Source organism: Geotrypetes seraphini, chromosome 16 (genome assembly GCF_902459505.1).
Source record: "Geotrypetes seraphini chromosome 16, aGeoSer1.1, whole genome shotgun sequence".
In the NCBI taxonomy this organism is placed as follows: Eukaryota; Metazoa; Chordata; class Amphibia; order Gymnophiona; family Dermophiidae; genus Geotrypetes; species Geotrypetes seraphini.
The window spans coordinates 11,861,484-11,933,572 of NC_047099.1; the positions used below are offsets into that span (position 1 = coordinate 11,861,484).

The following is a 72,089-nucleotide window of genomic DNA, read 5'->3' on the forward strand; positions in this document are numbered from 1 at the left end:
CTCCCAGCTGACAAAAAGGCCAATTATCCCTCTAACCATGCAATGTTCTTAATGTGGCCATGCATCATTCTTGGATCTGCTACAGAAGTGTAGGAGCCTATGCCACTGGAAATACTGCTCAATGAAATCAAATGAAGCCACAACTGCGTTCTTAAGTACGCGTTGTACATAAGTCGGGCATTTGTAACTCAGGGACTGCCTGTATTAAATAAATATGTGCATATCTTCCACAGCATATAGTTTACAGGTGGGCGTACATATGAGTGACTACAAGTTTCAAGTTTAATGAGTATTTGATATACAGCTCATTACGCTAAGCCCTCTGAATGGTATAGAAAACTAAAATCAACAGATACAAGAAAATAATGGGAAAAGGAAATACACTATTTACAGGAAAGAAAATAATGGTTATAAACCATAATGATAGCTCAACACTCCTTTCAATCCCAGGAGATACCCAAAAAGCATATTAAGGCCATTGGTTTCCACTGGAACTAGATCTCTTAAGCACAATATTATGATCCTAAATGATCTCTCTGGCCAGAACTGAATAGAATCTCTGCCTGTAATTTGTTAAATCATCATTAAGGATCCTGAGAGTCGAGAACAAATGACTGATTTTGGTAATCCTATGGAACTTGAGATACTTCCACAGTTAGTACCCCACAATTGACATGGAGGGATAGAGATTAAGTATGCCACTGTTTAATCATAAAGAAGTAGAACCTGTGCAGAGTGCCAGATACTCTGGCCACCTTGTTGGGCAGACCCAATGGACCATACAAACATTTACTGTGTTATTTGCAGTTCCATGTTATGAGGATGGTGCAGAAACGTGCAGGGCACACCTAAACTCTATGACATGGCGAGGATGTGTAATGGAGAGTGTGTGCGTGTGTGTATCTGTATTCTACTGTATGTCTTATCCTATAGCCAATGGTGAGTGTACAAAGAAAGCACTTACCAAGTGCCCACTAGTACGGATGCTAATATGAATGTAGAAGCCTAGAAAAACAGGCCGGTATAAATATACAGTCGGAGTTGTGATGCAGAGACCCTTGTGTTCTTAACAGAGACACACCTGGGCACAGAGTGCACACCTGGGACATAAGAAGCAGACAGAGTAATTATTTATTCCAATAATTACAACTTCTCTGTCTCTCTCTGTTTTTCACTCTCTCTCTATCCTTCTTTCTCCTTCCTTCTCTCTTTCTATAGATTCCGATTCCAATTTGTCCATAGGTTTTGAAAATTATGCATCTGCAGAGCAATTTTTAAGAATATCCCATGTTTGCTTACAAACTATGCTGTCTATTAAAATCTTTTATTGTGTATTGTGTGAACATTGTAACGTAGCATACTATTGTCATAGTTTTGTTTGTTATTTGAATATTTTTACTGCTATGGATATCTATTGCCTGTGTTTGACTTGTTCTTGCTGTGTACTCCTTTGAGTGAATTCCTTAAAAAAAAGGTACTAAATCAATTATAATAAATACATTTATTTTAAAACCTCATAAACCTGCAAGCACATTTGGAAAGGGAAGTTCCCTGTGGACTTTTCCCTTTGAATATGAAAGGGATGCCTCTCTTGGTCCTATCCTTTCTGAGGGTTATAATTATTATAGCAACTGGGTTAGAGACAATAATGAATTTTGGCATTTCAGGCCTATCCCAGGAAAAATGGCTGCCGTAAGTTCACATGGTCTAACGAGACTACAGCGGGAACTCACGGCAGCCATTTTTGTTGATGGCTCTGTGTGCAGGAGCACAGGAAGATCACTCCTGTCCCGCTTCACCGCTACACCGCCAGGTAAGGTGTGGAGAGGTCCAGGAGGCAGTGGTGGGTCAGAGTCGGGCCTAAAAGTTATTCATGATTTTTTCATATTTGTGGGCCGGTTCTGCCCATAACCCCCGTGAATATGGAGGGAGAAGTGTAATGTAATATTAACTGTATTGTGTTAGATGCTGTATACAATTTTTGGTTAAGCTTGCCTTCAGTTTTGATTTATGGCCACAGGAATGAAACTGAGCAGAGATTTATGAAACCTATGATCTTATGTGCCATTTTTACTATAAATACTCAAATATAAAGTGAGATTTTTGCACCAATAAAATGGCTCAAAGATGGGGGTCTTGGTTTATATTTGAGTCTATGCTTGATTACTTGTGTAACTAATTAAAACTAAACGAAACTAAAACTTAGTTTTAAAGACCGAGTCATCAACCAAGAGGAGCTCGACTCGGTTAACAATAATGTAAAACATAATACATAAATTTGACAAGGAAGAGTAGACTGAAATAGTTAATTTCCAAAATGTTTAGCAAACAAAACAGTTTTCAGAACTTTCTGGAATAAAGCAAAAGAACCTAAGCTTCTTAATGTAAGCAGTAAAGCATTCCAGAATTCGGTTAATTTAAAAGCAAAAGAATAACTAAATCTCTTAAAGGTTCTGTTTTTCCCACATTAAAATTTAAACCTACCTGAGGGTATGGATGTGGGAGCTCATGGCAGCCATTTCATATGAGTGATCTGCATGGGGCAGGAGCGTAGGAATATCGCTCCTGCCCCAAAAACCCACTAGACCACTAGGTAAGGCTTAAGGGATGCCGGGGGAAGCGGGGGGGTGGGTCAGAGCCGGCCCAAATATTATTCACGATTTTTTAATATTCGCTGGCTGGCTCTACCCCTAACTCCCATGGATACGGAGAGAGAAGTGTAATTTTTCTTAGTTTCTCCAGCTCTGGATTGTATGTCACTAACAAGGGAGTTCTGTCTGTGATTTTCTTGTCCTTTAGTAAGTTTTCTCTGGGTGTTTTAAGGGATGAGGCAATATTCTTGGAGACTATTTTAAGGTTGTATCCTTTTTGTTTGAAGAATTCAGTCAGGGTCTTTAGGTGGTAAAACTGACCACTGCACTAATGATTTTATGGTGGGAATACTAAAAGAGAACTTTAAGACAATCCAAGAATGTAAAATCTTTGAAATCAAAATGATATGGTATTTTGACATCTACCAGACTGGATTTAACAGAGATCTGGACTTTCTTTCCCACCATAAAGACATTTTAAACTGCTCTGCCACCTTTCTGATTTCTACCTACTCATCCCTCACTCTTCCTATCCCCAAAATACTTTCACATTTTCCTTATATATACTGACATTTGTCAACATTTGCTTTTTTTTCTGATCTGAAGAATAAGGGTTACTTTTGAAAGCTCATCAAAAAAATGCACTGAGTTAGTCCAATAAAAAAGGTATTACCTTAATAATAAAGTCCCAGCAAGGGTTCCTTGTTTCACCTGACTCGGATGCTTTAGGGGACTTTTAGTTCAGCATACAGCAGCTTACACAGTGCCATTCAAAATGGCAAGCCCATTGCTTTAACCACTGCTCTGGAGTTGTCAATTCTACAGCCCGATTCACCTGAACTTGAATATACTCTTTCTCTGTCTCTCGGGGAGCTTCAGGCCAAAGATATTTTAGAAGGAACGAGTTTGGCTCTGGCAGCTGCCTCCACAGAGGTAAAAATTTAGTCATGTCTTTGTGATTGTATATTTTTCTTTGCATGACTTTTCATTGGTTTTGGGGTTTTTTTAATTACCTTTGGTTCTTCCATTCTTTGGTCTAGTCAGGGTTGGGATTGCTCTGGCGAAAGGGAGCAGTGGTGACACCTGGTGGCCAGATTTTGATTCTAGCAGGAGCTCTGAAGCATTTCCCCAGTCAAGGACTTCAGAGCAATGAAGATCTATTGTAGATATATTGTCAATTGTCATTCGATTAAGAAAGAGTGATCATGTGACAGAATGTTATATCTTTGTATTGGTTAAAATTAGAATTATAAATACACAATAAGGCACCGAAGCATTTGATGGCTAGCTCTCTGCCATATGAACCACAGCGCATGTTGCGCTCGGTGATTCATGATGACCTGCATATTCCAACAGCGAAACAGCTGCGGCTAGCTGTGTCTAGAGCTGGCATGCTTTCGAGTGTGGGTCCTCGCGAGTGGAATAAGCTTCCGGGATATTTACAACAGCAAACAAGTTTGAGTAGTTTTAAGAAAATGTTGAAGAAATACCTCTTCTGTAAGATGAAATATGGAACTTGATCTATAGTTTTTTGTATGCAAGGCGCTGGTAGCCTCTTTGTATTTTAGGAGGCTGTACTTTATCGTTATTATGTTTTATTGTTGTTCTATTTGTTGTAATGCGTGTGATTCTGTTTGTGTATGTACTCTATTGTGATCCGCCTTGGGAAAGGCAGGGTATAAATAAAGAAAGACAAATAAGCAATTAGCATTTGGGCTGAAATGTTTTTATAAACTGCTCCGATTGATTTTCACCAGAAGGGCAATTCATCAATACTGTACATAAATAAAGAGTTAGGAAACATTTACGGCCTCTTTTACAAAGTCGTGCGGCAACAGCTCCGTAGCCCTTTAAATCTCTATGGGCTTCGGGGCCGCTAGTGCGGCTTTGTATAAGAGGCGGTAAGGTAAGAAATAATTGTCAGGTAGTGGCAGATGAAGAGTCACATAACTCTGGGATTCCAGCCTTGGTTTTCGCTGCCTTAGAAGCTCAGGGAAGCTTCCAAACCAGAAATGTGAAATGCTCGTCTTGTTTGAAAAACACAGTTTGAAACATTTCTGCATTTAACGTGCTAACAAAACATTACTCCAACAATAAACCTGAGATTTATTTCACGTTGACTCTTTCAAGTTCTTTCAGTTTAACTAGTGTCCTTTTCAGGGCTGCCTTTACCTCCTGGTTCCTTAGGGTGTAAATGATGGGGTTCAGCAATGGAGTTACAGCAGTATAGACAACAGACACCATTTTATTCAGACAATTTGACTCATAAGGACAGACATATATGAAAATCAATGTCCCGTAATAAATGAAGACCACCGTGAGGTGTGAGGTGCAGGTGGTGAAGGCATTCCGTCTCCCTGAGGTAGAGGGCATTTTCACAATGGTCATAATGATAAAAACGTAAGACAGCATGATCAGTGTGAAGCAACCCAAAATGATAAAGCGAGCTAAAAATCTGAAGGAAATTTCACTGATGGAGTTTCTGGTGCATGATAGCGCAATCAGTGGAGAAAAGTCACAGTAGAAGTGATCTATAACACGAGGTCCACAAAAGGATAGCTGAGAGAAAGACACTGCAGGCAGCAGCGGAGACATGAAACTCATAAACCAGGCGCCACCTGCCAGCTGGACACATACTCGGTCATTCATTACAACTGGATAGCGCAGGGGATAGCAGATGGCAATGAACCTGTCGAGGGACATGACAGCCAGCAGGTAGTTCTCCATGGCACCCAAGATGGCACAGAAATAAAAGTGGAGGATGCAGGCTTTCTGAGAAATGGAGATCTTCCGAAGCAATTCAGCCAGCATTATGGGGACTGTGGCGGTGGTAATCCAGATTTCCAAGAAGGAGAAATTGGTCAAGAAGAAGTACATTGGTTTCTGCAGGTGTCTATCCAGTCTCACCAGAGTAATTATTAGGATATTAGCCAAGACGGTTAAGAGGTAGATGGTGAAGAAGATGGTGAAGGCTATGACCCCCTGCTCCCAAGTCACGTTGAACCCTGCTATCAAAAATTCAAGCTCAGTGGTGTCATTATCGGCCATCAATGTTTCAGCTTTAAGTCTGCTGGATCAAAAATAGACAATTCAGTTCAAACTTCTTATCTCATTATGGGATTACAAGTGTAAATGTATTATTTGTGTTCAGTTAACAAGAATGTTGTGACTCGGGATGAATGAGCTGTAGATGATATTGCTTTTGAAGCTTCAATTTGTGGGTTTGCAGATGTAGAGAAAGCAAGAGTAGAATTTACAGATGGAGAATTACAGCTAACCTATTAGCACAGTGTTTCCCAACCCTGTCCTGGAGGACCACCAGCCAGTCAGATTTTTGGGATAACCCTAATGAATATGCATGAGAGAGATTTGCATATAGTGGAGGTGACAGGCATGCAAATCTGCTCCATGCATATTCATTAGGGCTATCCTGAAAACCTGACTGGCTGGTGGTCCTCCAGGATAGGGTTGGGAACCACTGTATTAGCACATGTTATTAATATATAAGTCCCCCCCCCACCGCATAAAGCGGACTCTATGGTAAATAATGGACATGAATGCACACTTGACTTTCCTCAGCTCTATGTCTGCTAATGGATATGAAAGCTAATGCCCCTGTTTCAAGGTGTTCAATCATTTTGCTTTCAAATATCTTATGTGCTTAGGCAGATGTGAAGTTACTTTTAGTTCCCTTAGGGCAGGGGTGTAGAAGTCCCTCCTCGAGGGCCACAATCCAGTCGGGTTATCAGGATTTCCCCAATGAATATGTGTGAGATCTATTAGCATACAATGAAGGCAGTGCATGCAAATAGATCTCATGCATATTCATTGGGGAAATCCTGAAAACCCGACTGGATTGCGGCCCTCGAGGAGAGACTTTGACACCCCTGTCTTAGGGTAAAGACATTGATGCAACAGTCTGTTACAATAAAGAATTGATCAATTTCAATGTATTTAGACATCTAAATTTAGATCTGTCCAATTTTCATCCTCTGGATATATTTGGTACCACTGCTCCCTGTGCTTGTGTAAACGCCAGATCCTTCCAATGGCTTTTAAAGCAGAAATCACCAGCTCCAGAAGACCTAGTGTTTACCCGGTCCTGCTAAAGTGTCCTGGATATTTTCCAGTGTTTAGCCTGCTACAACTCTCCAGACCTTCTCCCCTTTCAGTGCAGAGATTGGACCAGTACAGTGCAGTATCTGTCCAGTAGGAACGCTGCTGTAGCCATAGGGAGGAGAGGCTGAGTTGCAAGTAATGGAAGGGAGCGGCCCTTAAAGAGAGCATTGGAACCAGTGAGTTGCCTGGGGCAGGGAGAATGTTGAGGAGGAATAGGAACTTAAGAGGGATGGGGTGAATGTAAGGTGTCTGCTATAGGCTGAGGAAAATTGCTGGCAGAAAGATCAAGAACATTACATGATGGTGGGCAGAGCTGGTAGAGGTGATGAGGTAGGCAATGACTGAATGAGCAGAAGGATGGCCCTAGAAGAGAGAGAGAGAGAGAGAGAGAGAGAGAGAGAGAGAGACTCTGTGTATGTGTCTGTGTGGTTTGAACATACCTGCAGAATGAGACAGGCATACATTAATGTCCTGAAAAGTGTGAGAGTGTTTGTGTGACTGGTGAGACAGTCTCATACACACAGAGCTTTTGTTTGAAAATGTGGGCTACGTTCCTTCTCTCTTTCTGTACCATACGCCTGGAATAAATTACCCAAGTTTGTCCGTCAAGCCCCTTCCCTTGTTTAAAAGCAGACTGAAAACCCACCTTTTTGATATAGCCTTCAATCCATAACCCTACTCCCCACTGCCCACCAACCCAGCCAGCAGGTTAACCGTTCCCCTTAACTGTATCCATGATATCCTGTTTGTCTGTCTTGTCTGTTTAGATTGTAAGCTCTTTCGAGCAGGGACTGTCTTCTTTGTGACTGTACAGCGCTGCGTGCGTCTGGTAGTGCTATAGAAATAATTCATAGAAGTAATAGTAGTGTGAAGATTTCCAGTCTTTGGGAACTAAGGAGTTTAGGAATAAAATCTGAGCTTAGTGTAGCATGGAGTGGCATTTTACAAAGGACATACAAATGAGACTTCAACATTGGGGCATCTCCAGTCCCACTAGTAGCTCAGAATAGAATCTGCCGATAAAGAGCCTGTTCCAAAACACATAGAGAAATGGACATTTGTGCACCAGATTTGTGCGGCAAGAATGTCCCTTTTGTAGAAATGAACATCTAAAACATGAATGTGAATGTTTCTGCAGCAGGAAACCAACATTTATGGTATGAAATGGCACCATCAATGTTTATGTACTGGAACATAAAAGTTTATAATAGCAAAAGGAGGCAAAGACCTGCCACTTAAGATGAAACACACCAAGCAGAACTTCACGTTGATCTGCTTTGTGTGTTTCATCACATAAATGTCGGCCATTTTAGAAGCATAAGGGCTTCTGGCAGCTATATGGCAAACACTCTGACGTCCATTACTCATGTATTCATGTTACTCTAAACTAGGCTATGTATGAAAATTTCTACTATGCTCAGTCTACTCTAAACTGTACTATGTATGTAAATATGTAACCCGTTCTGGGCTCTTCTGGGAGGATAAGATATAAAATTGAATAAATAAATAAATACCCTATAGATATCATATGAGGAAAGACTAAAAACGTTAAGGCTCTTCAGCTTGGAAAAGTGATGGCTGAGGGGAGATATGATTGGAGTCTACAAAATCCTGAGAGGAGTAGAACGAGTACAAGTGGATCAATTTTTCACTCTGTCAAAAATGACAAAGACTAGGGGACACTTGATGAAGTTACAGGGAAATACTTTTAAAACCAATAGGTGGAAATATTTTTTCACTCAGAGAATAGTTAAGCTCTGGAACGCATTGCCAGAGGTTGTGGTAAGAGTGGATAGCGTAGCTGGTTTTAAGAAAGGTTTGGACAAGTTCCTGGAGGAAAAGTCCATAGTCTGTTATTGAGAAAGATATGGGGGAAGCCACTGCTTGCCTTGGATCGGTAGCATGGAATGTTGCTACGTTTTGGGTTTCATCCAGGTACTAGTGACCTGGATTGGACATCATGAGAAAGGAGTACTGGGCTTGATGGACCATTGATTTCTAGTTTATATCCCCATCTTATGTGAGTTTTTAATCTTTCCATTTTATTTTGTTCTATTCTTTCGTTTTGACCCAATTTGAACTGTTGAGGCTGGATGGGAATTTAATTTATTTTATTCCATTTCATCGGAGTCTGACCATTGGTTCTAACGGTCTTAACGGCGTTGGGTCCTAGCCTATCTCTGGCCACTTGTTGAAGTGATGTCAGCCACCATGGAATCAATGGAAAATCAAGAGCTGTTCTACTAATACTTGGTGTTGGGGCAAAGTCTTCGTCGGACCTTCTGTCTTCCTCAGGCTGTTGCGCTCTTTGTCTGCCAATGCCTGCGGCCCAGTGCTATGAGTGAGATGACAGCAGGAGGATCGCTACTTCTTCCATCTGATGGTCTTGACGTTGGGCCCTGCCCTGTTTGACCTGTTCTCAAAGTCAGAGGTTATCGGGAGATCGGATGGCGCTGTTGGAGAAGGGTCTGCTGTCAACACTTTGCTTCGCTGTTATTTGGACTGAACTAAAGCTTTACTTTTTACTGACTGGAATTATATTTTATTATCTTGCTAATTCATACTGAATTCTTGTATTACTTTTTTCTTATGATAAATTTGATCTATTTCTTTTATTTATACTGTATAAATTATTTTACCTTTTCTCTCTCAAGTATTTAACTTTTCTGCCTTTGGCACAGATTGTGATCTGAGATGTTTTCTTCCCTGCTTTCTTTCCTATTATACATGTTTCATACCAGTTTGGGACAGATAGGGAAATTTTATGACTAACATTGAGGGCTTATCTATTGCTGCCTTACATTGAACTGAAACTAATTAGAACTTCTATTCCACTTCAGCTTAATTTTTTCTTACTTTTTGCTTTTCTTTCCAATTCCACCTCTTCCTTATTTAAGGGTTTTTTTTTAAATTGAGTTTATTATATTGTTTTCTTCTTTCCATTATGTGTCCAGGTGGGGTTATGGGGGTCCGGGTGGAGGTGGCCTTGCGGGGTTCGGGTAGGCAGTCTTTGGGGGAGGGGAGTGTCCGCAAGAGGGACTGTGCATCCGTCCTGCCGGGGAACTTGTGGGGGTGATGTCGACAGGAGGGACTGGATGTAACTAGATAAGTACCATTGGTCCTGAGCAGGCAATTTAACTGGGCAGGAGACATTTCTGGCCAGTTAAATCGCTTTGAATATCGACCTAGTAGTAAATAACTAAATGAAATACTTACATTTTTGTTTTGGATACGGTGTTGGTTCTTCTAGATCACCACATATTAAACCACCAGCAGGAGAAGAGGTTCTTCTTTAATGGCCCCTGGAAGAGTTTCATCTTCTGATTTTCTGTGTGTCATCATTTGGAAATCACTTGATGGTCTTCGTCCTCATATCTGTCACTCTTCTGACCTTCATCCATTCACTAAAATTTCATATATCTCTATGTTGCTGACATATTGAATTTGCTTTCTCTGTTTCTCTTTCTGTGCTAGCAGAGTAAGGAGTGCCTAATTTCTCAAGATTTCCTGTAGTTAAATTGTTGAGCAAAGCCCTGGGGGGTGTCAACTCAGTTGCTCAAGTAATAACATTAACTAGAAATAGCAGTACGTGCTATATTGACTGCATAATGTCCAATACCACATGGAAGAATCAAAGATGCATCATCCCACTGGGAAGGCAGCAGTAGAAGAAACTCTCCAGGGACAAATTTACCTTTTGCTATTTAAATTTTACAAGACATGAACTAGGGTTATATTTATCATGAAAACTCAACTACACATGCTTAAAAGCATTCTTTTGATAATGCAAAGCCTCTTGCATATCATTTTTTAGGTCAATTTTAGAGAAATTTGGCTCATCCAAGACATGGGTTTATTTATTTGGATTTAGTTCACATCATTTCATTGGTAGCTGAAAGGGATTTGCACTTAGTTACAGTAGCCCCTGAACACTGTTACTGCTAAGTTGAGTGGATGTCCTCAATCTACAGTCCTGTAGGTAAAAGGTGCTATCACATTTTCAATAGTGAGGGACAGGCAAGCTCTGCAGGACTCCAGAGAACCTGCTTGTCCTCAGAGATTGAAAACACAATATTGAAGCTTCGCCTCCTACTGGTAGGAAAGTAGTTCCTGGTAGGAAAGTAGACTGAAAGTCTTCAGGGGAACTGTTCCCTACTCAGCTTAGAGGGAACAGTTCCCCTGAAGGCTTTCAGTCTAAGACAGTGGTCTCAAACTCAATCTAGAGAATGACACGGGGGAAAAATCTGTCCCCGTCACCGGACCACCATCCCCTTCACTGCACCATCCCCGCCATCTCCTTCACCACCCTGTTCTCATCCCTGCAGCATCCACCCTTCCCTCTCGCCACCTTACCACCCTTCAGCGGCCCGAGAATCTCCCTCCCTCCCCCTTACCTTCGCGGCGTGTTAGTAAAGAAACTTAAGGGAGGGAAGGCGTGTGGTCACTGATCGTGCATGGCCCCTCCCTCTGGCCAAATCTATCTCCCTCCCTCCCCCTTACATTTGCGGCGCTTTAGTAAAGAAACTTACTGAAGCTGGCGAAGCCTGCTTGTGCCTGCAGTCGCGTGTGTGTGGGCGGAAGCTTTTCCTCTGACGCAACTGGGTCATAGACTGTAAAGTCCACCTAGTATTGTCCTAAGTTCCAAATGCTTAAGTTGCCGTTCAAGCTCTCTCCAGCCTATCCGACCATCTTGTTTGCAGGATATCTACTATAAAGTCTGTTCAGTAACATTCTCTTGATTCAAGTTAGTGGAGTTCCTATTGATGCCCTCCCCAGTCCATCCTACACCAAATCACCACATATGAAAGACTGAAATCCCGCAAGAAACCATGAGCTTATGTTACTATGTACTGTATTTGTGAATTGACTTGCTAAGTTCACAAGGATCAGTAGTAAGATTAGAACCTTGAACCCACTTCTTGAACCACTGGGCTACTCCTCCATTCCAAAGATGTCCATTCTTCAGTCTGATTTACCTCAGTATGAGGAGACTCTTTCTATTGCTCTTTGGAAGCTGCAGGCTGAATATATTTTGGAAGGAGTGAATTGGTCTCTGTCAGCTGCCTCCACAGATATAAAAACCCAGCTATGTTTTCATGAGTCTAAGATCGGAAAATTGTATGTTATTAGATGTACGAAAAAGAGAAGAGGTAAAGTATGTTAGTACTATAAAATCCTCCTTTTCTGCTGTGGGCCCAATCTTATGGAATGAGATATCTGGAGTAATAAGGTTCTGCAAAAATGGGTTACAATTTAGGAAATTACTTAAAACACATTTCTTTGTTCAAGCTTTTGGTTGATGCATAAATCTTCTTGTTAGTGTATTGATGGTGGAGTATGACCTTGGAGAAGAGATTAAAATCAAATTTGATAGGATGATTTTTATTGTTTTTGCTTATTTTGATAGCTATGTTTTCTTTTATTGTGAGCCGCTTAGGCCTTTAAGCGGATTATAAATAATACTTGCCAGTAGGTGCCTTGGTATAGATGCCTACCTTGAAGTGGTAGACGCCTACTGAGTTAGATACCTGCTTGCAAATTAATTTTTTTAATTGGCTTTTAATGGTGCTTTCAATTATCAGTTCTGATTAAGCCAATTATAAAAATTAAATTAGACACCTAGATTGGCTAGGCACACTGTTCTAGGTGCCTAACGGTAGGCACCTAGAACGGCTATTGTGCTCAAAATTGGACACTGATAGTTGGGCACTGATCAAAGATATGCACCCAACTAAATCGGCTAACGAACTAATTAGTGCCAATAATTGGATGCAAATTCTAGTTTATTAAAATTTATTATCCCACTTATTCACAGTTCAAAAGTTTTATAAAATGGGGAATATACATTTAAATTCAAAGGCAATAGACGATGACATTACTACATCATACAATAGGAGAGAGGAGTCCTGGTTGTGCCGGTCCAATTAGCGAAGGGAAAGAGGTTATAATTCTTTTTTTAAAAAAAATTATTTATTTATACAATTTTATAATATTTACCAAGCATAAAAATCTTGTACAGAAAAGTGCGATCAAAAACCAAATTAAACTTATTTTCCAAAATCGAAAAACACATCCAACTTAGAAATGTATGAATACATAAAATAGACTCATTTGATCACACACTAGTCCTCTATAACTGGAACCAAGATTTAAAGAGTAGAGCAAAATTAATCAAAGAACATTTTAAGGAAAAACATATGTCTACTGCGGTACAGAGAGCTAAATTTCATTAGGCGCAGCTATTCCTTTCTCAAGACACTTCATTGAGAGGAAACTTATCAAATGAGATGGCTCTGTAAAGATATACTTCAAAGAACCATATCTAACAACACATTTGCATGGATATCTCAAAAAGAAAATACCCCTATTTGAGTCACTCCAGGTTTCAAAATTAAAAATTCTTTTCTTCTTTTTTGAGTCTATCTAGAGACATCAGGAAATATCTGGATATGGTGTCCCAGGAAGTCCTTGGATCTATTTTTGAAGAAAAGTTTTAATATCCAATCCTTGTCTGGGGCCAAGGCCTCAGACAACAAGAGAGTGGCTGGAATAGCCAGTTCTCTATCCGATTGTTCCAGTATTGCGGAAATGTCCAATGGTCTTTCCTGAGATTCCTCAACTTTTTTTTTCTTTAACTTGGGATTTAACAGAAAGATAATATATCCTTGTAAGAGGAGGCAAAGAACTTTCAGGAATTTCCAATATTTCTGTGAAGTAACGCTTCAACATTTCACGAGGGGAGATTGATAGGATCTTAAGAATATTTATAATCCTCAAGTTGTTAGCTCGACCATTATTCTCCAGAGCTTCCAATTTCCTCCTTAAAATCACATTATCTTTAACCAATAAATCTTGATTATTCTTTACTACTATTAGCTCTTTATCTGTATTTTGTACCTCTACTTTTAACTGAGATATATCTTGTTTAATCAATTTTATTTCTCCTTTCTGTTCTTTAAGTTCCTTATCCAAATTTTTAATTTGAGGATTTAAGGAGTTTCCCAAATTCACCACCAAATCCCATAGTGCTTCAAGAGTGACTTCTGGAGGTTTAATTGCTGTAAAAAAGTGTGCTTGTGCTGTAAGAGATTGTTCCAAACTTTGGTTTACCGCCATAGAGTCTTGTACTCCCTCAGCCTTGGTTGTCCCGGTCTCAGGTCCTTCCAGAGTGAGCAAGCCACTCTGAGCTGTCTCCAATGGCAAGCCCTCCAACACACTGGCCTCCGGAGACGAGAGGGCTACCTCTTCGGGTGCTCTCTGGTCCCATGGAGAGCTGGCTGCCTGAGGCAGTGGCTGATGGGGTGGTGTCCTCACGTTGGGGCTTAGAGTAACGTTGAGCCCTAGGGTTTTCACCGTCGCACTACTCTCCGGCGGTGTCCCAAGCAGGCTAGCCCCCGGCGCTTCCTGCTCCTGTTGCAGACGCCGAAGCAATTCATCAATCGCTAACGGAGGGGCAGTCGGTCGTCGGGAGGCTCCACCGACATTCCTGCCCCGTCTCTTCGGCATTTTTTGTGCAGGTATGTTTGAGAATCGACGGCGTCCTCACCACAGTAAACATGCGGTAGCCATCTTGGATCGGAAAGAGGTTATAATTCTGATGGTTTAGTGGTCAAAGATACTGGCGGTTTATATGTTAGGGTTCAAGCCTTGAGAAAGCTGTCCATGCAAAACATGTCGGCATCAGAATCCCTAGCCAGAGACCACTCAATTTAAAGCTAAGTATTTGCTTACAACAAAAGTTATGAAATTAATGGATTTATCAAATATAGATAAAATTAAGCTCTGGAAATAAGATTAGAAAAATAGATCCAGTGACGATTGAACACGTAAAGCTTAGGACAATGAGACATTTTGGGTCCTAAGTGGTGTTGCTGAGGATCTTTACAAGGATTGGTTACAAGATAGCTAAAAGGTCTGGCTGTCTTTGGATATGTTTAACAATCATGATCACCATCTCAACCTGATGACTATAGGACAATTTTATAAATTGGTGTCTTGATATAGGAACCCAAACGGGGTACATTTGTGCCATTCCTACAGTGGCTTATAAGTGCCAATTGTATTATTGCTTACAGGCATGCCAAAGTTGTTATAGAATACTGACAAAAAACTGCTTTGACAAGCCAACTAATGTCATGGAAATGGTTAGAATAAGTTGGCATTCCTAAATGCACCTTGAAATGCACACCACTGTATTCTATAAGTTGGGCATATTGTTTGGCACTAGGCCCATGACCTATTGCCCTGTAAGTGGAGCGAGTGAGCAATCGCTCATACATTCTAGGAGTGTCGCTTACAGATTTTACATGGTCGCTCACAAAAATACTTGCAAATCTGCAAAATTGTTGGGTTTTAGAGCTTGTTGCCACACAAAATTGTCACTCAAACGAAAAAAAAATTTGCATACTCCATCCAGGTGCCAGCCACAACGGTGACACTTACTGGCCCTGATACAGGGTTTTAGAAGCTTTGTGTTCCCCCAGCCAAGAACTATCATAGCAAGGAAGATGAGTTAGGAAGACTTTAAGAGAAAAAAAATGTCAGGTAGTTGCAATGAAGACTTACATAGCTCTGGGATTCCAGCCCTAATTTTAATTAATCTAGAAGCTCAGAGAGGCTTCCAAAACTATAATATGAAATGCTTATCTCATTTGATAAAGCAGTTTGAAACATTTCTACATTTTAACATCATAAATTTACTTCACTGTTATTCTTTCAAGTCCTTTCAGTTTAATCACTATCCTTTTCAGAGCTGCCCTCACCTCCTGGTTCCTCAGACTGTAGATGATGGGGTTCAGCAGTGGGGTAACCACAGCATAAAAAACAAATACCACTTTATTCACATACAGCGACTCATGGACTGATGGACAGACATATATAAAAATTACTGTCCCATAATAAATGAAGACCACTGTCAGGTGTGAGGCGCAGGTGGTGTAGGCATTCTGTCTCCCTGAGGTAGAGGACATCTTCACAATGGTCATAATGATAAAAACATAAGACACCATGATCAATGAGAAGCAACCCAAAATTACAAAGCGAGCTATAAATCCGTAGGAGATTTCACTGATGGTGTTTCTTGTGCAAGATAGCTCCATCAATGGAGAAAAGTCACAGAAGACATGGTCTATTACACGAGGTCCACAAAAGGATAGCTGAGACAAAGACACTGCAGGCAGCAGCGGGGACATGAAACTCATAAACCAGGCCCCACCTGCCAGCTGGGCACACACTCGGTCATTCATTACAACTGGATAGCGCAGGGGGTAGCAGATGGCAATGAACCTGTCAAGGGACATGACAGCCAGCAGGTAGTTCTCCATGGCACCCAAGGCAGCGCAAAAATAAAACTGGAGGATGCATGCTTTCTGAGAAATGGAGATGTTTGTGCTCAGTAAGTCAGCCAGCATTTTGGGGATTGTGGCGGAGGTGTACCAGATTTCTAAGAAGGAGAAGTTGCTTAAGAAGAAGTACATGGGCTTGTGGAGACGTCTGTTAACTCTCACCAGAATAATTATGAGGATATTGTCCGTGACGGTTAAGAGATAGATTGTCAAGAAGATGATGAAAACCACGACCCCCTGCTCCCAAGTCATGTTGAACCCCACTAACAAAAATTCAGACTCAGCGGTGTCATTATCAGCCATCAAATTTTCTGCTTTAAGTGTGTCAAACCAAAAATAGATATAAACAAACTCATTAAAACTTCTTATCTTATTATAGGCTTGAAGATCAGCAAACAAGTAGTAAGTGTATTCTTTATGTTCAGTTGACAAGACTTTTGTGACCTGGGATGAGTGACTGTGGATGATGTTGTTTTTGAAGCTTCAATTTGTAGGTTTGCAGATGTAGAAAAAGCTGAGGGAGAACAAGAATAGAATTTACAGATGGAGAACTGGAACTATCATATTAGCAATTGTTATTCATATATAAGTCCCCCCCCCCCTCTGCATAAAATAGAGTCTTTGGTACATAATGGACAAGGTGCCTCACGAGCGTCTACTCCGGAAACTGAAGAACCATGGAGTGGACGGAGACGTACATAGATGGATCGGAAACTGGTTGGCGGGTAGGAAACAGAGGGTAGGGGTGAAGGGCCACTACTCGGACTGGATGAGGGTCACATGTGGTGTTCCGCAGGGTTCGGCGCTCGGGCCGCTGCTATTTAATATATTCATAAATGATCTAGAAACAGGCACGAAGTGTGAGATAATAAAATTTGCGGACGATACAAAACTATTTAGTGGAGCTGGGACTAAAGAGGAATGCGAAGAATTGCAAAGGGACTTGAACAAACTGGGGGAATGGGTGGCGAAATGGCAGATGAAGTTCAACGTTGAGAAATGTAAAGTATTGCATGTGGGAAACAGAAACCCGAGGTACAACTATACGATGGGAGGGATATTATTGAATGAGAGTAACCAAGAAAGGGACTTGGGGGTAATGGTGGACATGACAATGAAGCCGACGGCACAGTGCGCAGTAGCCGCTAAGAAAGCAAATAGAATGCTAGGCATAATCAAGAAGGGTATCACAACAAGGACGAAAAAAGTTATCCTGCCATTGTATCGGGCGATGGTGCGCCCGCATCTGGAATACTGCGTCCAATATTGGTCTCCGTACCTTAAGAAGGATATGGCGTTACTCGAGAGGGTTCGGAGGAGAGCGACACGTTAGATAAAAGGGATGGAAAACCTCTCATACGCTGAGAGATTGGAGAAACTGGGTCTCTTTTCCCTGGAGAAGAGGAGACTTAGAGGGGATATGATAGAGACTTATAAGATCATGAAGGGCATAGAGAGAATAGAGAGGGACAGATTCTTCAAACTTTTGGAAAATAAAAGAATAAGAGGACACTCGGAAAAGTTGAAAGGGGACAGATTCAAAACGAATGCTAGGAAGTTCTTCTTTACCCAATGAGTTTTGGACACCTGGAATGCGCTTCCAGAGGACGTAATAGGGCAGAGTACAGTACAGGGGTTTAAAAAAGGATTGGACAATTTCCTGCTGGAAAAGGGGATAGAGGGGTATAAATAGAGGATTACTGCACAGGTCCTGGACCTGTTGGGCCACCGTGTGAGCGGACTGCTGGGCATGATGGACCTCAGGTTTGACCCAGCGGAGGCATTGCTTATGTTCTTATGAATGCACATCAACACAGTAGCACTTGACTTTCTCCAGCTCTATGCCTGCTATTGAGTATAAAAGCCAATGCCCCTGTTTCAAGGTGTTCAGCCATTTCACTTTCAAATATCTTATGCTCTTAGGTAGACGTGAAGTTACTTTATAGCTTCCTATGGTAAAGACATTGATGGAGTGGTCTGCTTTAATAAAGAAAGTATCAACTCCAATGAATCTAAATATCTAAATTTAGATGGCTCATGTAGACAGGCACTCATCTCCGGTCATTTCCAAAAGTGTCTGATCTACATGTCTACCAACTGAAGTTAATTCATAAAATTACAAGGTGCCTGAACTAATGAGCTTAGGAATGAAGTCTGAACTTAGTATTGTATGGAGTGGCATTTTAGAAAGAACATACAAATGAGACATCTATGTTGGGGCATCTGTCGTTCCACTAGTATCTTAGAATAGAATCTGCCGATGTAGAGCCTGTTCCAAAATACATAGATAACATAACATAAAATTTTATTTATATACTGTAATACACCATGAAGTTCCATGCGGTTAACAGGAATTAAGTAGAAGACCATACATGAGAGGTCAGGATACAAGTACAAATAACATAGGATCTTGACAAGATCAAAGTCAAATATGATTATGGTATGGTAATACGAGAAAAACTCAAGTAGGTGAACAACTTTCAAATACCGATGCAGATAGATATGGAGACCTAAAAGGAAAGTGAAGAGAGAGGTGGGAGCAGGTAATAAGAGTTGAATGAGTCTGTGCATAGAGCTTTTTCCATTGACTTAAGGAGCATGTGAAACATGCAAATAGGGTACAGGTTTTAATGCTCTAATAGGAATTTGTTGAAGTTTTTCTAAAGTGTTGTCCTGGTGGTATTGCAGTTGTTAATATGATATCTATGTAGGTTGATTCTCATCTGTACCAATGATTTTATGGTGAGAATATTAAAAGGGAACTTTAAGACAATCCAAGAACATAAAACCTTTGAAATCAAAATGATAAAGTATTTTGACACCTACCAGATAGGACTTAACAGATATCTGGGCTTTCTTTCCCACTACAAAGACATTTAAAACTGCTCTGTCATTTCTCTGTCTAAACCCCACCCACCACATCTCCCTCTTCCTATTCCTAAAATCCTTTCATGTTTTCCTTATATATACTGATTTTTTTGTCACATTTGCTTTTTTCTGATCTGAATAAGGGTTACCTTTGAAAGCTTATCATAAAATGCATTGAGTTAGTCCAATAAAAAAAGGTATCACCTTATTTCCTTTGTTTTATTTCTTTGGAAATTTATTTCTTTGTTTTATTACCTTGGAAAGTAACTAACATGGTCACCACACTATTTCACTCAAAATACATGGGAAATGAGCATTTGTGCACCAGTCTTGTGTGGCAGGAATGTCCCTTCCGTAGAAACGAACATCTAAAACAGGAACAGAGTAAAACAGGAATGTGAACGTCTTTGCAGCAGGAAACCAACATTTATAGTATGAAATGGCACCATCAATGTTTATAATAGCAAATAGAGGCAAAGACCTGCCACTTGATAAGATGCAACACACCATGCAGATCTACATTTTCACAATTCTTTGATGGGATGAAAATTAAAAGGAACCTTTTTATAAAGCAGCAGCAAAAAAATGGCCTTGCTGTTTCCTGAAGCGGGTCTTTCTCGCTCACTAAGGCCATTTTTTGCCACAGCTAGAAAATGGTTGATTTTCCATTAGCGCATGACTGCTAACAAAAATTATCACGTGAACTTTTACTCTCACCTATTTTTTAAGCAGTAAGGTCTCAATCACTAATCCTACAGTAATCGGTAATTGCATGACAATGCCTGATGTCAACCACTGGACACAACCCCTCGGCTGAAAACTTAAAAAAAATATTTTTTACTTGGCGGGTAATATATGCACAACATGCAAAAAATGCTACTCATACAACTCGATCTCACAGGAGCATTCGACCTAGTAGATCATGACATCCTACTACAAACACTGGATACAATAGGCATCACAGGCAAAGTCTACAATTGTTTTGAAGGATTCTTCCGCTCAAGAAGATACAAACAATGAACAATCAGAATCCTGGAACAAGCCTTGTGGAGTCCCCCAATGCTCCCCACTATCACCAACACTCTTCAACTGTTATATAGCCACACTTGGCACATGCTTAGACCAACAAGGTATAACGTCCTACAGCTACGCAGATGATATCACTATCCTCCTGCCTTTCGACCAAACCACCCCCAACACAACAAACAAACTACACATTGCACTAGAAACAGTGTCAAAATGGATGAGAGACCACAAATTAAAACTGAACCAAGACAAAACCAAATTCTTACTTCTAGAAAGAAATAAAACCCCAACTATATCAAACCTAGAAATAAACTCCATCACATATCCCTTACAACCCAACCTAAAACTGCTGGGAATAATGAAAGACAAAGGCTGCACCATGCAACTTCAAATCAACAAAATGGCTCAGAAGGCATTCGCAACCATGCGCAACTTAAGACACGTCCGAAAATACTTCAACAACGAACAATTCTAACTCATAGTACAAGCACTAATCCTAGGATTCCTTGACTACTGTAACATACTTTATCTGTCATGCCCCGCCAACATGCTAAAACAATTACAAACAGTCCCAAATACAGCCCTAAGACTAATATACTCGCTGAAAAAATACGACCACATTACTTCAGCTTTCCAAGACTCACACTGGTTCCCAGTAGAAGCACCTATACAACACAAATTCTACTGCACCCTATTCAAAGCCTTAAATGGAAATGGACCAAGCTATCTGAACAACCGCCTAATCTGGAAAAACACATCCAGACCAAGGAGAATTCAAGCACACTTTATCCACCCCCCAATCAAAGGCATGCAAAGCAAAAAAATATGGCGGTCTACTAGCCACCAGAGCAGCAAAAATAGACCACCACCTCTCAAATCTGCTGACCACAACACCCAACGACAAAACATTCAGGAAAGAACTGAAAACCATACTATTCAAGAAATTTGTCAAATGATCTAACCAAACCATATCGACCATTCCCAGATCCTGACACATACTATAGCTATCAACCTTGTAATCTCCCTGGGAATGCCCAGGCTAATTTCGTGTTGTAAACCGCCTAGAACTGAAAGGTATTGGCGGGATAGAAGACATCAATGTAATGTAATGTAATTTGCAACTTATCGTGAATGAGGGAATCACTAAATGAGGGAATCATTAAAATCAAAAACCAGCTACGGATAGGGTAGAACTGTATTGGGTAAATTTTTTAAAAAATAAAAAAAATAGAAATGCTTACATTTTTGTTTTGGCTATGGTGTCAGTTCTAGATCACCACATATTAAACCACCTGTAGAAGAATAGGTTCTTGTTTAATGGCCTCTGGAAGAGTTTCATCTTCTGATTTTCTGCGAGTGGTCATTTGGATATCACTCGATGGTCTTCTTCCCCATATCTACCACTTTTCTGATTTTTGCCCATTCACTAAAATTTCAAGTGTCTCTCTGTCGCTGACATTTTGGATTTGATCTCTCTCTCTCATTCTCTCTTTCTGTCTTTCTCCCCCTTGCTAACAGAAATAGGAGTGTCGGTAATTTCTCAATTTCCTATCGTTAAATTATAGAGTAAAGCCCTGGGGGAGGGGTGCACTCAGTTGCTCAAGTGATTATACAGACTGGAAATAGCACCACATTTCATGTTGCTTTACTACACTGAATACCACCCGAGAGGAATTGTTCCACTGGGAAGGCAGGAAGGGAAGAAACTCCAGAGACAAAATTTACCTCTTGCCATTTAAATTTTACAAGACATTAATTATGCTTACATTTCTCAAGAAAACTCACCTACACATTCTTAAAAAGCATCCTTTGGATAACACAAGGAAAAATGTAGAAAAATAACATTAGGTTTGCCTCTTGCATAACATCTTCCAGGTTGATTTTAGGGAAATTTGGCTAATCCAAGACATCTGTTTATTTATTTGGATTCGGTGATGTAGTGAGGGTAGGAGGCACTCAGAGCGGTGGCATCCCCCATCCTCCTCTCCTCCTACCGCTCCTTCCATGCCCCCACACTTGCACTCTGCATTTCCCCAATGTACCTCTGTAAATCTTTGCCAGTGCAAGTGGCTTCTCCAGCATGCTGCTTGCATTAGCGTTGGATGTCCCTTGATGTTACTTCCTGGCCCCGTGACCTGGAAGTGATTCAGAGAGGAACCAGGCCAGCGTGAGCAACAGACAGGAGAAGTTGCTCATGTTGGCGAAGATCTACAGAAGTATGGGGTAGGGGGAGGATGGTGTGAACATGGCTGGGTGGGGTGGAGAAGTGCCAGTACCCCCATTGAGATGGCGCCTGGGGCGGTCCACCCCCTCTTACTACGCTACTGTTTGGATTTAACTCACATCATTTCATTGGTAACTCAAAGGGATTTACACTCAGTTACAGCAGCTATTTCTCTGTGCCACTGATCTCTTTGAGTCAGAGTCCACCATCTTCAGTCTTGCTAGTGGAGGGTGTTGTTTCACTATCTTATGTTCAATAGTGAGGGACAGGCAAGGTCTGCAGGACCTGCAAGGTCTGCAGGACCAAATGCCACGAGGGGGCATTCGGAGAAACTGAAGGGAGATAGGTTCAGAACAAATGCAAGGAAATTTTTCTTCACCCAAAGGGTCGTGGACACTTGGAATGCGCTACCGGAGGAAGTGATCAGGCAGAGTACGGTACAGGGATTCAAACAGGGATTGGACGGATTCCTGAGGGATAGGGGGATCGTGGGATACTGAGAGAGGTGCTGGGATGTAACACAGGTATAGAAAGCAAACCAAGTAATAAGTATAGAAATCCGACCAGGTCGTGCATGTGCAAGACCGGAGGGTTAGGACTTCGATGGGAAGATAAAACTCAATGGGAAACCAAGGTGGCAAGGGGGCCCCTTCTGGTGTCTCAGACAGGCCGTGACCTGTTCGGGCCGCCGCGGGAGCGGACTGCTGGGCAGGATGGACCTGAGGTCTGACCCAGCGGAGGCACTGCTTATGTTCTTATGTTATGTTCTTGTCCTTAGTGATTGAAAACACAATATTGAAGCACTGCCCCCTATTGGTAGCAATGCAGTTGGAGGACATCTGCTCAGCTTAGAGGGAACAGTGCCCCTGAAGGCTCTGAGTTGCTAACCTGTGTCATCATTATAACATGAGTTAATGGGAGTTATATTCTTTAGGGCTACTGTACAGTGTGTGATAACACTGTTAACACTCAATGGGGCCTTTTTACGAACGTGCGTTAAGCCCTAATGTGGGCTTAACATGTGAGAAAAGGCTTATTGCAAAAGTGTTTTCTACTAGTTTATCTATTAGCTCATACTAATATAAGTATTAGTTACAGTAGACTCTCAATTAACCAGAACTCTCAAACAATCAGAAAAAAAATCTAAGAAATACTGTAATACTTTAAATATAAATGAAAATAAAATCAATTTCTGGTGGAAATTTAAGTGTAAACTTGGCAAGCCACACCTGTGTATGCCCATTCTTTGCCTACCACATGTCCGGTAGTTTGTCTGGAACAGTTTATGGTATGGCATAGTATGGAGTATAGTATTAATAATAATAACTTTATTCTTCTATACCGCCATAATCTTGTGACTTCTAGGCCTGTTTGTAATAGTAACTCTCAAGCAACCATAAACTACATTTATCCGGCATCTATCAATCCCCAGGGGTGCCGGTTAACTGAGAGTCTACTGTATTTTTTAAAATTATTTTTAAGGGGGCATGCCATGGGTACAGAATGGGTATGGAAGTATTAACCAGCTAGCATATTTATTTTAGCAAATCCTAACTGGATAACTCAGGGTTACACAGGAGCACTTACCTCCAGAACCTACATATAGGGCTTGAGTCTATAAACAGCATCTAACTTCTAGGCACCATTCGTCAATCAACCGCTAGGTGACGTTTATAGAATCACACCTAGAGGTGCAGGTATGTTTGAGAATCGACGGCGTCCTCACCACAGTAAACATGCGGTAGCCATCTTGGATCGGAAAGAGGTTATAATTCTGATGGTTTAGTGGTCAAAGATACTGGCGGTTTATATGTTAGGGTTCAAGCCTTGAGAAAGCTGTCCATGCAAAACATGTCGGCATCAGAATCCCTAGCCAGAGACCACTCAATTTAAAGCTAAGTATTTGCTTACAACAAAAGTTATGAAATTAATGGATTTATCAAATATAGATAAAATTAAGCTCTGGAAATAAGATTAGAAAAATAGATCCAGTGACGATTGAACACGTAAAGCTTAGGACAATGAGACATTTTGAGTCCTAAGTGGTGTTGCTGAGGATCTTTACAAGGATTGGTTACAAGATAGCTAAAAGTTCTGGCTGTCTTTGGATATGTTTAACAATCATGATGAAGCATGTCACCATCTCAACCTGATGACTATAGGACAATTTTATAAATTGGTGTCTTGATATAGGAACCCAAACGGGGTACATTTGTGCCATTCTTACAGTGGCTTATAAGTGCCAGTTGTATTATGGCTTACAGGCATGCCAAAGTTGTTATAGAATACTGACAAAAAACTGCTTTGACATGCCAACTAATGTCATGGAAATGGTTAGAATAAATTGGCATTCCTAAATGCACCTTGAAATGCACACCACTGTATTCTATAAGTTGGGCATATTGTTTGGCACTAGGCCCATGACCTATTGCCCTGTAAGTGGAGCGAGTGAGCAATCGTTCATACATTCTAGGAGTGTCGCTTACAGATTTTACATGGTCGCTCACAAAAATACTTGCAAATCTGCAAAATTGTTGGGTTTTAGAGCTTGTTGCCACACAAAATTGTCACTCAAACGAAAAAAAAATTTGCATATTCCATCCAGGTGCCAGCCACAACGGTGACACTTACTGGCCCTGATACAGGGTTTTAGAAGCTTTGTGTTCCCCCAGCCAAGAACTATCATAGCAAGGAAGATGAGTTAGGAAGACTTTAAGAGAAAAAAAATGTCAGGTAGTTGCAATGAAGACTTACATAGCTCTGGGATTCCAGCCCTAATTTTAATTAATCTAGAAGCTCAGAGAGACTTCCAAAACTATAATATGAAATGCTTATCTCATTTGATAAAGCAGTTTGAAACATTTCTACATTTTAACATCATAAATTTACTTCACTGTTATTCTTTCAAGTCCTTTCAGTTTAATCACTATCCTTTTCAGAGCTGCCCTCACTTCCTGGTTTCTCAGACTGTAGATGATGGGGTTCAGCAATGGGGTAACCACAACATAAAAAACAAATACCACTTTATTCACATACAGCGACTCATGGACTGATGGACAGACATATATAAAAATCACTGTCCCATAATAAATGAAGACCACTGTGAGGTGTGAGGCGCAGGTGGTGTAGGCATTCTGTCTCCCTGAGGTAGAGGACATCTTCACAATGGTCGAAATGATGAAAATGTAAGATACCATGATCAATGAGAAGCAACCCAAAATTACAAAGCGAGCTATAAATCTGAAAGAGATTTCACTGACGGTGTTTGTTGTACAAGATAACTCCATCAGTGGAGAAAAGTCACAGAATATGTGATCTATTACACGAGGTCCACAAAAGGATAGCCGAGACAAAGAAATTGCAGGCAGCAGAGGGGACACGAAACTCATAAACCAGGCACCACCTGCCAGCCGAGCACATACTCGGTCATTCATAACAACTGGATAGTGCAGGGGGTAGCAGATGGCAATGAACCTATCAAGGGACATCACAGCCAGCAGGTAGTTCTCCATGGCACCAAAGAAGAATAAAAAGTAGAATTGGAGGATGCATGCTTTCTGAGAAATGGAGCTTTTCTTGCTCAGAAAGTCAGCCAGCATTTTGGGGATAGTGACAGAGGTATACCAGATTTCTAAAAAGGAGAAGTTGCTTAAGAAGAAGTATATGGGCTTCTGGAGGCGTCTGTTAACTGTAACCAGAGTAATTATCAGGATATTGGCCGAGACAGTTAAGAGGTAGATGGTGATGAAGATGATGAAGACTAGGACCCCCTGCTTCCAAGTCATGTTGAACCCCACTAATAAAAATTCAGACTCAGTGGTGTCATTATCAGCCATCAATGTTTCTGTTTTAAGTCTGCTGGACAAAAATAGAGAATTAGCGATTCATTTCAAACGTCTTATGTCATTAGGAAATGTGAAGGTCAACAAACAAGTTGTAACTGTATTTATGCTCAGTTATCAAGACATTTGTGGATCGGGACTGAATGAACTGTGGATGATGGTTGTATGTGTAACTAATTACAGGTCGCATTAAATGGTGGTTTGCTGTGGCTTGTTTTCGGAGCTTACATTTATGGGCTTACAGAGGTGAAGAAAACTGAGGGTGAGAAACCAGAATTTATAAGTAATGGATGACTATGAGCTAGAGTTACTGAAGTGCTCTGCCATGTTAGTAATAAATCAACGAATAGTCCCAAGTCAATAGGATAGTTCAATTCTTCTTATACTCTGTCTCTTATGTAGTTTTACACCATAATTCAGACCTCAGAAGCACAACTCGCTGCTCATAGTGTAATCATAGCATCTAGCCTAACGTGCTGCTTCTTCACTGGTCTTATTTTGACAAATTTATCACTTAGTTGGGTATTTTTAAGATTGTAATCATATTTTTAACTTTTATTGTACAATTTTATTTTTATGGTATGAATGTATTTCGCTGACTGTCCAGTTTCTTATGGTGTAAACCATCTAAAACTTTTGGTAATGGCGGTATAAAAGAATAAATTTATTATTATTAATATTATTCTTTCTTAAAGTGCCACAATACTTAAAGTGCAAGTTATTTTTGTTTCATTTCTCATCTTACAACTCCATTTATTAAAGTACTTATCTTATAGTTAAATGATCGAGAAAACTGAAATCCGACATGTTTCAAATGTGCTACGCTTTTTCAAGGATCGTTTCCTTACAACAAATCAAAGAGAAAACAAAAAATAACTTGCACTTTAAGCACTCAGAACACTTTAAGTATTGTGGCACTTTAACTGAGAAGCACTTTAAGAAAAAATAAGACCAGTGAAGAAGCAGCACGTTAAGCTAGCTGCTATGATTACACTACAGGTCATTGGTGAGGCCCCACTTGGAGTATTGTGTTCAGTTTTGGAGACCGTATCTGGTGAAGGACATAAGAAGACTTGAAGCGGTCCAGAGGAGGGCAACGAAAATGATAGAAGGTTTGCGCCAGTAGATGTATGAAGAGAGACTGGAAGCCCTGAATATGTATACCCTAGAGGAAAGGAGGGACAGGGGAGATATGATTCAGATGTTCAAATACTTGAGAGGTATTAACTTAGAACAAAATCTTTTCCAGAGAAAGGAAAATGGTAAAACCAGAGGACATAGTTTGAGGTTGAGGGGTGGTAGATTCAAGAGCGGAGAGGGTGGTGGATGCCTGGAATGCACTCCCGAGAGAGGTGGTGGAGAGAAAAACGGTGACAGAGTTCAAAGAAGCATGGAAAGAACACAGAGGATCTAGAACCAGAAAATAATAGTAAATATTGAAGAACTAAGGCCAGTACTGGGCAGACTCGCACGGTCTGTGTCTATATATGGCCTTATGGTTGAGGATGGGTTGGGGAGGGCTTCAATGGCTGGGAGGGTGTAGATGGGCTGGAGTGAGCTTTGATGGAGTCTTCAGCAGTTGGAACCCAAGCACAGTATCGGTTAGAGCTTTGGATTCTTGCCCAGAAATAGCTAAGAAGAAAAAATTTTTACAAAATTAAAATTGAATCAGGTTGGGCAGACTGGGTGGAACATTTGGGTCTTTATCTGCCGTCATCTACTATGTTACTTTGATCAGCGAGTTGTGCTTCTGAGGTCTGAGTTATGGTGTAAAACTACATAAGAGAGACATAGTGTAAGAAGAATTGAACTATCCTATTGACTTATTAAATACATAAAGACCCAAGTTTAATATTATATTAATAAATATGCATTATTAATAAATAAGCCTCTATTGAATAAAATCGGGTCTGTGATAAATAATGCACAACTAACCTACAATAATTGCACCCATGGCCACCTCTGGCTCTATGTCTGGTAATAGAAATGAGATGTACACATCAACCCTGAGATAATATGCTCTTATACGTTAAAACTTCAAGTTTATTAAGACAATGAGAGCATAATTTGAGAACTATAAAAAGTCTCTGTTCTTATTCAATCAAAAGTTCTGAAAGTGCTGAGACCAGTCCATGTGGTGGATACTGTGTGAAAGGCATGTGTTGTAAAAAACACAGACGAATGTTATAGATCCGACACAGTCCATGTTTTGGCACCGAGGCCTGCCTCAGGGGGCTCAATCAATGTTCAGCAGATGGCAATCTTGTAAAATCGTGTATTGTTCAGGAATAAGGATACTCTAATGAGACATTGACCATTTTACCAATGCTAATGTCCCAAGAAAGTATAGACGACATCTCTTATGCACTGAAAACTGCACGTCTGGGACTTCCGTATAAAGTAGATGATAATGCTCCACCACACAGATTGGTCTTGGCACTTCAGAACTTTTGATTGAATAAGAAAAACAGACTTTTAATAGTTCTCAAATTATGCTCTTTAAGTTTTATTGTTTTAATAAACTGAAATTTTAACATATAAGAGTGAAATGGTGTGGTGGCCGTGTTAGTCCACTTTCCAAGGTAGAATAAAGAAATAAAACAAAAAAACAAAGGAAGTAAGGTGATACCTTTTTTGAAAAAACTTTATTTAGTTTTTAATGCCAACAAAAAGTGCAATACAATTTATATACAAATAATAATAATCAACCAAGCACTTATAATCAATCAGTATCTATACAAAAGATAAAAATTCCCTCCCCCATCCATCATTACCATCAGGAATAATACCAAAACAAAAGATATACCCCCCCCCCTCTCTTGCTCCCACCCCCCCCTGGATCTGTGGGTAAAAAACAACCTTTTTTATTGGACTAACTCAATGATGAGTTTTCGAAAGTATTATCTCAAGGTTGATGTATACATCCCTTTCCCCACTCTTTCTTCTTTCGGTTTATTGTTCATGGGGTTGTGTTTCCTTGTTTTTGCTTTGTATATGAAAGCCAATTCAAACTGTTCAATCATTTCACTTTCAAATGTTGGATAAATGTGAAGTTACTTTTTAATATCCTGATGGACATTGACCCAGTGGTTTATTGCATCTAAAAGCTTATTGTCCTTAAAATGTCTGTTGATGTTTGTCTCTATAGCCCCCTTTTATCTAGCTGCGTTAGGGTTTTTTTTATCACCAGTTGCTGCAGTAAAAGTCCGACACTCATAGGAATTCTATGAGCATTGGAACTTTTACTGCAGCGGTCGATGGTAAAAAAAAATTCCTAACGCGGGGGCCTATGTCTCTATTTATTCACTCTGTGCCTAGATTAGCTTGCTGCATACTCAGTAAAGAAGACCAGATCCTCATATCTTATTCAGTTGTACATACAGTATAATTTGCCTTCAGTTTAGCTAGTCCCTGTTTTTTCTTACCCAGCTTATCCATCTAAATTACTCAAATACACTTTCCCCAAGGATGGTTATTAAGATGTTTAATTGTATCATTATGAACATCATAGCTATGTTATTTGAATGATCTAATGTGTTTCTTATCAGACGTCTGGATTTCCCCGAACATGTCTTCCTTTTGAGGACTTGTCCAGGAGTCCGGCAGCACTTTGTCCTGGATTTGAAAAGCCTCCTCAAATCGTATCAGACAGGGAGGAAGTCCACGCATGCAGGGACTTCCTTCCTGCCTGACAAGAGCAGGCAGCAGGGGGGGTGGGGGGTGGGACTAGAACATTACAGGGTGGGGATGGATGGGACTAAGATGAACATATAATATGAATGTTTTTCTGCAATAATTGAACATTATACAATACATCCAGGGCACAGTTTGGACAGTTCAGGCTAGACCTGTTTTAACATCAAATAAGTGTCACAAAGGTACCTGAACTGACCAGTGAAGGAATATAAGCATAACCCCCTCCCCACCACTACTGCTTCCTTTAAGCTGAGCGGGAGTTCTCCATCTGAAGTCCTGCTGGTAGAGGGCACCAATTCACTATCACATTCTCAATAGTGAGAGACAGTCAATCGGATTCACAATCTTTGCCTATGCAGATGACATCCAACTACTTCACCCCGTCAATACCTCAAACACCTCAGAAATAAAAGAAATTAACAACAAACTAGATAAAATAAGTGACTGGCTTCACACAAATAAACTCTCTCTCAACAATGATAAATCTTGTGGCCTCCTATTCTCTAATAAAAACAGTGAGTCACTATTAGGAAAGATTTTTATCAAATCCACCCCTATAAAAATCAAAACAAAAATAAAATTACTGGGAGTAATCATCGATAAGGACCTTACTTTTCACGATCACATCAGCTCGGTGGTAAAAACTTGCTTCTACAAGCTTCGCCTTATTCGTTCTCTAACTTCCATCCTAGACACAGACGCTATCAAAATTCTGGTCCATTCCTTAGTTATCTCCCACCTTGATTACTGCAATTCTCTATATAACGGAATCCTCCAAAAAGAAATCCAACGTTTACAGTTAATCCAAAACACGGCAATAAAACTTATATACAAATTAGGTAAATATGATCACGTCACCCATCTTCTGAAAGAAGCACATTGGCTTCCCATTACACATCGTGTTACTTATAAAACCATCTTGCTGACCTTTAAAATTAAACTCTCCCATCAGCCTGCCTACCTTGATAAGCTTCTCATTCCACAATGTTCAACACGTACACTTAGATCAGCAGACCAGAATTTTCTTTCAATTCCCTCTATAAAAGATTTTTTCTATACTAGAAAAACAAATTTTTTAGTAGTTGCTCCAACATTATGGAATGCTCTGTCGCATCAACTCCGCCATGAAAAACAACTTGATAGATTCAAGATAAACTTAAAGACTTATTTCGAGATGCTTTCATTTGCTCTTAAAACATTTCATTCTTAATTAACCAACCGCTTCTATGAAGCGATCCCATCCTAAATGTTTTATCCTCTCCCTCCATTTCTTTCAATCTCATTTCTTTTTATTTTATTTTATTTTTTCTCTCTCTATCTTTCTTTCCTAATTATGTAACTTTACCCCTCCCTTCCCCTCTTACCATCACTCTCAAGTTCGTCTAGTTCGTGTCTTTAATGTACACTTTTATTAACTCTTTTTATAAATATAATCTTTTATCTCTATTTTTAACATTTTATTGTAAACTGGCTAGATACCAGTTGATGGTCGGTATATTAAAAGTTAATAAACTTGAAACTTGACTTAATATTGAAGCACTCTCCCCCACTGGCAGCAATGCAGTTGGTGGACTCCCACCCAGCTTAGAGGGAACAGTGCCTCTTATACTCTCCCAGTGGTCATTGACCCCCCCCCCCAAAAAAAAAAAAAAAAAAAAAGATGTGATGTGATGTATATTGATTGATAAATCACATTTATAAGAGCCATTTTCTGCCTGAAAACATGCTTTGCATTCTGAAAATACCCTCCAAAGAAAGCAGTTTTTAAAAGCACTGATTTCCTTAGGCAAAATGGCTGCCTGGGAATTGTATATAAGAGAGGAAAAGAATTTAGATAAATTCAAGACCAAACTTAAAAGTTTTCTCTTTAAAGATGCTTTTAGTGAATAAATAATTCTCTTAACTCTTTTTTTCTAATATTTCTTCTTTAATCATTTTTGTCTCCCCTCCCAATGTTTTTACCTTAATATATTGAATTTAATATTGATTGTAACCACTAAATAATTTTCCTTTTGTCTCGATATTGTATGTATAAATTATTTAACTCAAATGATTTAATCTGTTTAAGAATGTCCATTTTTTTTTAAAAAAATTGATATATTGTATGTTTGTGTAATATGTTACCCATATTTTAGATATTTTTAACAATTTATACATCGCCTAGAACTTTGAATAGGCGATTAATCAAACTATATAATAAACTTGGAAACTTGGAAACTTTTAGCCACATTAAGAGGGTACATTCCCAGGCATGTATTTTTAGCTCAAGGGAATAAACAAGGTAACTAGATTTTGCTTTCTGAATCTATCTAGATCATTTTCCATCAAGAAATGAATTACAGAAAAAGCCGGGGCAGGAGCGCTTTTGCACTTTGAACTGCTGAAAGACGATGGGTGAAAAGCAACATGGGGAATTTGCTGGGATCCAGAAAGTCTATTGTTCAATTTTAAGACATTAAAATCTTTTAAAATGTCCCCAATTTACCACTTGGGAATGGAAAATTCTTTTTGCTTCTAGAGTTCCTGCAGCATGTAAAACCTGTGCATATTTTGATAGAGATGCATGAAAGTGTCTTTAGCTAATATTTGTTATAACCTGGGAGCATGAGGCTATCAGAAGACTAAACCCTATCAGTTACCGTATGAATATTTACAGTTCTCAAAAAGATGTTGATGCTTGTGGCTCTTTCATGTTGAAAAAGAGACTACACGTTCAAAATTGTCTTCTATCATGTGTGACCCTATGTGTGACTTTATCTTCTATCTCTCCTTCAGCCCTTTTGTTGTTTTCTCCCTCTCCACCCTTCATTGCCCTTCAGCAGAATTAGAAGTGCCTCCTGTGACCCCAAATATTTTTCCTGGGGTTCACATGCTTCCTGAAGCTTTAATAGAGGCTTTTAAGGGCTTAAGTTCTAAAGCAGTCATTTTTATACTTATGATAAACTCCTTCAGGGCATTCATTCAATCATTAGCTGAAAGTATCTCCCTTCCCTCATTAAGTGGGAAGGTAGGTGATTCCTCCCTGGGTAATTTCCCTGCCAAACTCAAGTTCTTGGGCAGTCACAAACATTTTCTACAATAGAATTAGATTTTTTTTCCTGCCCTATTACATTGAACAGCAGCCATGATAGCAATCAATATTAACAGCCTCAGCAGGAAGATTTTCTACCCACCCTGGGTTTCAGGTTCTCATCCCAGAGCATTCTGGTAGCTGTAGTCCTATGTCTATCTTACACTGTTTACAGAATGGAGGATGAATGCTGGATGATTATGTTGAGGTAGATTAAAGAAATAAGAATAATTTTTTCCTGGTTTTTTTTTTTTTTTAGTACCAACATTTTATTGAAATTTTTCAAAAAATATACATCATAATTATAAAACAATACCAATACATTAGTAAGCTGCAAACTCACAAGTCTAAGATACATAGGAGTCATATGAGATTAACATTCAAATCCTTACAGAATGCATCAAGAGGAGCCCAAGTCCCAGTAAAGCTGGCGATGTTATTTTGTTTGAACACTATTATTTCTTCAAATTTTCTGATGGCACAAAGATGATTCCACCATTTGTGAAAGTTAAGTTTGGAATTATCCTTCCAATTGTATATAATATGATGAGTAGCTAAAGCAATCATAATATCAAACATTTTTGTGAAAGATGGTGGTATCCTTGTTTTTTTTAAATTTTGTCTGTTTTTAGTCTATGCTTCTATTTTATTTTATATTATTATAAACTGATTTAATTTGATGAAAGAGCAGTATATCAAGGTTTTAGATTAACAAGGTGCCATAACACAGCAGAAGAGAGATGTCCAAAATGTTAGGCATGGGCCTCTGGGCTAGTTCTTGTTTTGCCTGTTAAATATGGAAAAATGGGAGTGATATTCTTCACACCATAACTCATTGACAATGGCCTCTTGCTTTACCTTGTGTGCTGGGGTTGATGGCCTGAGCTGAAGTCATGCGTTTGCAATAACATCTACATTAACACACATAGCCTGGTCACTTAAAAAGGGGCCCTTGAGGTCTGAAGAAGGGTACCAAGTTCTGCGGTACTTGTTAGGAGGATGGGGGACCTGTACAATCCTTGTTATGTATTTGTTGTACTGTAGTTAAGAGAGGAGTGACTGTGAAGGTGGCTCTTTCTGTATGGGAGGTAATCATGGATGAAGCTATGATTTCCCTAGTTCATAAACTGAGAGAAATTCACAGTAGAGGGAGAGGAAGAGAAGAAATTGTCTTTTGCCTTTTTTTTTGTCAATCTCAGAAGGGTAAATGGAGCTCTTGAGAGGTTGTGTCCTGGGTTCTGGCACACTCCCTGTACCAAGAAAGGGGTCTTTTGTTTCTTTTCAGCTTCCCAGAAACAGACTGATAACTTAGGAATAGGAGCTTCAGGCCTGATAGATAGAAATGTAGAAACTTGATGGCAGATAAAAGCCTAATGGCCTATCCAGTGACTTTATTCACCATCCATTATCTTCTCTTCTGCCTAAGAAACTAAACTCAGAAAAAACAAAATTCATTCTCCTAGAAAATGATAGGACACCATCCATTACAAACCTAGTAATCAACTCAACCACATTCCCCATGCAAACCACTCTAAAACTATTGGGAGTGATGATTGACAGGTGCTGTACCATGCAACCACAAATCAACAAAATAATACAGAAATCCTTTGCAATCTTGAGAAACCTAAAACAAGTGTGAAAATTCTTCGACAAAACTCAATTCCGTATCCTAGTTCAAGCCCTAATGCTGGGTCTACTAGACTATTGTAACATTCTCTATCTACCCTGCCCCGTGACCATGATTAAACAACTGCAAACAATCCAGAACACAGCCCTGAGACTCATCTACTCTCTGAGAAAACATGACCACATCACCGAGGCATACCTCCACTCACACTCTGGAATGCCCTCCCAGAGGAGATTATTGCGGAATCGACCGTCCTAGGCTTCAAGAGCAAACTAGATGCATATCTCCTTAAGAGAGGCATATAAGGATATTGTGGACTATAAATTACGCCAGGTGTACACCTGGCAGGGCCTCCGCGTGTGCGGATCGCCGGACTTGATGGACCGAAGGTCTGATCAGGAGATGGCAGTTCTTATGTTCTTATGTTCACACTGGCTACCAATCCAAGCAAGAATACAATTCAAGTTCTACTGTCTTCTATTTAAAACCATGAACGGAAACAGCCCAATATACTTAAACAACCGTCTAATCCGAACCACCTCAACCAGACAAAGGAGAACCCACGCTCCATTCACATACCCCCCAATCAGAGAAGTCAAACGGAAAAAAATGGTATAATGGCCTCCTGGCCACACAAGCAGCGAGATTAGACCGCCAACTCTGTACTTTGCTGATAAAGACCCCTGACTACAGAACATTTAGAAAAGAAATAAAAACCATACTATTAAAAAAATCCCTGATACCCAACAATCGAAACCAACCTAATGCCTCCCCACTCTCTAAAACAACCTAACGCCACAAGAACCACCTCATCTCTATGAACCAAGTTGACTACTCTCTAACTATTCTATAATTCCTCTGGAAATGGCCAGATAGATCCTTTTTGTAATCCGCCTTGAACCGCAAAGTAACGGCGGAATATAAATCACTAATGTAATGTAATGTAATATAAGAGATCCCACATGGCTGTCCCACACTATCTTGAATTCAGTCTTAATCTCTACCACCTTCATCGGTAGACTATTCCACGTATGATTCTAAATTATGGAGTACTATCATGTAAGTGTGTGTTTGAGCCATCTTGAGATAAGCAATTATACCATCTCTGTGACTCAATATGCTGCCATTGACTGCTATGTTTTGTTTTATTTTTATTTTTCATTCTAAATCTACTATTGAATTTTCTTTTACCTGAAGTATGATACAAAGGCAAAAGAATAACACAGCAAATGATAGTAGAAAAGACCATCATGGTCCTTCCAGTTTGCCCAACAAAGTTGCCAGATCCATCTCTGCCACTCTGTGCTGGTCACAGTCAGCCATCTTCAAGTGCCGATTGTGATGTCACCTCCATGCCAACCATATAGGCAGCCAAACACGATGGGGATAATATGTGATTATAAGCAAGTCTCCACATCATATTGCAAAGTACGTCTGTGTGGGTTCTGAATTTCTTCAGTAGTGGGTCTTGAGGATCCCCTCCAGGTCAGATAGGTTTAATTTTAATTATGGTGTTGGGGTAAGGAGAGGGAAGGGGTAAGGGGAAAGGGGACGCAGAGAAAATGAAGTGCCTAGTATCCACCCATTCTGACCATTGGCCTCCCCCCCTCAACAACAACAAAAAAATTGGTTCTGGATATACTAATGATACAAACCATTGTCATAGGGAAAAAATAAAAAATTGTTTTGGAGCTGATTTCATTCCAGTTGCCCTGGAGTTGTGAATCATGCTAGAGAGTGCAAATGTGAATGGTTTGGTGAATAAACGTCCAGAGACAATGATCTGTTCAAGAATGATAAATACCCAAGGAGGAAATGCTCTGAGGTATCGGAGGCAGAAGGATTACATGGCCTTTTATTTTGCAGTATGAGCAAGAGAGAGGGAGTCAGGCATCTAAAGTGATTCAGCCAAATCATACCACAGAGTCACTGACAGAGAAGGGATTTGAAAGTGGCATAGGGTGACGAGGCAACAAGTGAAAGCCACACAAGAGGTTCGGGTGGTAAAAGGAAGATTCTCAATATCTGTTAAATTTATATATATATATATATATATATTTTTTTTTTTGCTTGGACCCAATATTTAATATTTAAAGAGATGGAAAAATCAGCATTTTTCTAAGACATGTAAGTATATCATTTCTTTCAAATTTTAGTGATTTGGTAAGCATTGGAGACTGCTATAATTGCATTGTTAATTCATCTCTCTTGATTCACAACACTAACCCCCTCTTTTACAAAGGCGCATTAGCCATTGTAGTGCACGCTAAACGCTAACATGTCCATAGACTTATAATGGGCATGTTAGTGTTTATCACGCGCATATATATAGAGCACGCAGTAAAACGCAAAGAGCACCTTAGTAAAAGGAGCCCTAAGAGAAACTGGTCATACAATTAGATTTGAAAACACAAAAGTCCTGGAGAAAGAAGAGCGCTGGTGGCCAAGAAGAATCAAAGAGGCAATAGAAATTGCAAGACACCCCAAAAACTTCAATGCAGAAAAAGGGCTCTCCATAAACAAAGCTTGGCAAACTCTCATCGAAAAGAAACTTAATGCAAAAAGGACTGAGGCTGAGGACAAATGCCTTCTTCCTCCATCTTTCCCTGTTTTCCTCAAAGACGTCTTTTTTGGAACAGTTAACCCGTTTCTAAAGGATGCATTGGCATAATCTATAATTTTTACAACAGTGGAACAGCACCCAATAACATGGAAGTTACACAGGGGGCTTCTAAATAGTATACATCAACCGACTGTGGTGTCCCTGTGGCATATCAATCAATGTGGCATTTTTTTCTTAGACTTGAGTTTTCTAAGATTCGATATTTTTTCCAAAACTTGAGATAGATTTTGTCTCAGTAGAGATACATTTTTTCTGAAAAGGGACATCTCTGAGAATTTGATTTTTTTTTCTTTGAGTGCGGCCATTTCTTTTGGTTTAAATTTTGACCCTGGTTTGCACTCCTGCCGCTGCAGTCATATGTCAGCGGCGACATCACGACGCTATAAACTGATGCTGCTCTGGACTTCTGCCATCTTTGCTTCACGAGTGAGCGTGAAGTTGTTGCGCTGATAGGAAGTTAGTTTCTTAGGATGAGAAGCATGTTTTTCGCTGTGTTCTTGTAAGAAGAATGCAAGCAGGATGTTAACCGCTTGTGGTTTCCTGAAGGTGAAGAGTCCCCTTGCCCTGATACAGCCTACCGGCGAAACACCCAGCTAGCCACCGTCACTGCAGGAATAGCACAGAGTGCATTATAATGGATACAGCAAGAACTTGAGCAGAGATAAGTGGTTTCTCTTTAATCAAATTGAGACAAAAAGAATACAACTGTGATTATTATTTGCATTTGCTCAAGTAGAAGGTTTTTCAGACTATGAAGTTCTTTCTCTTTTTACTCTGTTTTCTTCAGTCTTGTAGTAGCTGCATAAGGAGAACTGAGGCTTTTCCTCCTTTATAATTGAGGTTTAACAAAACACTGCTAATACATGGATCAATTGTAAGATTTTTTTGAATTGTTTGTCGTAAAAGAGAGGTATTTTTTTGTTGATTTTGATGGTTCTCTTTTTTTGCCTGCATATACTTTTGGTAAGAGAACCCCCTCTTTTTACCCTTCTCCATTGAGAATATTGACCATTTAAACACACTATCTGTCTTTCTGTCAGGTCTCAATCCATAAGAGGACATTACCTCCTATCCCATGACTTTCTAATTGCTCAGAATTCTTTCATGAGGTATCTTGTCAAATGCCTTTTGAAAATCCAAATACACAGTATCAACTACAGGTCACCTTTATCCACATGTTCATTTTCCCCTTCAAAGAAATGTAGTAGATTGGTGAGGCAAGATTTCCATTGACTAAAATCATGTTGGCTTTATCTCATTAATCTCATGCTTACGTATATGTTCTGTCATTTTGTTCTTTATAATAGTCTCTACCATTTTGCCCAGCACCGACGTCAGACTTTTGGTCCTTAGTATGTCTATCTTTTTCTGGCCATTCACAAATATAAATGTCTACATGAAAAACGCACAAAAGCAAGTTTTTGTCTATGAAGCCTGCATTCTTAGTAAACTGTTCAGAGAGCTGAGCCTAGCAGAGGGGCTCTTCTAAGAAGTAAGAACAAGCTCCCATCCCGTTTAGGGGGGAGCGTGGCCAAATAGACCAAAGCCATTGCCGAGGGGGGGATAGGAAGAAGGGTTAGGGAGAGGCAGAGAAGGGCAGGCCAGGATAGGGGAGGGGAGGGGCAGTGAGGAGGGCCAATCAAGAAAGAGCGGGCTAGGAAAGGGAGAGAGGATAGCGGAGGGCAGAAGAGAAGTCGCCCCTTTTGAATCCGGCACTCACAGGAGGCGGACGCGACCTTACTCCCCTCCACATTGGTGAGCACTCCCTTCGGGCAGAAGCGGCGACTTCGGCAGCGACCGCGGCAGTCACCCGACCAGTGCGCACTCTTCAAGACAAGGAGGCACGCACGGTGCGTGCCAAAACATGCCTCGGTCCAGGTCGGAGACACGCAGGAGCAGCGCGTAGCTACAGACAAAGTAGTAGGCAGGTAGGCCCTTGCAGAGCCAGGGGGAGCTGCAGAGAGTTGCGCCGCGCTGTCCGTCTAGGTGGACAATGTAGCAGCGCGGGTGCCGCAGAGAGTTCTGCCACTTGCTAGGGAGGCCCATTCAGGATACAGGGAGCCGCGGAGAGATATGCCGCGGTGTCCTAAGGGCGCCGATGGAGCCGGGGGTCTAGCTCTGTGCACGGTCCAAAGGATCCGGACGCATTTTATCAGCGTTCTCGATACGGGCAGGAAAAGGGCTCTAGCTGTGCTGCTATGGGGTATATAAGGGTGCCCCACATGGGCGAAGTAATGTAGTGAATTTCACATTAAAAGTCTCATGTACAGAGGTCATTATATTTTGCTTCTATTGTATGGAGAGCCCTCCAAAACCCACGTTAGATGTTTGGAGCTAGACCTGTTTTAAAAGTGCCTAAATGCTAAAAAGTTGCCCATCTGTACCTGGAACTTTTAATGTGAAATTCACTGCTCTCTGGGCTCAAATATCTGAAGCTGCTTGGGCTGAGAACTTTTCAGCTCCCCCTTGTAATAGAGGTTAGAATATACTGTTTTTTAAACATCTTTGGGTGATGGGAAGGGGTCAGTGACCACTAGGGGTATGGGGGGGGGGGGGTGTCATGCCTTAATCCCTCCAGTGGCCAACTGGTCAGTTTGGGCACCTTTTTAGCATTTAGATGCTTTTAAAACAGGTCTAGCTCCAAATGTCTAAAAACCTTTTGTTAAAGGTTTGATTATGCCTAAGGAGCATCCAAGTCCTAAGCCCACCCTAAGCCTTCCGAAAACACACCTTTAACATGCCCCCTTAAGATTTGGGTGCATTGGAGACAAAATAACCAGTAGGACGTCTAGAAAGTCTGATTTGAGAATGCCCACTTTGAGTTTTGACTAGTAAGACATCCATGTGCTGTCTTTAGGACATCCATCTTTTTTTGAAAATGAGCCCCATAATTTGCTTTGGGATAGATGCCCCGGAAGAGGTGGATAACAGGAAAGGGACCTAGAAAAACTTGATGTGACATCTAAGATTTAATGCTAAATAATGCAGGGTTATTCATTAGGGATTCAAAATCTCAAGGGAGCAGTACAGTATACGGGAAGAAGCAATATTACATTACATTATATTAGTGACTTTTATTCCACCATTACCTTGCGGTGCAAGGCGGATTACATAAGAGGTTATCTGGCCATTTCCAGAAGAGTTACAGAGTTGAGCGGGTTACTTTGGGGGATTGAAATGCTTCCTGCAGAGTTAGTTTGTCTTGATGGATTTCTTGTATAGAAGGGTTTTTATTTCTTTTCTGAAAGTTTTGTAGTCTGGTGTCATGATCAATAGATTGGAGAGTTGGTGGTCAAGTTTTGCTGCCTGCGTGGCCAGTAGGCCATCGTACATTTTTTTGCGTTTGACGCCTCTGATTGGGGTGTGTGTGTATGGTGTCTGGGTTCTCCTCTTCCTGGTTGTGGTAGTTCGGATAAGGTGGTTGTTCAAGTAGGCTGGCTGTCTCCATTCATGGCTTTAAATAGCAAAAAAATCAAACAAACCCTCAAAAGAATCGGCAAAAATATGGGGAGAGGAGGACACCTCTGCCCATATATTGAAGAAAGAAGGAAGAATGAGTGAGTGGATGAGGAGAAAAAATACTGCTCAATAATTCTTAGGTGTAAGACCTATGGAAAGAAATCCTTCAGAAACTTCAGTATCAGGAAACTGTATGTAATTAAATGCTCTCAAACAGTTTCCCCCGGGCTGACAACTACATGAAGCTATTGAAGCTCAAATGAGTAATGAAAAGTGCTTTGAAAAACTCAAACCATTTACCGTATTTTCACATAGATAACGCGCACCCGTGTAAAACGCGCACACGGGTATAGTGCGCAAAAAACACATATTTATGTACATAAATTTTTATATACCGCACACACCCATATACCGCGCATGCTGCCCGACTCTCCTTTCGCCCGCCCCGACTCTCCTCTGGAGATCCTGACTCTGTTTTCGCCCGCCCCGACTCTCCTTTCCTACTTGAAGTCCTGTCCCTACCCTGAAAGCCTGATGCCCCCCCCCCGTCATCCGATTCACCCCCCCGCAGGACCGCTCACACCCCCACCCCGAAGGATCGCTCGCACGCACCCGCACCCCCACCCTGAAGGAGCGCTCGCACCCCCACACCGAAGGAGCGCTCGCACTCCCACCCCGAAGGACCGCTCGCACCCCCACAGCCTCCCCCCCCTCCCCCATGGAGAAGCTGTCTACCTTGTTTCCGGATGCCAGCGAGCCCAGCTGTTTCCTCTGCCGGCGGTCCCGCCCCTTCTCTGAGCCCTGCTGTGCTGCTTTTTCTTCCGGCAGTCCCGCCCTTTCTCTGACATCAGAGAAAGGGCGGGACCGCCTGAAGAGGAAGCAGCGCAGCACAGGGCTCTAAGAAGGGGCAGGACCGCCGGCAGAGGAAGCAGCTGGGCTGGCATCCGGAAACAAGGTAGACAGCTTCTCCATGGGGGAGGGGAGGAGGCTGTGGGGGTGCGAGCGGTCCTTCGGGTGGGGGTGCGAGCGGTCCTTCGGGGTGGGAGTGCGAGCGCTCCTTCCGGGTGATGAATCGGGCGTCGGGGGGGAGGGGAAACTATGTAAAAAAATTTTTGTACAACGCGCTCACACGTATAACGCGCAAGGGTATGCGCAGTTTGTAAAAACCACGTATAACGCGCGCGTTATATGCGAGAAAATACGGTAATAACCAGAAAAGATAGGCTACCCTTTGAGAAAGCTCAGCAAAATAAACAACCCCCATTGTCCAGAGGAAAACTAAACCATACTACCATCATTAAACTAAATATCTTAAGCCAGGCATACAACACAATCATGTTGTATCCATTTACTCACATGCAAAAGCGTGCCTGGTACATTCTTCCACTTATCGGACACCAGCCATTCTGAAACGTTATTTTCAATAATGATTGAGATCTGAAATTACAGATTGAACCCCTATCTACAGCTAAGTTTGCAGTTTCCAGTTTTTTTGGGAATAAGTTAAAGATTGAAAATATAAGTATCAGCACATATTTAATATTTATTCATGGAGGAAGTGGTATGATGAATGATTATAAAAAGCCCTATGGAGTAGATTGACTCTATAATGAGTTTGGGCTGTAAATTACTGAGGTCTTTCCACTCCTCTCATAGGATTATTTGAATGGCAACTATCAAAATAGTTTTATGATATTGAATCAGCCAATGCATTTGCATATATTGAATGAATGAATATATCTTTGAATATTTCCATACACCTGCTCTGCATTTTTTGGTATTGTCTTTATGATTGTGGGCAGGGCTTCGAGAATGGATCAAAGGGAGTCTTGTTTCCAGGAGGTTATGGGGAGCACCTGCCACTGGGTTTGGGGAGAATTGAGAAGGAGAGGCTTCCTACAATGGAGTGGAGGAACTCAAGTAAAAGAATGGGGAAATTTGAAAACAGGAGTGAGTGGAAGCCAGTGGGAATTCTATGAGGATCACCATCAGTGGTATAGTAAGGAAAGTTTGTACCTGAATTGGTGATGCTGGGCGTTGGCATGCCATGTGGCGTATGCGTTCTTTCCTGCTGCGCTATGTACCCCCTCTATTATACCTCTTCAAATCTTTGCTGGTAGTGAGCAGCATCTTCTACTCACTGCTAACAGCAGCTGAGCCTTCCTCTGATGTCACTTCCTGGTCCCACATACAAAAAGTGACATCCCGGGGAGGGGGAATGAAGCCAGCCTGAGTAGCAGGTAGCAAATGTTGCTCACTGCTGGTGAAGATTTGAAGGGGTGTGTTTGTGTGCATTTAGGAAACCCCTCCCATCACTGGGGGTGGGGGAAGAGGAGATACTTTTGCCAGGGTGTTCTGCTCCCCACCCTACTGGTGCACTTAAACTTAAGCATGCCTAAGTACTCCAGGTTAAAGGCACGCATAATTTGTGGGCCTAATTGTTCTATGCAGCATGCATAATTTACAATATTCTATAATTTATGCATGTAAGTTGGAGACATACCCCTCCCATGCCCTGCCCATGTGTATGCCCCACTTCAGTCATGCACTTACCCCTGGTTTCTATGTATGACACTCAAAATTGTGCATGTAAATTGTGCTTACACCCAGTTTGCATACACAATTTAATTGAGTAATGAGCCAATTAGCATCAATAATTGAGCATGAATTGGCAACAATTTGGATTTACGCGCATCTAGCTAACTCCGCTCCTTCTAAGCCAAGTGGGTGTCCTCCAACTGCATTGCTGCCAGTAGGGGGCGGTGCTTCGATATTGTGTTTCACTTGGTAGGGACAGGCAGGTTCTCTGGAGTCCTGCAGAGCCTGCCCGCCCCTCACTAGTGATAATATGATCGTGAAACAGCACCCTCTACTGGCAAGGCTGTAGTTGGAGGTCTCAAGCTCAGCTTAGAGGAAACAGTGCTTTCCGATAAAGATGGGTGTGTAACTGACAAAGGACCATGGCCATGGGAGGAGCATGGGCATGTCAGAGTCAGTCACTAAAGATGCACACAGCATTATTGAATTTGAGGAATTTACACCTTATTTATTCACGAGGATTTACAACACATTTTGTTTCATGCAAGAGTCTTCATGCCTAAGTTGGGCACAGTATACTACATGCTTTTTTATAAACTGCACCAACTCAGAGTACCATCTGTAGAACAGTGCCTGGCACTCAATTTTTTCAGCACCCACATTTGGGCATCATTACTCTGCAAAAAGTAATTCAGATGACTTAACAATCACTCAAATAATGCATAATGAGACCCTAATTTATCAAGTAGGGTTACACACCTTGGTTATATAATTTCATAATCAATCTAGCTTCCTATTGCAATGCAATGAAATATCTGAAGCATTTTTTCTGTCCTTTTTATCTGCTTATAAGTAGAACTATTAATGGCGGAGAATGACACGACTGGAGCTGATTTCCTGCTGGTTGGGTTCCTCCTGTCTCAGGAGCAAGAGGTCATAGCCTTCACCATCTTCCTGTTTATCTACATCTTTACTATAATGGCTAATATTCTGATAATCGTGCTGGTAAGGGTGGATCAAAGTCTTCACAAACCCATGTACTTCTTCCTCAGTAACTTTTCCTTCTTGGAAATCTGGTACATCACTACAATAATCCCTAAAATGTTGGCTGATATTCTAAGCAAGAGAAGATTCATCTCTCACAATGGATGTATCACCCAGTTCTACTTCTTCTTTGTCTTTGGTGCCATGGAGAACCTTCTACTAGGTGTGATGGCCCTTGATAGATTCCTTGCCATCTGCTACCCACTACGTTATCCAATTTTGATGAATGATAAAACATGCATCCAATTGGCCGGTGGCTGTTGGGTGTTCAGCTGTGTGTCTCTGTTATTGCCTTCAGTGTCCATGTACCAACTGTCCTTCTGTGAACCTCTTGTAATAGATCATATCTTTTGTGATTTTTCTCCTTTGATGAAATTATCTTGCAATAGATATTCCTTAAGTGAAGTCTCTTTTACCTTTTTATCTTGGGTTTTGATTTTGTGCTGCTTCTTGCTGATCATGATGTCTTACATTTTCATTATTGCAACTATCCTGAGGATGTCCTCTGCTGCAAGAAGACAGAATGTCTTTGCCACCTGTGCCTCACACTTGATGGTGGTTCTAATTTATTATGGGTCTGCGATGTTCACTTACATCCGACCACCAACTCATGAATCATTTCCTTTCGATAAAGTGGTATTTGTTTTTTGCATTGTGGGAACCCCTCTGATGAATCCCATCATTTACAGTCTGAGAAACCAGGAAGTGAAGGCAGCTATAATGAGGTTGATAGCCAGGCTCAAAAGATTGAGAAACTCATTATAGATAGGTTTTAAATGCCTGGAAACGGAGGCAAAGTGTGAGGTTATAAAATTTGCAGACGATACCAAACTCTGCACCAGAGTTAGGACCAGGGAGGAGTGTGAGGAACTGCAAAGGGACCTCAATAAGCTGGAGGACTGGGCAAACAAATGGCAAATGCGCTTTAACGTAGATAAATGCAAGGTCATTCACATAGGGAAAAAGAACCTGTTGTTCGAGTATAAAATGGGGGGGGGGATTGCTGGGAGACACCGGACTTGAGAGAGACTTGGGTGTGCTAGTGGATCCATCCATGAAACCATCCGCACAGTGTGCAGCAGCCTCGAAGAAAGCCAACAGGATGCTGGGCATCATCAAGAGGGGCATAACAACCAGGATGCGGGAAGTCATCATGCCACTGTATCGAGCGATGGTCCGCCCACATCTGGAATACTGTGTTCAATATTGGTCGCCGCACCTCAAGAAGGACAAGGCAATTCTTGAGAGAGTCCAAAGGAGGACAACGAAACTGGTAAGAGGGCTGGAAAACTGGAAAACCATATCTATTAAATTTATATCAGTACCAAATGAATAATGGGAATATATCAGGTACTATGGCTGATTCTGTAATTATTGTCTTGCCAAAACCAAACAGGGATCCTACTTTGGTTTCAAATTACAGGCCTATCTCTTTATTAAATGTAGATGGTAAATTGGTTGCTCAAGTATTAGCATCAAGATTGGCAAAAGCTCTTCCTTTTATTATTGATGTCCACCAAACAGGATTTATTGCTAAAAGGCATTCTTCAAATAATACTAGATTAGCATTTCACTCTTTAAATTTAGCAAAAAATATTAATGATCCAGCTTTTATAGTGTCTTTAGATGCAGAAAAAGAATTTGATAGAGTGGAATGGAGTTTTATGTATCAAGCTTTAGAATGGTTTGGTATAGGCCCCGGTTTTATTAAAATGATTCAGACATTGTATAGCTCTCCTGGTGCAAGATTATATATTAATAATAATTTATCAGATAGATTTAACTTGCGAAGGGGGGTTAGACAAGGATGTCCTTTGTCCCCCTTACTTTTTGATATTGTTTTAGAACCCTTATTAATTGCAATTAATCAAACTAAGGAGATAAAGGGAATCCCATTTTCTTACTGGGAATTTAAACTTTCTGCATATGCAGATGATATATTATTATATTTAAGAGAACCGGGGAATACTGTTCCAAGTTTATACTTAATCTTCTAGAGAAATTTGGGAAATTTTCTGGATATAAAATTAATTGGAGTAAATCGGAAATTCTTCCAATTAATGTTCATTGTACCAAAGGATTATTTGATTCATATTCATTTATTTGGAAAGAAGAAGGTTTAAAATATTTAGGAATTATTATCAAAAATACAATTGAAGATACAGTCAAAGAAAATGAAAAACTTTTATTAAAAAAAATAACAGAAATGTGTGAGCAATGGAATCCTTTACATCTTTCTTGGTGGGGAAGAGTTCAAACAATTAAAATGATGATGTTGCCTGTGGTTTGTTATCAAATGAGTATGATACCAATATTTTTTCAGGGGTCATTCTATAAAAAGTTAAATAATATTCTTACAAAATTTGTTTGGTTTGGGAAAAGACCCAGAATTGCTTTAGTATCTTTACAAAGACCAATTGTGGAGGGAGGGGTAAATTTTCCAAATTTTTATAGGTACCATCAAGCCTATATTCTAAGACAGGGTATGTATTGGATCCTCCCAGATCTCATGGAGAATGTACCAGATTGGCTATATCTAGAATGGCGGCTCCTGTTCCCACTACATGTAGAACATCTAATTAGTATAAACATGCCTAGACGATATAAGGATAACAGAATTCTATTGGATACTTGGAAGACATTAAGATATATTAGTAATATATCACCAGAACCAATTGCTAAATCATTAAATCAATCAATTTGGGTAAATTCCAGGATCAAGATTGGCGGATACAAAATAGTCTGGAAACAATGGATAATTGCAGGTATACGAACATTGAATGATGTTACTTCAGAAGGATCAATGCTTAGTTTTTCACAATTGCAACATAAATTTGGATTAAATAAAACACAATATTTTAAATGGTTGCAATTGAAGCAGGCCATTCAGGCAGGGTTCCCTGAATGGAAAACTCTTAATACTCAATATAGTCTGCAGGTTCTATGTTTCCAGGCGGATTTTTTGGGTCTCCAAGCCGTAAAATGGTATAAATTGTTAAATGGATTTTTAAATAAAAAAAAGAAAACTGGACTTAGGGATATTTGAAGTATTGAGATTGTACAGACAATTTCTGCATCTCAATGGCCACGATTTTGGTCCTGGAGATTAAGGTCTACAAGGTCAGCATCTATGAGTCAAACGTGGATGTTTTTGTTACATAGAATTTTTTGGATCCCTACACGTTTACAGAAGTTAGATAGTACTAGATCCAATAGATGCTGGCATTGTAGATTAGAAGTTGGGACGTTAGATCATTTAATTTATTTTTGTCCCTGTGTAAATGCTTTTTGGAAACTAATTTGGCCCCAAATTAATACATTATTAGAGAACCATGTAGGACTCTCGTATGACACTATATTATTTGGTACAGCAATGAGAACTCAGAACCCGATTTCTGCAAATAACAAGTTATTATTAATATTGACAGGGGTCGCCATGCAACAAATTACTCAAAATTGGAAAGATTATACTAAATTAAACTATACATTTTGGTGGAATTCAGTTTGTCACATATATAAGATGGAAAAGAAGATAGCGTTACAACAAGGAAATATTAATAATTTTAAAAAAATATGGGGACCATTGACTATTTATTCTAATGATCAGATATCATAGCACATGGGTAGTATATATGTGGGGGTGGGTTGGGGAATGTATATCATTTGAAATAGGATTGATAATAAAAAGGGGGATATTTAATTTATCATATAAGAATATTTGATTGTAAATACAAGTGATATGTGGAAATTGTTTATATTATGTATAATTCACTTGTTGTAAGATGCAAAAATGAATAAAGAATTATAAATAAAAATTATATTGTTTGGTAATTTTGAAGGCATTCATATGCATGACTATTTTGAAGCCCAGCTCTTCCGCATTTTAATAGCACTGGCTCTCCAGAACATCCTATATAACTGGAAAAATCTGGCTAATATTGAATATAACGTGTGGTGGAACTCTGTATGTTTAATAGTTAAATATGAAAAAATCAATGCTGAACGACGCAATGCTTACAAATCCTATTGTAATATTTGGTCACCTATTGTATCTTACTATAATATGGACCTTAATGCATAAACTTGGCCTGCTTGGTATTCTCATTCTCATAATGTATGTATATTTTCCCATACTTCTAAATGTACTGACAGTATCATTATTTCTCGCTGATAGCTTACAGCTTGTTTATGACATATTGATGCATAATCCTTTAAGCTGCTCTGTATATAATCTCTACTATTGTTATTTTACTGCTCTGTTGTGACATGACCATTACTCGTATGCTTGAAAATAAATAAAACTTTTTAGAACTTAAAAAAAAGCCTTTATGCTAAACATTTGCCACAGGAGGGCAGCACTGAGCATCTTTGCAGTATAAAGACCTTCTAAATGTTCTGAATGTGATAATCATAAAAAAGAATGAAAAGATACCTTTTAAATGTTCCAAATGTGATAAGTATAAAGACAAATACTGAAGAGATTCCTTTTAAATGTTCTAAATATGATAAGCATAAAAAACAATGAAAAGATACCTTTTCAATGTTCTGAACGTGATAATCATAAAAAACAATGAAAAGATACCTTTTAAATGTCGCAAATGTGATACATATACAGACACATACTAATGTGATACCTTTTAAATGTTCTGAATTTCACATAAAAACAATAAAGAGATACCTTTTAAATGTTCTAAATGTGATAAGCATAAAAACAATAAAGAGATACCTTTATGCTGGACATTTACCACAGGAGGGCAGCACTGAGCATCTCTGCAGTATAAAGACATATAAATGCATATAAAGAAATTTTATGCTGAATTTCAAATCTTAGAGGGCGCCATTGCCTACTTAGATGACTATATTTAAGAGCTCAGTGCTGTCCTCCTGTGGTCATTCCTCAGATTGCACATTGAATTGCTTAAATCTGTTAATAATAGAGACTTTCCCAACTGTGCAGAGCGACTGCCTGCTCTGCCCTCCTCAAACTGGCTGTGCAGCTGAAGCTCCTCTACTTTTAAATATAATAATAACTTTATTCTTATATACCGCCATAACCAAAAGGTTTCGGTGGTTTACACTAAAAAGAGCTGTACAAACAGCGAAATAAGGCTTCCAACTGGATCCAGTTCTGGTTTACTCCCTTGCAGGTAAGGACTTGGACTTCTGAGTTCCCCATTGCATTCCCTAAGAAAAGCAAGATTTAGAAGGGAGATCATAGGACAGTTCTGGGTTTCTGAAAGCCTTATCCAAGATGCCTTTGATTTTCAGCACAAAGTTCAGTGGGTAGCCTGGAACTGGGCAACTTGGTATCCCTGGGTTTGTTTGTTTACCAGCCTTTATGGAAAACTCGACAGCTTCTGCATAGCACAGGCTGTTTCAGTAGCCATCCTGAGGGCTGGTCTAGCAAGTCTCAAATGTGACCTTGGATTTGCTACTCCATCCCAGGTCGACCAATCTGATCCAGTCCTGAATTTTACCCTACTGCGTGCAGAGACTTGTTCTAATTGTCCAATGCTTTTCTTGAGACAATCAGCCTGGCATTCAGTGGGGATAAAAGGTGGACTGGATCCATTCGTTAACTAATCCAGAGAGGGATGGAGGCTTCGAATATTCCTGTGTTTCCACTGCATTTGAAATAGGTCATACAGGACATCACTGTCCTGTATGACCCAAATGAGGTTTAAAGCTTCCAAGGGCTCGACAAAAGTGACACCAGGTCTTCAGGGCGATGGGAGCATAGTAACATAGTAACATAGTAGATGACGGCAGATAAAGACCCGAATGGTCCATCCAGTCTGCCCAACCTGATTCAATTAAAATTTTTTTTAAAATTTTTCTTCTTAGCTATTTCTGGGCAAGAATCCAAAGCTTTACCCGGTACTGTGCTTGGGTTCCAACTGCCAAAATCTCTGTTAAGACTTACTCCAGCCCATCTACACTCTCCCAGCCATTGAAGCCCTCCCCTGCCCATCCTCCACCAAACGGCCATACATAGACACAGACCGTGCAAGTCTGCCCAGTAACTGGCCTAGTTCAATATTTAATATTATTTTCTGATTCTAAATCTTCTGTGTTCATCCCACGCTTCTTTGAACTCAGTCACAGTTTTACTCTCCACCACCTTTCTCGGGAGCGCATTCCAGGCATCCACTACCCTCTCCGTAAAGTAGAATTTCCTAACATTGCCCCTGAATCTACCACCCCTCAACCTCAAATTATGTCCTCTGGTTTTACCATTTTCCTTTCTCTGGAAAAGATTTTGTTCTACGTTAATACCCTTCAAGTATTTGAACGTCTGAATCATAACCCCCCTGTCTCTCCTTTCCTCTAGGGTATACATATTCAGGGCTTCCAGTCTCTCCTCATACGTCTTCTGGCGCAAGCCTCCTATCATTTTCGTCGCCCTCCTCTGGACCGCCTCAAGTCTTCTTACGTCTTTCGCCAGATACGGTCTCCAAAACTGAACACAATACTCCAAGTGGGGCCTCACCAATGACCTGTACAGGGGCATCAACACCTTCTTCCTTCTACTGACTACGCCTCTCTTTATACAGCCCAGCATCCTTCTGTCAGCAGCCACTGCCTTGTCACACTGTTTTTTCGCCTTTAGATCTTCGGACACTATCACCCCAAGGTCCCTCTCCCCGTCCGTGCATATCAGCTTCTCTCCTCCCAGCATATACGGTTCCTTCCTATTATTAATCCCCAAATGCATTACTCTGCATTTCTTTGCATTGAATTTTAGTTGCCAAGCATTAGATCATTTCTCTAACTTTTGCAGATCCTTTTTCATATTTTCCACTCCCTCTTCGGTGTCTACTCTGTTACAAATCTTGGTATCATCTGCAAAAATGCACACTTTTCCTTCTAACCCTTCAGCAATGTCACTCACATACATATTGAACAGGATTGGCCCCAGCACCGAACCCTGAGGGACTCCACTAGTCACCTTTCCTTCCTTCGAGCGACTTCCATTAACCACCACCCTCTGGCGTCTGTCCGACAGCCAGTTTCTGACCCAGTTCACCACTTTGGGTCCTAACTTCAGCCCTTCAAGTTTGTTCAACAGCCTCCTATGAGGAACTGTATCAAAGGCTTTGCTGAAATCCAAGTAAATTACATCTAGCATATGTCCTCGATCCAGCTCTCTGGTCACCCAATCAAAAAATTCAATCAGGTTCGTTTGGCACGATTTACCTTTTGTAAAGCCATGTTGCCTCTGATCCTGTAACCCATTAGATTCAAGGAAGTACACTATCCTTTCTTTCAGCAACACTTCCATTATTTTTCCAACAACTGAAGTGAGGCTCACCGGCCTGTAGTTTCCCGCTTCATCCCTGTGACCACTTTTGTGAATAGGGACCACATCCGCTCTCCTCCAATCCCCAGGAATCACTCCCGTCTCCAGAGATTTGTTGAACAAGTCTTTAATAGGACTCACCAGAACCTCTCTGAGCTCCCTTAGTATCCTGGGATGGATCCTGTCTGGTCCCATCGCTTTGTCCACCTTCAGTTTTTCAAGTTGCTCATAAACACCCTCCTCCGTGAACGGCGCAGAATCTACTCCATTTTCTCGTGTAACTTTGCCAGACAATCTCGGGCCTTCTCCAGGATTTTCTTCTGTGAACACAGAACAGAAGTATTTGTTTAACACATTTGCTTTCTCCTCATCACTCTCCACATATTTGTTCCCAGCATCTTTTAGCCTAGCAATTCTATTTTTTATCTTCCTCCTTTCACTAATATATCTGAAAAAAATTTTATCTCCCTTTTTTACATTTTTAGCCATTTGTTCTTCCGCCTGTGCCTTCGCCAAACGTATCTCTCTCTTGGCTTCTTTCAGTTTCACCCTGTAGTCCTTTCTGCTCTCCTCTTCTTGGGTTTTTTTTATATTTCATGAATTCCAACTCTTTCGCCTTTATTTTCTCAGCCACTAGGTTGGAGAACCATATCGGCCTAAGAAGAAGGGATGGGATTGTGCACCTGACACTTCTGTTTGGAGAAGAGTACAGTTCCTCTGAAGAACATCTTGCTGTTAGATATTTTTATAGAGGGTATTTCCTAGATTAAATGGATTTCAAAAATAAAAGATAAATCGATATTGGGAACTCTGATGAGCCAAGTCTGTCCCGCTGAGGCGTTTGCTGTGTATTTTTCACTATACCTGACCTGTTTCTGTTTCCAATGGTAATTAGTAAGCAGGGAGCTTATCCAGGAACAGGAACTTGGGCTGGTGCCTCCTGAGAAGAAGCATGCCACAGAATATTTGGGGTGAAAAAGGGGAGTATAAGTGCATCATCTCCTATCCACCGCTCTCCCCAAGAGTGGCAGATGAATGAACTGGCGTAATAATAATATCCAACCTATTAAACCAAGATGTATATCACTGATGCCTGACAGAACATGTCCGGAATCACAAAATTCTGAGGGTTATGGTTCCAGGATAATTATTCTAGAATCGGATGGAGAAAGATGGGGCTGGGAGAGACCTCGGGGATTCATCTACTGCTCTCCCTTGCCTCCATGCAGGATCCCTATATGTAAAATTTCCCAGATAGATGCTTCTCTAGTCTAACCTGCTCTTAAGAGCCCACCCCCCCCAAACATCTTCCCATCATAGGAGTTGGTGGTTGAGTATCAACGAACTGGGCTTCCCCAGCCTCTTCTTGATTTCTGTTTTTCTTAACTTGGCACTGCATACGCTGGGCAATTCTTTATAAAATATCAGACTTTAGAAAAGCAGTAAAAACTTTTATTTTCACATGAACTGGACTGTAATTATAGACTCTGACTTCTAAATTGTTACCTGAATGAGTCTAAAATTTTGGCCCAAATTCACTAAACCTCCAAACCGTGTGCAATCCATTTCCGTTTGCATGCCGGCCGACGCATTCACTAAAGGCCTGCATGCAAATGAGGATGATCGTTAACACGCCCCCTACCCACGGCCAGAGCGATGCTCGCTCTTGCGCACACCCTGACGGCAGTGACAAGAGAAGCAACCTCCTGTCACTGCTGTCAGGGCTCAGCCCCGATCTCTCCTGCCTGCTCTCGGACTCTCCTGCTCTCTGCCGCCGTTCCCTGCAGTGCAAGCCTCTATTTATATGTTTGGTTTATGTATATCACATGGAGTCTTACGTCACATCCCATTGTCACTCTATCACATTACTTATGTCATTAACTTACCATGATAGTCGTGTCTGATGGTTTTCATTGTTTTTATTCATTTATCATCACACCATATGTCCATTTTTCATGTCTTTATACATCTGTAATTGTATATTCTTAGCAATCTTTATTTATATTTGTTCGGGTCCTTAGGTTTGTTTGAACCCACAGACACGCGTGTGCACACACAAGCTACAGCAATAAATAGTACCAAACAGTTCAGGACTTGCCCAGGGGAGTTCCCTGCAAAGCTCAGAGTTACAAAAGCAGGATCAAACCAGGAAAGACAGGGTTTAAATCCCACTGACCCCAATAGCAATCTTGGACAAGTCTTTTCATCCTTCTTTGCCCTGGGTACAGAACCTGTTTGTACCTACTTGAAAAATTGAAGGTGGACAAAGCAATGGAAGTGGATGGGACCCATCCCAAGATATTGAGGGAGCTCAGAGAGGTTCTGGTGGTCCTAATAAAGATTTGGTCAATAAATCTTTGGAGACGGGAGTGGTTCCTGGGGATTGGAGAAGAGTGGTTTAGGTGCCAATTCATAAAAGTAGTCACAAGAGATGAAGCAGGAAACTGCGGTTCTTGGAAAAATAATGGAAGCATTACTGAAAGAAAGGATAGTGAAATTCCTAGAATCATATGGGTTACAGGATCCAAGGTAACAAAATCGTGCCAAACAAATCTGATTGAATTTTTTGATTAGGTGACAAGAGAATTGGACCAAGGACATATGCTAGATGTAATTTACTTAGATTTTAGCAAAGCCATTGAACAAACCTGATGGGCTGAAGTTAAGACCTAAAACGGTGAACTGGATTAGAAACTCGTTGACGGACAGACGCCAGAGGGTGGTGGTTAATGGAATTCGCTTGGAGGAGGGAAAGGTGAGTAATGGAGTCCCTCAAGGATCGGTGCTGGGGCCAATCCTGTTCAATATGTTTATGAGTGACATTGCCGAAGGGTTAGAAGGTTCGCCTTTTTGCGGATGATACCAAGATTTGTAACAGAGTAGACACCGAGGAGGGAGTGGAAAACATGAAAAAGGATCTGCAAAAGTTAGAGGAATGGTCTAATATCTGGCAACTAAAATTCAATGCAGAGTAATGCATTTGGGGATTAATAATTGGAAGGAGCTGTATATGCTGGGAGATGAGAGGCTGATATGCATAGATGTGGAGAGGGAACTTGGGGTGATAGTGTCCGAAGATCTAAAGACGAAAAAACAGTGTGACAAGGCGGTGGCTGCTGCCAGAAGGATGCTGGGCTGTATAAAGAGAAGGTGTTGATGCCCCTGTACAAGCCATTGGTAAGGCCCCACTTGGAGTATTGTGTTCAGTTTTGGAGACCGTATCTGGCAAAGGACGTAAGAAGACTTGAGGCGGTCCAAAGGAGGGTGACGAAAATGATAAGAGGTTTGCACCAAAAGACGTATGAGGAGAGACTGGAAGCCCTGAATATGTATACCCTAGAGCAATAGTGTCCAACCTTTTGGCTTCCCTGGGCCGCATTGGCCCCCAAAATTTTTTCTGGGGCCGTGCAAATGTTGCAGCAAGACAGAGGAGGGAGCTGGCAAGACGATAAACACCCGGGGACAGCAGAGGAAAACACTGCATCGCCCTCGACCGGGGCTGCACAAAATACTTCACGGTGTCGCATGCGGCCCTCGGGCCACAGGTTGGACACCCCTGCCCTAGAAGAAAAGAGGGACAGGGGAGATATGTTCAGACGTTTAAATACTTGAAGGTATTAACGTAGAACAAAATCTTTTCCAGAGAAAGGAAAATGGTAAAACCAGAGGACATAATTTGAGGTTGAGGGGTGGTAGATTCAAGAGCAATGTTAGGAAATTCTACTTTACGGAGAGGGTAGTAGATGCCTGGAATGCGCTCGCGAGAGAGGTGGTGGAGAGGAAAACGGTGACGGAGTTCAAAGAAGTGTGGGATGAACACAGAGGATCTAGAATCAGAAAATAATAGTAAATATTAAAGAACTAAGGCCAGTACTGGGCAGACTTGCACAGTCTGTGTCTGTATATGAACGTTTGGTGCTGGATGGGCTGGGGAGGGCTTCAGTGGCTGGGATGGTGTATGTGGGCTGGAGTGGGCTTTGGCAGGGACTTCAGTAGTTGGAACCTAAGAACAGTCCCGGGCAGAGCTTTGTATTCTTTCCCAGAAATAGCTAAGAAGAAAAAAAACCCCAACAAAAATTTTTTAGATTGAATCAGGTTGGGCATATCGGATGGACAATTCAGGTCTTTATCTGCCGTCATCTACTATGTTACTTGAAAGGTATTAACATAGAGCAAAATCTTTTCCAGAGAAAGGAAAATGGTAAAAACAGAGGGCAAAATTTAAGGTTGAGGGGTGGTAGAGTAATGTTAGGAAATTCTTCTTTACAGAGAGGGTAATTGATGCATGCATGGCAGAGTACAAACAAGCATGGGATGAACACAGAGGATCTAGAATCAGAAAATAATGGTATATATTGAAGAACTAAGGCCAGTACTGGGCAGACTTGCAAGGTTGAGGATGGGCTTCAATGGCTGGGATGGTTTAGATGGACTGGAGAGAGTTTTGACAGAGACACCAGTAGACAGAGCCTAAGCACATTACCAGGCAGAGCTCTGGGTTTCTGGCCAAGAAATATCTAAGGAAAAGGACCATTTAAATTAAATGATTAATTTATAGAGCGTGAATGAATGTGTCAACTACTAGGATTTTAACCCAGAAATGGATAAATATAAGTTCCAAAAAGCTCTAGCTGTGAAAGCCTGGCTGGCTCAAAGGTTGAGTGCTGGGTTAGTAACAGGAGGCTGAGGGTTCAAGTCTCAGTTAAGGAGTAGGGATAATACTTCCTCAAGAGAAAAGGGTAGTAACCTGATTTTGAGGGTTCAACTCTTTTTGTACCTACTACTAGGATTTGAACCTAGAAATGGATAAATATAAGTTCCGAAAAGCTCTAATTGTGAAAACCTGGCTGGCTCAAGGGTCGAGTGCTGGGTTAGTAACAGGGAGTTGAGGGTTCAAGCCTCAGCTAAGGAGTAGAGATGATTCTGTGCCAAGAGAAGAGGGTAGTAACCTGAAGTTGAAGGGTCAAGTCTTTTTGTGCCTACTACTAGGATTTGAACCTAGAAATGGATAAATATAAGTTCCGAAAAAGTCTATATGTGAAAGTCTGGCTGGCTCAATGGTTGAGTGCTGGGTTAGTAACTGGAGACTGAGGGTTCAAATCTCAGCTAAGGAGGGCTGGATTAGTAACAGGAGACTGAGGGTTCAAGCCTCAGCTAAGGAGTAGGGATGATTCTGTGCCAAGAGAAGAGGGTAGTAACCTGAAGTTGAAGGGTCAAGTCTTTTTGTGCCTACTACTAGGATTTGAACCTAGAAATGGATAAATATAAGTTCCGAAAAAGTCTATATGTGAAAGTCTGGCTGGCTCAATGGTTGAGTGCTGGGTTAGTAACTGGAGACTGAGGGTTCAAATCTCAGCTAAGGAGGGCTGGATTAGTAACAGGAGACTGAGGGTTCAAGCCTCAGCTAAGGAGTAGGGATGATACTGTGCCAAGAGAAGAGGGTAGTAACCTGCAGTTGAGGGTTTAAGTCATTTTGTGTCTACTACTAGGATTATTTTGAACCTAGAAATGGATAAATATAAGTTCCAAAAGGTCTAGATGTGCATCCCTGGCTGGCTCAAGGGTTCAGTGCTGGGTTAATAAATAACAGGGCTGAAATTACTCCATGTGAAGACAAGGGGGTAGTTTTACTCAAATATAGTCCATTTTTCATAGTGAAAAGTTGCATAATCCCCTGCTGCTGCTGGTGGCTCTTGCAAAGAGGGTAGTAAGATGTGAAGGGAAGAGGTTGAAGGTTCAAGTCTCAGTTTTACTGAAATTTAGTTCATAGTAAAAAGTAGCTTAAAATGTCTACTAGAGTTATTAGATCACTGTAGTTACTGATACTCCTCTGCCCCTTCTTCCTCCTCCGCCCCATACACCCACCTCTTCCAGTCTTTCTAATTCCTTCACTTACCTGCTATTGTCCCATCTAGCTTTGGACTAAGCTAGACTCAAACCTGTGACCTCCTTTATTGAGGGAAGCCCTTTAGCCACTGAGCCACCAGTCAGGCAGGTACTAGGTGTTTTCGGTTTCTTCCCTTTATTCCTTTCATGCTTTGATTTGGATTTAAAATTCAAACATCCAGTCCTGGGAGTCAAACCCAGGACTCTTTGGTGCAAGGTAACAAAGCATTCCTCTAGTCCACCACTGGACTCATGAAAGTTGGTTTACTTTTTCTCTTCCTTATACTTCTCCTTCCTTGATTTGGATTTTTAAAATTAAAATATCCTATCCTGGGAGTCAAACCCAGGACTCTTTGGTGCAAGGTAACAAAGCATTCCTCTAGTCCACCACTGGACTGTGCCTGGATAAGCTCCCTGCTTAATAATTAGCATTGCGAACAGAAACGGGTCAGGTGTAGTGGAAATACATAGCAAACGCCTCAGCGGGACAGGCTTAGCCCATCAGAGTTCCCAATATCAATTCATAAGAACATAAAAATTGCCGCTGCTGGGTCAGACCAGTGGTCCATAATGCCCAGCAATCCGCTCACGCAGCGGCCCTCTGGTCACCCTAACTGAGACTAGTCCTACCGGCATACGTCCTTGTTTATTATGAACTTGTCTAACTTTGTCTTGAATCCCTGGAGGGTGTTTTCCCCCATGACAGATTCCGGAAGAGTGTTCCAGGTTTCTACCACTCTCTGGGTGAATAACTTCCTTACGTTTGTACAGAATCTATCACTTTTCAACTTTAGAGAGTGCCCTCTCATTCTTCCTACCTTGGAGAGGGTGAACAACCTGTCGTTATCTACTAAGTCTATTCCCTTCAGTACCTTGAATGTTTCAATCATGTCCCCTCTCAATTTCCTCTGTTCGAGGGAGAAAAGGCCCAGTTTCTCTAATCTTTCACTGTACGGCAACTCTTCCTGCCATCTTAGTTTAACCATCTTAGTTGTTCTTTTCTGGACCCTTTCGAGTAGTACCGTGTCCTTCTTCATATACTGTGACCAGTGCTGGACACAGTACTCTAGGTGAGGGCACACCATGGCCCTGTACAGCGGCATGATAACCTTCTCCGATCTGTTTCTGATCCCCTTCTTTATCATTCCTAGCATTCTGTTCACCCTTTTTGCCGCAGTCGCACATTGCGTGGACGGCTTCATCGACTTGTCGATCAGAACTCCCAAGTCTCTTTCCTGGGAGGTCTCTCCAAGTACCGACCCGGACATCCTGTATCTGTGCATGAGATTTTTGTTACCGACATGCATCACTTTACACTTATCCACATTGAACCTCATCTGCCATGTTGACGCCCATTCCTCAAGTCTGATTATGTCACGTTGCAGATCTTCGCAATCTCCCTGTGTCTTCACTATTCTGAATAACTTTGTATCATTCGCAAATTTAATCACCTCACTCGTCATACCAATGTCTAGATCATTTATAAAGATGTTGAGAAGCACGGGTCCAAGCACCGAGTCCTGCGGCACCCCACTGGTGACGCCCTTCCAGTCCGAGTATTGTCCATTTACCCCCACTCTCTGTTTCCTATGATCCAGCCAGTTTTTAATCTACATGGGTATTTCACCCTCAATTCTATGGCTCGCAATTTTCCGAAGTAGTCGTTTACGCCTTCTGAAAATCCAGATATACAATGTCGACCGGGTCGCCCTTGTCTATCTGTCTGTTTACTCCCTCAAAGAAGTGCAGCAAGTTCATCAAACACGATCTGCCTTTGCTAAAACCGTGCTAACTGGTCCTCATCAGCCCGTGTCCATCTAGGTGATCAATGATGCGATCCTTTATCAGTGACTCTACCATCTTTCCCGGTACCGAGGTCAGACTCACCGGTCTGTAGTTTCCCGGATCTCCCCTCGAACCTTTCTTGAAGATCGGCGTAACATTTGCCACCTTCCAGTCTTCCGGAATCTTTCCCGATTTGATCGACAGATTGGCTATTAGTTGAAGCAATTCAGCTATGGTCCCTTTCACTTCCTTCATGACCCTTGGATGGATGCCGGTCTTGGATGGATCCCCAGTCCCGGGGACTTATCGCTCTTAAGCCTATCAATCTGCCTACATACCTCCTCTAGACTGACCGTCAATCCTGTCAGCTTTTCGTCTTCATTTCCAGCATATAGCCTGATGGGTTCCAGTATGCTGTATACATCTTCTTCGGTAAATACAGACGCAAAAATTGTGTTCAGTTTGTCGGCGATTGCTTTGTCCTCCTTTAGCGCTCCCTTTATTCCATGATCATCCAACGGTCCCACCGCTTCCTTTGCGGGTCGTTTCCCCTTAATATATCAAAAGAACAGCTTGAAGTTCTTCACCTCCTTGGTTTATTTTTTCCTCATAGTCTCTTTTGGCCTCTTCCTAATCCCTCTATCCCTCTCCCTTCATCACCCCTCACATCTTCTTTTTTGCAGAATTTTCTGTCCTGGGAAATAACCTCTTGCGATTCACTTACCCCCATTGACAGCTGCAGTCAGGATGTGGCTTATCCTTGTTTCTAGTAGCTCTCTCTTCCTCCTGTAGCATAGTGGTCAGATATTCCAGCCAATAGGCTATAATGGGAGGCGGGAGCAGTACTAGGACAGAAGCACTTCCTTCCTATCCTGCCCCATGTGTCTCCTGTGAAGCTTTCAGCAGCCCTGATTGCCCAAGCTGATTAACAGTTAACCTGGCCCCAGAAGCCAAGGTGAGATTTTAGGGGTGTCAAACTGCAGTCCTGGAATGCAGCAAAGTATCCAGGATTCCAGGATATTCATAATGATGTAGGTAACTAGCATATCTTATTTTTGTATGCAAATATAATCAAGCGTATTTACTAAGGATATCCTGAAACCCTGACAGGTTCACAGCCCTCCAGTATTGCAGTTTGACACCCCTAGCCAACCAAACTCCTTATAACAGAGTTTCTAAGATATCCATTTCCAGGAGGGAAATTTTGGGCCTAGCCTAGATTTCTGACCCTATGGGACCTGCAGTACTGATTTAGGATCAGGGACTACTAGAGTAAAATCTGGCAACTATTCTGCCCCTTACCTCTTGGTACTTGAGGATCTTCTTTCTTTTCCTGCAGCTTATAGAGTTACCACTAAGGGCAGACACTTTGCTGATTAATGCACATCTGGAGTTTTTCTCTTTCACCATTGTGTCCAGTTTCCCGGCATCCAGCTTTTTACTGGTCAGATCGGGGATGACCCAGGTGATCATAATCTCTTCATTCTCTTAAGATTGTGGATCCCCCCAGAGCTCTTCCAATCTAATGATGCTAAAGTGTTTACAAAGTTCCCATAGGATCTGAGATGTTATTTCATTGCATCTTTCTACATTGAAAATTACTACCCTCAGCACCTTGCAGGCATCTAAAAATAGGGTAACTGTTCCTAGCAGTTACATTTCTGGTTTTCCATTTTCTAACTCCTGTATTTGCTGCGATCCGTATCTCCCGTAATGCACTATCCTGGGTTGCAATTTCCAATTTCTTATCCTTTGGTTTCAGTTCTCCTTTCCTTAAGTGTGTCCAGTTTTGTTTGATTTACATTTCCCACTCTCTTTCCACATTAACCACCTGTTTCTTTTCATGCTGGTGGGGGTAATGTTGAGACTCTGCTAAGGTAGGGGAAAAATGGTTCAGCCTTTATGCTATACATTTGCCACAGGAGGGCAGCACTGAGCATCTCTGCAGAATAAAGATACTAAAGTGAAACAGTTTAAATGTTCTGAATGTGATAAGTATAAAGACATAATGAAGAGATACCTTTTCAAAGTTCTAAATGTGATAATCATAAAACCACTGAAGAGATACCTTCTCAATGTTCTGAATGTCAAAAGTATAGAAACAATAAAAAGATACCTTCTAAATATTCTGAATGTGATAAGTATAAGACACTGAAGAGATACCTTCTCAATGTTCTGAATGTCACAAATATAAAAACAATAAAGAGATACCTTTTAAATGTTCTAAATGTGATAAATATAAAGACATTGAAAAAATACCTTCTAAATGTTCTGAATGTGATAAGCAGAAAAACAATGAAAAGATACCTTTTAAATGTCCCGAATATGATAAGTATACAGATATACTAAAGAGATACCTTTTAAATGTTTTGAATGTCAAAAGTAGAAAGACACTGAAGAGAAATCTTTAAATATTCTGTGTGTCATAGGTATAAAGACATATACTGAACAGATACCTTTTAAATGTTCTAAATGTGATAAGTATAAAGAGACCGACGAGGTACCTTCTAAATCTTCCGATTGTGATATGTATTTTAGGCATTCTTTGTCTCAGCAATATCATTTACAGACACTTTCTGAAGAGATACTTTTTAAATATGCTAAATGTGATAAGTATAAAGACACTGAAGAGATACCTTCTAATTGCTCTGAATGTGATATTCATAAAAACAATGAAAAGATATCTTTTAAATATCCCGAATGTGATAAGTATACAGATATACTGAAGAGATACCTTTTAAATGTTCTAAATGTAATAAGTATTAAGACAATGAAGAGAAACTAATGTATCATAACACCTTTACAGAAGCTCATGTAGACCGCTCTGAATTGACTCCACTGTCATTAGTTGCGGTATAGAAGCTCTCAATAATCATCATCATAAAATACTGTTACCAGGAAAATTAACATCATTCTTTGTAAGAGTATCTGTGTGTGTTATGCAATTATTTCATTATACTATGAATGCTGATTTGTAACCCATTCTGGTTTCTTTTGGGAGGATGCCCCTCAGGGTTGTGGGGATCCCGCGGGTTGGAGGCAGCTCAAGCCGAGTGGCTCTCGTCTTCTTTTTCTGCCCTCCTGCTAAAAAGAACTTACTGCGTGCGCACTAGGAAGAAACCGATCCTCCTGCTAATTTGTTCTTGCCCATTCCAGCTTTTAAATTGTTTTCTACAATGCTCCCAGACACAGCAGCTTAGTTACTCAGCGAGTATCCACCCACTGGTGCCCTATTGCATCATTCTGTCCATTCAAACTGGAAAGGTACCGCCTCTTCCCTTAGAGAGGAACCAGATTGGCTGTCTGCCATTCTTTAAAGATGTAACTAGCCCACCTAATAAGGTAGGTTGAGCTCTTGCTACTTAGCTTCCCTTATCCATTAAAGGGGAGAAGGTGGGCGTGGATGGCGGCACCTTTAAATTGGTGGGACCCCGAGGGATTAGTTGCCATAGTATATCCTGGTTAGAACTGATCACAGTTGGCAGATTACCGTGGTTTAAAAATACAAAAAAAAGGAGCAAAAGGAGGTGGGAACAAAAGCATTGTTGAAGAGAAGTAATTGATCGTTTCTGCATTGTATAGTGAACGTACTGTTGTTATGCTTGCTACCTATTTTTAAATTAACTAGGTTCTGTAGTTCAGACGGTAACTTCCGTTGCTGCATGGCTGGTATTCTGTGCCTTTTTATTTATGTTTTAAATCGTTAATGCTTTTTGAAAGTTGTTAAAGACTAGTTACTTTTAGCTGGGGTTTTCGAGTGTTTATGTAGAAACTATGGTCTCTTAATATAGTACATCTTTGTATTTCTATACTGGTCCTATTATCTCGGTTGTGCATGCTGAACCGTTTGTTGCTGTGCCTGATAAAGAAACGTATATAGTGTTTTCTTGTGTAGTTTACTGTCAAGCTAACAGGAGAGGGAAACAAGTATACTAGTCAAGTCTCTTTTACTCTTTCCTATCATTTCTGTTAAGAAAGAGGTATCATATTTAAAGGGTTGAGGGATGACCGCAGCACCATAGAATTATTGTGTGATTAGAATTGTGATTTTTTCATATGAGATAATAAGGAGCTAAATGAGGGTCAATACCCGGCAATGGAAATCTGAAAGAAAATAACTGTAGGACTAAATTTCATTCAACAGCTATGTTTAGCAAACAACTGCCCCCAATAAGGAGTTACCCTACCTTTTAAAATGTCTTTTATTATAGTATAGCACGCCATATGTGTGTCAGTGAGAGGGAAAGAAAGATGGTGTACACGGGGAATGGAAGAAAGTGGAGAATTTTTGGTCATTGGGAGAGAAGGAGGTACAGATAGGGAAGTGAAAGATGAGAGGGAGAAATGTGGTGTTAAGGGAATAGTGGGAAAGATTGAAAGGGATGCAAGAGGGAGGAATGTTGGACATAGTGGTGAAGGGAATGGAGGAAGAGATGTGGCATGGTGCTGGAGAGGGGTGATAGAAAGAGAAATGTTGGGCATGGGGCTGATGGGCAGGGGCAAAAGATGCTGCACATGGTCCGGAGAATGAGAGAGGGATAAATGCTGGACCCTGGTAGGAGGAACCAATGGACAGCAACAGAAGAATTTACAGAAGACGGGAAAGCAGAAAAAAAGAAACTGGGACCAACTTGATGGAAAAATAAGTCTCCAGACAACAAAGGTAAAAAACAGAATTTATTGACTAAAATATGTTAGCTTTGGGAAATGTTTATAGCAGATGCCTTTGTATTGTGTTCAAAAGAAAAGGAAATGCATTTCTGGTTTTATTTCTACAGTGTAGTTGAAGTACTTGCTGACCCCTGGCTGTGGCTGCTGATGATCCCCAAGCACTGCAAGCAGAGGATCTCTTCTAGAGACAGCCAGAACTCCCTTCCACCAAGCGCAGCAGCCACTGGCAGCATCCATGAGACACTGAGGTGCCAGCATCTGTGACTCAGGGACTCTGCTGCTGCCTGCCAAGCTTGGCAAAAGGGAGCCTCGGCCACCTTCAGAGGAAGTCCTCAGCTGACATACCTTGGGGGGTCCTCATAAGCTAAGTATTTATATTTTATATTTACATTAGAGGCTCTGGTAGAAACCATTTACAAAGTATGTATTCTTCCCAATTAATATTTCCAAATTAATAAAGGGTCTCTACCAGAGTCTTTAATTCAGTAGCATAATTAAATGAAATGACTAATTCTGAAGTTTATAGGGATGGGCAGGAACGGATGGGATTCTTCACAGGGACGGGCGTGGATGGAGGGATTTCTCGCGGGGATGGATGGGATTCTTCACATGGATGGGCGGGGTTGGAGGGATTCCTCACGGAGACAGGTGGGATTTCTGTCCCCCGTGCAACTCTCTAGTCCAGAGAAGAGTGACTAAAATGGTTAAGGGGCTGGAGGAGTTGCCGTACAGTTATAGATTGAAGAAACTGGGCCTCTTCTCCCTTGAAAAGAGGAGATTGAGAGGGGATATGATCGAAACATTCAAGGTACTAAAGGGAATAGACTTAGTGGATAGGACAGGTTGTTCACCCTCTCCAAGGTAGGGAGAACAAGAGGGCACTCTCTACCTACCCAAGGTAGTGTAGAGGAGAGCAACAAACCCCGGGGAAGTCCAACCCTTCCCAAACCGATGGAAAACAAACTGCACCCCAGAATCCCCAACAGACTGCCAGCAACATAAACATCCCACTTCGAGCCAAACAGGTTAAAAGTACAGACATTCTATAAAATCGTCTAATATTAGAACAAAAGATGAGAGCCAAAGGCAACAGACAACCACACAGTGGCTTTGCTGGCTCACAAATAGCTAGAAAAGCCCATGAACAGCACCCCCCCCCAAAAAAAAAAAATCAAGTGGCAGATCTGACAGGTTTCTTTCCAGATCTCAACACTGTAGTCCATGTCCCGCTCGGCCTAGACATCACTGCTATCTCAGGAAGGTTCATGCAGCCCAGATCTTGCATCTTCGACCACGCTTCTGCAAAGGTGCTCACTCGCTTAGATTTTCCATTCAAAGTCAACCACACCCCAAAGGGAAATAGCCAGCGAAACCTATGTCCACCTGCACGCAAAGCCTGGGTGACTTCTTTAAAAGCCTTGTGTTTCTGTAGCTTAGACCAGTGTTTTTCAACCTTTTTTGGGCAAAGGCACACTTGTTTCATGAAAAAAATCACGAGGCACACCACCATTAGAAAATGTTAAAAAATTTAACTCTGTGCCTATATTGACTATATATAAAGTAATTCTCTTCAATAGGAATCAAATAAACACAAAGAAAGTATTTTATAATTACTTTATTATGAAATATTAAGTAAACAGAATAGTGAAAAATTATAAAATACTTTATTCAGTGCGAAACCTGGGCCTGTTTGGCTGAACACAAAGCTGATATTCTGGCTGGAATCGAAGAAAGACACACACGTAGCTCTTCGTCAACAGCTCTCAGTCTCTCTCTGTATTTGGTTTTTATAGCATACAAAAATAGACAAATATACCCTCCATCCTTTTTATTAAACCACAATAGCAGTTTTTAGCGCAGGGAGCTGCGCTGAATGCCCAGCGCTGTTCTTGACGCTCATAGGCTCCCTGCGCTAAAAACCACTATTGCGGTTTAGTAAAAGGTGACCATATTGTAAAATATAGACAGCAGATATAAATTCAGAACTGTGCATAGTGAAGGGAAGTTTTCATCTCTGGGAATTTACCCAGTTAACTATTAAGTTATTTGGGCAAATTCCTTTGAAAACTGTGGTAATACTGCCTCCACTTTGCTAAATTTAAAATAAAATCATTTTTCCTACCTTGTCTGGTGATTTCTGGTTGCACTTTCTTCTTCTGACTGTGCATCCAATCTTTCTTCCCTTCTATCAGCCTATATGCTTTCTCTCCTCCACACCTCATTCCCTCCCCCAACTTTTTCTTCTTCTCTCCCTGTTTTTTCTGTTTCTCTTCTTTCCTTCTGTTTCCCTGCCTGCCCCCTTTCTTTCTTTCTCCCTGCTGTTCCCCAAGCCACTGCCACTGCCGCTGCCTTCGGGGAACAGGACCCACCAATGGATAACAGGCCCCAAAGCCGACGCCGACGCATGCTCTCCCTGCTTCGGGCCGATCATTCTTCCTCTCCCCAACGTCAATTCTGCAATCGGAGAGGAAGTTCCGCCCAGCCAGGCAGCGATTGGCTGGCCCGAACTTCCTCTCCGATTGCAGAATTGACGTCGGGGAGAAGAAGACTTATCGGCTCGATAGATTAGATCGCCAAGACAAAGTGAGTCCTGGGTGATCGACTCACTTTGCCTTGGCGAGCTGGCGGCCCTGCGGCACACCAGACAACCAGGCAACCAGGCAACATCTCGCGGCACACTAGTGTGCCGCGGAACAGCGGTTGAAAAACACTGGCTTAGACCATGCTAGATCCTGAAATACTCCCACCGCCAGATCTTGCCAATGAAAAGTCACCTGCAAAACACGCTCCTTTAAATTGTAATCGACAAAGCAAACGATAACATCCTTAGTGCCGGGACCTCTAGTTGGCCACAGGCTACGATGTGCCCGTAGTAAAAGCATGTGATCCATCAGCCTGCAGCAATTGTTCGCAAAATTTCCACACCACCATTTTGCAGTCCCGCTAGGCCTCCACTTCTGGTATGCCTTTTATACGCAGATTACAGCGCCGGGATCGATTTTCAAGATCCTCCGCCTGCGCTTGTAGGTGTTGCAGTTCAGTAGATATACGATCGGTAGATTCTTTAATCCCAGACACGGATGTAAAAATGGTTTCCACGTGGTCTTCAGAGGTGGAAACTCATGCACCCAACTCAGTAACATCAGAGCGGAGTTCTAGGCTTTAACATCGACGTGGACCCCAATCATCTCCTCCTTCAATGCTTTAAACCACATCTGTGAGCCTCCTCGCCGTTCTCCAACTGTTGAGCAGGGATACCCTCATCCTCCAACTCTGAATGAGTCGCCTGCCCTGCCGCCATCTTATTTTTCTCCAGAGGACCTCCAGGCAGGTCTGCAGAGGACTTCTCACCCCCTTTGCCATAACCTTACTGACCCTCGACCTCCCAAGAGTCAGAGATTGCTATGCGCTGGAGGCTTTTAACTCCACAATTCTCATCAGCCCCTATAGAGCTCTCGATTTAGGCAGCCTTTTCAACGGGTTGTAAAAATCTGGCAACTACGCTGACCGGATCTTCTTTCTTTTCCTGCAGCTTATAGAGTTACTGCTAAGGGCAGAAACTTTGCTGATTAATGCCCATCTGGAGTTTTTCTCTTTCACCACTGTGTCCAGTTTTCTTGCATCCAGCTTTTGACTGGTCAGAATGGGGATGACCCAGGTGATCATAATCTCTTCATTCTCTTAGGGTTGTGGGTTCCCCCAGGGCTCTTCCAATCCAATGATGCTAAAGTGTTTACAAAGTTCCCATAGGATCTGAGATGTTATTTCATTGCATCTTTCTACATTGAAAATTACTACCCTCAGCACCTTGCAGGCGTCTAAAAATAGGGTAACTGTTCCTAGCAGTTACATTTCTGGTTTTCCATTTTCTAACTCCTGTATTTGCTGCGATCCGTATCTCCCGTAATGCACTGTCCTGGGTTGCAATTTCCAATTTCTTATCCTTTGGTTTCAGTTCTCCTTTCCTTAAGTGTGTCCAGTTTTGTTTGATTTACATTTCCCACTCTCTTTCCACATTAACCACCTGTTTCTTTTCATGCTGGTGGGGGTAATGTTGAAACTCTGCTCAGATAGGGGGGAAATGGTTCAGCCTTTATGCTATACATTTGCCACAGGAGGGCAGCACTGAGCATCTTTGCAGTACTGATTCCTGAAACTGCTCAGGTAGGGGGATAAAAGATTCAAACTTTATGCTATACATTTGCCACAGGAGGGCAGCACTGAGCATCTCTGCAGAATAAAGATACTAAAGTGAAACGGTTTGAATGTTCTGAATGTGATAAGTATAAAGACATACTGAAGAGATACCGTTTCAAAGTTCTAAATGTAGTAGGCATAAAATCAATGAAGAGATACCGTTGAAATGTTCTCAATGTGATAATCATGAAACCACTGAAGAGATACCTTCTCAATGTTCTGAATGTGATAAGTATAAAGACACTGAAGAGATACCTTCTATATGTTCTGAATGTCACAAATATAAAAACAATAAAGAGATACCTTTTAAATGTTCTAAATGTGATAAGTATAAAGACATTGAAAAAATACCTTCTAAATGTTCTGAATGTGATAAACGGAAAAACAATGAAAAGATACCTTTTAAATGTCCCGAATATGATAAGTATACAGATATACTGAAGAGATACCTTTTAAATGTTCTGAATGTCAAAAGTAGAAAGACACTGAAGAGAAATCTTTAAATAGTCTGTGTATCATAGGTATAAAGACATATACTGAACAGATACCTTTTAAATGTTCTAAATGTGATGAGTATAAAGAGACCGACGAGGTACCTTCTAAATCTTCCGATTGTGATATGTATTTTAGGCATTCTTTGTCTCAGCAATATCGTATACAGACACATACTGAAGAGATACTTTTTAAATATGCTAAATGTGATAAGTATAAAGACACTGAAGAGAAACCATTTAAATGTTCTAAATGTAATAAGTATTAAGACAATGAAGAGAAACTAATGTATCATAACACCTTTACAGAAGCTCATGTAGATCGCTCTGAATTGATTCCACTGTCATTAGTTGCGTTATAGAAGCTCTCAATAATCATCATCATAAAATACTGTTACCAGGAAAATTAACATCATTCTTTGTAAGAGTATCTGTGTGTGCTATGCAGTTATTTAATTATACTATGTATGCTGATTTGTAACCCATTCTGTACTCTTTTGGGAGGATGTCCCTCAGGGTTGCGGGGATCCCGTGGGGTTGGAGCCAGTTCGAGCTGAGTGGCTCTCGTCTTCTTTTTCTGCCCTCCTGATAAAAAGAACTTACTGCGTGCGCACTAGGAAGAAACCGATACTCCTGCTAATTTGTTCTTGCCAATTCCAGCCTTGAAATGGTAATAGAGTCTCTTGTTTTCTACAATGCTCCCAGCCAGAGCAGCTTAGTTACTCAGCGAGTATCCACCCACTGGCACCCTATTGCATCATTCTGTCCATTCAAACCGGAAAGGTACCACCTCTTCCCTTAGAGAGGAACCAGATTGGCTGTCTGCCATTCTTTGAAGACGTAACTAGCCCACCTAATAAGGTAGGTTGAGCTCTTGCTACTTAGCTTCCCTTATACATTTGAACTGATTAAAGGGGAGAAGGTGGGCGTGGATGGCGGCATCTTTAAATTGGTGGGACCCTGAGGGATTAGTTGCCGTAGTATATCCTGGTTAGAACTGATCACAGTGGGCAGATTAGCGTGGTTTAAAAATACAAAAAAAAAAAAAAGGAGCAAATGGAGGTGGGAACAAAAGCATTGTTGAAGAGAAGTAATTGATCGTTTCTGAGTTGTATATTGACCATGCTGTTCTTCTGCTTGCTATCTATTTTTAAATTAACTAGGTTCTGTAGTTCAGAAGGTAACTTCCGTTGCTGCATAGCCAGTCTTCTGTGCCTTTTTATGTACGTTTTAAATCGTTAATGCTTTTTGAAAGTTGTTAAAGACTAGTTACTTTTAGCTGGGTTTTTCGAGTGTTTATGTAGAAACTATGGTCTCTTAATATAGTACCTCTTTGTATTTCTATACTGGTCCTATTATCTCGGTTGTGCTTGTGTAGGTTACTGTCAAGCTAGCAGGAGTATACTAGTCAAGTCTCAGCTGCCCTTTCCTATCATTTCTGTTAAGAAAGAGGTACCATATTTAAAGGGTTGAGGGATGACCGCAGCACTATAGAATTATTGTGTGATTAGAATTGTGTTTTTTTCATATAAGAGTTAATAAGGAGCTAAATGAGGGTCAATATCCGGCAATGGAAATCTGAAAGAAAACAACTGAAGGACTAAATTTCATTCAACAGCTATGTTTAGAAAACAACTGCCTCCAATAAGGAGTTACCCTACCTTTTAAAATGTATTTTATTATAGTATAGCACGCCATATGTGTGTCAGTGAGAGGGAAAGAAAAATGGTGTACACGGGGAATGGAAGCAAGTGGTGAATTTTTAGTCATAGGGAGGGAGTGAGGGAGGTACAGATAGGGAAGTGAAAGATGAGAGGGAGAAATGTGGTGGAAAGGGAATAGTGGGACAGATTGAAAGGGAGGAATGTTGGACATAGTGGTGAAGGGAATGGAGGGAGAGATGTGGCATGGTGCTGGAGAGGGGTGATAGAAATTGAAATGTTGGGCATGGGGCTGATGGGCAGGGGCAAAAGATGCTGCACATGGTCCGGGGGATGAGACATGAGAGAGGGATAAATGCTGGACCCTGGTAGGAGGAACCAATGGACAGCAACAGAAGAATTTACAGAAGATGGGAAAGCAGAAAAAAAGAAACTGGGACCAACTTGATGGAAAAATAAGTCTCCAGACAACAAAGGTAAAAAACAGAATTTATTGACTAAAATATGTTAGCTTTGGGAAATGTATATAGCAGATGTCTTTGTATTGTGTTCAAAAGAAAAGGAAATGCATTTCTGGTTTTATTTCTACAGTGTAGTTGAAGTACTTGCTGACCCCTGGCTGTGGCTGCTGATGATCCCCAAGCACTGCAAGCAGAGGACCTCTTCTAGAGACAGCCAGAACTCCCTTCCACCAAGCGCAGCAGACACTGAGGTGCCAGCATCTGTGACTCAGGGACACTGCTGCTGCCTGCCAAGCTTGGCAAAAGGGAGCCTTGGCCACCTTCAGAGGAAGTCCTCAGCTGACATAGCTTGGGGGGTCCTCATAAGCTGAGTATTTATATTTTATATTTACATTAGAGGCTCTGGTAGAAACCATTTACAAAGTATGTATTCTTCCCAATTAATATTTCCAAATTAATAAAGTGTCTTTGCTTATTTGTAAATGGGTCTCTACCAGAGCCTTTAATTCACTAGCATAATTAAATGAAATAACTAATTCTTTTTTTTTTTTTTTTAATCTTTATTCCTTTTTATTTCTTTCAACAAGTGTACAGTATTATTACAATTAATTTACATAACACACTTGGCATTCTTAAACAATATTATTATACATGTTTTTATTCCCTCCCCCACCTCCCACCCTTTTCCATATCAATAAAATATTCCTTACAAATTTATATAATTATATATCCCTTTTTGATAATACAATTAATCTGACATGAAATCTGTCCCTCCCCCATCCTTCTTCCTCAAACACTTTAAACATTTTATTATACCCAGTAATGCACAACAATAAATATCCCATCCTATTACATATATCTCCTTATTTTTCATAACAACATATTTCCAATATTTTTCCCTCCCTATCCCTCCCATCCCATCCCATTTCTATATATTATCCCCTAAGGAAAAAGAATAAACTTTACTCGTTATAATATTCAATTAATGGCCTCCACACCTCTTGAAATCTTTTAAAATACCCCTTCTGTATCGCAAGAAATCTTTCCATCTTATACATATGACAAACTGAGTTCCACCAAAAATTACAATTCAATCTAGAACAGTCTTTCCAATTAGTTGTTATCTGTTGAATTCCCACTCCCGTAAGAATCAACAATAATTTATTGTTTGCTGTAGATATTTGGCATTTGGCCCTCATACACATTCCAAAAATCACTGTGTCATAGGATAAAGCCACATGACTCTCCATCAACATATTAACTTGATCCCATATTGATATCCAAAATGCCTGAATACATGGACAATAAAATAAAAGATGATCTAGCGTTCCAACTTCAATTTTACAATGCCAGCATCTATTAGACTTAGAGCAATCTAATTTTTGTAATTCTGAAGTTTATAGGGATGGGCGGGGACGGATGGGATTTCTTTCCCCGTGCAACTCTCTAGTCCAGAGAAGAGTGGCTAAAATGGTTAAGGGGCTGGAGGAGTTGCCTTACAGTGAGAGATTGGTGAAACTGGGCCTCTTCTCCCTTGAAAAGATGAGATTGAGAGGGGACATGATC

At 40.9% G+C, this 72,089-nt stretch overlaps 4 protein-coding genes across 5 annotated transcripts; 1 reads left to right on the forward strand and 3 right to left on the reverse strand.

The window, feature by feature from the left end:
- Positions 1–4,497: 4,497 nt before the first annotated feature.
- Positions 4,498–57,488, reverse strand: LOC117350889 (olfactory receptor 11L1-like). 2 transcript variants are annotated; one of them, XM_033925593.1, is made up of 3 exons: positions 57,268–57,488; positions 19,178–19,290; positions 4,498–5,658 (listed from the first exon to the last, which is right to left on the reverse strand). In XM_033925593.1, exon 3 carries the CDS (start codon positions 5,637–5,639, stop codon positions 4,698–4,700), a length of 942 nt encoding a protein of 313 aa, XP_033781484.1. In that variant the 5' UTR covers positions 5,640–5,658; positions 19,178–19,290; positions 57,268–57,488; the 3' UTR covers positions 4,498–4,697. The 2 variants fall into 2 exon arrangements, with proteins under 2 accessions (XP_033781484.1, XP_033781485.1); XM_033925594.1 differs by having other exon boundaries at positions 4,498–5,661.
- On the reverse strand, positions 15,407–16,306 carry LOC117349606 (olfactory receptor 11L1-like). The gene has a single exon (XM_033923197.1). The coding sequence runs from the start codon at positions 16,304–16,306 to the stop codon at positions 15,407–15,409; it is 900 nt and encodes a 299-aa protein (XP_033779088.1).
- On the reverse strand, positions 25,058–25,957 carry LOC117349607 (olfactory receptor 11L1-like). Its single transcript, XM_033923198.1, has one exon. The coding sequence runs from the start codon at positions 25,955–25,957 to the stop codon at positions 25,058–25,060; it is 900 nt and encodes a 299-aa protein (XP_033779089.1).
- On the forward strand, positions 43,892–44,836 carry LOC117349608 (olfactory receptor 6Y1-like). The gene has a single exon (XM_033923200.1). It carries the CDS (start codon positions 43,892–43,894, stop codon positions 44,834–44,836), a length of 945 nt encoding a protein of 314 aa, XP_033779091.1.
- Positions 57,489–72,089: the final 14,601 nt, after the last annotated feature.

Bases quoted from the DNA above. Each gene is read 5' to 3' on its own strand.
- LOC117349606 (XM_033923197.1), bottom strand. From the start codon at position 16,306: ATGACTTGGGAGCAGGGGGTCGTGGTTTTCATCATCTTCTTGACAATC.
- LOC117349608 (XM_033923200.1), top strand. From the start codon at position 43,892: ATGGCGGAGAATGACACGACTGGAGCTGATTTCCTGCTGGTTGGGTTC.
- LOC117349607 (XM_033923198.1), bottom strand. From the start codon at position 25,957: ATGACTTGGAAGCAGGGGGTCCTAGTCTTCATCATCTTCATCACCATC.
- LOC117350889 (XM_033925593.1), bottom strand. From the start codon at position 5,639: ATGGCCGATAATGACACCACTGAGCTTGAATTTTTGATAGCAGGGTTC.